The sequence below is a fragment of the Aquila chrysaetos genome, chromosome 2 (genome assembly GCF_900496995.4).
Source record: "Aquila chrysaetos chrysaetos chromosome 2, bAquChr1.4, whole genome shotgun sequence".
NCBI lineage: Eukaryota > Metazoa > Chordata > Aves > Accipitriformes > Accipitridae > Aquila > Aquila chrysaetos.
This window is the reverse complement of record NC_044005.1, coordinates 23,729,248-23,790,195: the sequence shown is the minus strand read 5'-3', so window position 1 is coordinate 23,790,195 and position 60,948 is coordinate 23,729,248. Positions and strand designations below refer to the sequence as shown.

At 39.8% G+C, this 60,948-nt stretch overlaps 1 protein-coding gene across 3 annotated transcripts; it reads right to left on the bottom strand.

Annotated features, from left to right (window-relative positions):
* Positions 1 to 2,051: 2,051 nt before the first annotated feature.
* On the bottom strand, positions 2,052 to 38,547 carry SEL1L (SEL1L adaptor subunit of ERAD E3 ubiquitin ligase). Of its 3 annotated transcripts, none has more exons than XM_030039760.2 (21): positions 38,365 to 38,547; positions 31,242 to 31,279; positions 30,663 to 30,885; positions 26,992 to 27,159; positions 26,264 to 26,369; positions 24,334 to 24,496; positions 22,433 to 22,486; positions 22,293 to 22,352; positions 21,593 to 21,674; positions 21,115 to 21,269; positions 20,304 to 20,360; positions 19,350 to 19,418; positions 17,388 to 17,465; positions 16,146 to 16,208; positions 15,283 to 15,370; positions 14,874 to 15,022; positions 14,163 to 14,328; positions 12,528 to 12,602; positions 11,232 to 11,404; positions 7,505 to 7,633; positions 2,052 to 6,069 (listed from the first exon to the last, which is right to left on the bottom strand). In XM_030039760.2, exons 1-21 carry the CDS (start codon positions 38,435 to 38,437, stop codon positions 5,866 to 5,868), a joined length of 2,373 nt encoding a protein of 790 aa, XP_029895620.1. In that variant the 5' UTR covers positions 38,438 to 38,547; the 3' UTR covers positions 2,052 to 5,865. The 3 variants fall into 3 exon arrangements, with proteins under 3 accessions (XP_029895620.1, XP_029895628.1, XP_040985504.1); XM_030039768.2 differs by having other exon boundaries at positions 12,528 to 12,599; positions 38,365 to 38,530; XM_041129570.1 differs by lacking the exons at positions 2,052 to 6,069; positions 7,505 to 7,633; positions 11,232 to 11,404; positions 12,528 to 12,602 and adding an exon at positions 11,784 to 11,794 and having other exon boundaries at positions 14,134 to 14,328; positions 38,365 to 38,531.
* Between the last annotated feature and the right edge of the window lie 22,401 nt (positions 38,548 to 60,948).

The following is a 60,948-nucleotide window of genomic DNA, read 5'->3' as shown; positions in this document are numbered from 1 at the left end:
GATGCCCTCTTGTGGCTCCAAACAAACACCCCAGGTACAAATTTATTTTGCAGCAAGAGCAATTAATTAGAAGCAATAAAAAGAAAAAAAAATAGTATGAATCTTGTACAGAAATTGAGCCACATTCATAAATAACAGATGGGAACTGGAATATCTAATTTTACAGTACAGTTTATGCCTTTGTTCAGGAAGAAGGATGAGTATGAAGAAAAACAAGCACAGAAAAAAAAAGATAAGGAAGGAAATACAGAAAATGCCTGACAGCAGAATTGGAGAAATACAATTTAAGTGTTTTGCGACACAAAAATTAATATTTTCCCAAGTTATTTCAAAAAATCTGGAATTGCAACCCACGTTATGTGGAAAGCCCCAAAAGCTGAGTAGCAAAGAAAAAATGTGAGCAACTTATCCCTTAAGTGGGTGTCTGCCTGAAACACTGCTGCACTGAGAAAAGCTTACCAGTATAAGTGGCAGTGGCATCAATACCTTTCGAGGTAAATACATTCCATCTGAGACTCACTACAGAGTTCAGTTACTGTGTTGTGAAAGCTGAATCACATTTACCTCTTGCTACCTGAAATGCAACTACAATGGTGCCCCATCTCCACTTATTTTTCTTTCTGAAAATGAAAATGAAGACTAGATATTAAAGTATTCATTACCTGGATAGATGGTACACTGTCCTCCCTCAACTTAGCTTTGAAAGAAGCAATTTATAGTCTTCTGAATTTTTTCTGTAACAAGTAGACTAGAGTGACTTTTTTCTCAATAAATCTTTATAAAAATAGGAATTAGGATTCAGAAATGCCATTAAGCTCATGATCATTTAGAGACAAGGAAGAACATTTTGGCATTATACCAAATAACACATTCTAACAAAACAGATGTTGCAGGTTTACAAGCTATACTTTCTATTAATATTTTAACTTTAAATGAAGTGGTTTAGTCTTAGACTGAGAAGAATAAAGCAATATAAAAAAACCCAAACAAAACCAACCAAGCCAGGAAACCCAAACAAATATACTAGTTTTCAATTAACATTATTCAGTGGCTCTTTCTTTAAAAAACAAACAAACAAAAAACCAAAACCAACACCCCCCCCCCCCCCAATCATTTATATATCTGGTACTCTATTCCCACCACAGAAAACAACTCCCTATTAACTACAGGCTACAAGTAAAATAAGGTATCTACACTTTTGACCCCACCTCACTTGAGCACATCAGCCATGGCATCTCAAGCCACAGGCTCTTTTGGAAGGTGAGGGATGACCTCACTCAGCTTGAGCTAGATCAGTCAGACTCAAGCTGGTTTTAGTACCAGCAGTTCTGTTCCCTACGTACAAGAAGTGCTACTAGCAGCAGCAAGCAACATGGGAAGCATCCAAATACTTCAGAAAACTACGTAACTCGGGCCGATGCCCGAGACAGTTCACCAATTGATGCCTTCCATAGCAGTTATCATTGCTCCCTCACTCTCCTTACTTTCCTTCTCCCTAATTGTTTTCTTCCAAATTAATAAGCATATTGGAAAGCAAACCAACATAATACATTTACCAGGGAGGACTCAAGAGTCTCAACAGGTGGAGCCTGAAGGGATGAGTGGGTGGAAAAAGGCCTGAAGAGCAAGCAAACTTGTCAGCTTGGGGTAGTCCCTCCCCCAGTATCTGTTTCTGGCCTCTGTATTATCTCTGTATTAGTACTGAAAATGCAAGAGTAATCCTAAAGTTTCTGGTCACTGTTCTCAAATCACACAGCAGTTCTTTGTCTGCCACACACAGTACAGATGCTGTATACACTGCAGAAAGGGTCACACACATACACGCACAGACAGGGCAAGTTTCTAGTACAGCCAAAGCTACAATGCATAATTTTCTATTCCCCTTTCTATGCCCCTCCTAAATGAACAGATTTATTTTTTTGAAGAGGAATAGAAGTGAAAGAAGTGTGAGTATCCTTATAGGAATGGATGCATTTAGCAGTGGCATGTATCAGTGCATATGACTAACAATTGACATCCTCTGTTATCATAACCACTGTGAACACCGAGGGTAACCACACAGGTGGTATCTTTATTTCATAAGATTAAAGATACAGTACAAAATGAATCTGTACATCTTTCTATTAACAGAATTTGTTTACACAATTATATTACATTTGACCAGCCTTTATACTGATTTTAAATACAAAATAAATTTACAAAACTCCTACAAGACCCTTTAAAGAACTGTAGCTGGTAAAAACAAAGGGTTCCCCCCAATAGTCCCTATTTGCCATATGCATTCGCAGTAGTTCAAATCAAACTAAATCTTTTTAGTTTAATATTCTCTGAAACAAAAATAGAACTTCAGTTCATTGTTGCCTATCTAAAAAGGAAGCAACTTGCAAAGGTGAGTGTGATCCCCTTTTATAGGCCAAAACTAGCATATAATAGGTGGAAACTAGATTATGCATAGTCTCACAAGTCCTTTCACAATCCATGTTTTAATGTTCTTCTCCAAAAAGAATAACATTTGATATTTTTTTGGTTTGTTTTTTTGTTTTTTTACTTTAATAAGAGCAGCTGACTTACAGAAGATGACTAAGAAGTGAGTAAAACTGTCTCGTAAGAGTCTCAAAGGCCTTATCTTCTATTACATTATCCCATGATGAACAATATAAAGCAAGGGAAATTATTTCAACAGACAGCTCTGGGACAGGTTTCACCAGAGTGATGAACTAGAATCCTGTTTTATCAACACTTCAGCATTTCTTTCAATTAGCAAGAACAGCTAGTATGTCTGATTAATAACTTGAGATGCAGAACAACGTTTTCCCCCATATCTTTCCACAGTTTTCCTACATATAAAACTCCCACCGACAACAGTTACTGCTCTGTAGTTCCATTCTCCATGCAGGGAGAAAAGAGCATGTGTCCGGAAAGGTCACATAGGCAGATTCTGGCCTATGTTACTACAAAGAATACAATTTTTCCATTCAAAGCATGCTGAACATACCCAGAAAGGCTTCTCTTAAATCAAGTTTCTTCTAAAATACTCCTGCATATAAACTGTAAGACAACCTGTGTGCTACCAAAAGGGAATAGTACTTCACTGCAGTAAACTGAGCAACCCAGCTCCTTTAGGAAAAAAGCTGCTTGATAAACTGAGTGCACAAGAAACATATTGCTAGTAAGAGTTAAATATACTTCCCTCAAAATGCAAGTTTCAGAACAGAGTATCAAGGGATTGTCACAAAAACTTAAGTCATGTTGTAGACAACTGATTTAGAAAACTTACTCATTTCTTTAATCCCTGAGTTAACTCATCATTACTTATGGTAAGTATCTTTTTACTACTACGGCTTCATTCAAATGAATGTCATCTGAAAGAGTTAGCGGTAGTAATTTGGTGGAAAGGAAAAAAGCAGGAGAAAGACTTCCTTATTGCTTCTTCAAAAAGCAGTTTTTTAAAGTGAAATAACTTGCTGAACTTCAATCATTTTCTTCTGCTGATTTCTTGGATGTAAAAATGCATCAGGTTCAGTGAAAGTCAGCTGTGAGATGGTCACATAGCAGCAATGCTGAGATTCTCATGCAAATAGGATAGAGCTTTTAGAATTTAGTTCTAATAGATCAAACAACCAAAACATTTTAATAACACAGTAACAAAATTGTTAAATATTCTAAAAGACCAATACCAATGAACCAATGGTATTTAACTGAAAAACATTTTCCATATAATCTTTAATTTATTCATGCCAAGCTAAAAAGAGCTAATAAGTGACAGAGGCAAAAACACTTCAGAGGGAGCGTTCAGAAGTCACAGATACCTTAGAAATGCAGCTGGGGAGTGCTGTACATTTTAGACACTACATTTAAGTTCAATACTGTTCCATCTGCTAATGGTGATTAAGACTGAACAAGACATTCCTCTATCACATGCTGCAACCCTCCAAACTAAAATCAAAGATTTGTCATCACATAACCAGCATAAGCATTTTGAAGTACTGAGAAGTTCTACCTATATTTTAATACTAGTCATACATGATGTTTCAGTTTACAAAAGAGTGGATTGCTTATCTTCTTTCCCAAACTACAGATATATTGTGCAAGGGTCTCCTTACAAATGTACTAAGTATGAAACCATACCAAAATCTCAATGCTAAATAAAGCATATTGATATGTTGCTGCCAATCCACTGGAAAGAGATTTGCATGAAAGGAAGCCCTTAACCCTTTAAATACAACAGCTTTTGTCAGAAAGCAGCTAAAGCCTCCTCATTTGTATTTCATTCAGCTTTAAGACAGTATATTCAGAGAGTTTAATGCTAGTACAGAAACAATTATTTAATAGCCGTTGGTAAATAAGAACAGAAACTTCTGCATTTCTTGCATCTAAGCTATTCCCCCACTGCTTCCCAGCCCTAACCCCTGAAATTATAGTTCAAAGAACATCATTACTAAGCAAGGATTCCTCTTGCAGTCTACAAACATCAGTCCACAGGTCGTATTCTTTACACTCATTCAAAGGCCTTTGCATTGACCTAGTGGTATCAAGAAGCCATAAACCATTAGTCGTCTTTCTCTTTGGATTTTCTTGTTACAAGGGATCCTCAAGATGGCACAGCCAGAGATGTTGTTTTGACTTTCCCATGTATGCCAGGTACAAAACAAGTTGGCAACAGCCAGCGCACTGCTGTAATCTAACATACAATTTTTATCAGTCAGCCAAACTTTGGAGTAGCATCACTGGCATAAGCCCATGCCCTTTTGCAGAGAGTATGCATCTTTGGGGCCCTTTTTTGTAGATGAATTAAAGAGATGAATGCATAAGATACCACACACATTTCCTTCTTGCAGTGCAGATCACTTACAGGATTGCTGAAAATTAAATACAGAATTTCCACCTCTAAAACAAAAAAAAAAAACCCCAAAACCAAAAAGGTAAGCTAACTCACTGAGATTTCTGGCTCTGTCTTCAGTGTCCACAACAATACTGGTGCTTTCTGCAGCTAGACTCAGCCTCTTTGTAAGAGCAAGTTTAAACAATTTAGGAACACTACCAATTTGTTTTTATGTCATGAAGTATTGCAAAGCACACAGGCTCCAAAAAAGTTTTAGAAGGATGTGAGATCTGGGCACTGCATGGATAGTTTTAAAGTGATGAGCTTTACAGACCCAATCTGCCTTCCTGGGCTACATACTGTCTGCTGAGAACTGTCTAGTCTAAGGGGAATAGAGGAAAATACTCAAAACAAAAAAGCACAAATGGAGAGTGGCATGTTTGCTGGCTTAGTTTTACGGAGTTTATAAATAATCCATGTTAAACCATCCAAGACAGCATAAAAGACCAAAGTGTAAGAAATACTAAGAAATAACAAAATAAGGATTGTAGAAATACTTGGGATGCAGATCAGAATATAAGTTCACACAGCTCTAGTCTTTTTAGAGTTTGAATATAGTTCAGCTTCCTGGATTTAAATTAGACATAAAATTATTATTATTATTACTTTTATATAGGGCAGCTGCTATCAAGCAGGCAAAAACCTTCCAATGCTAGCCTTCTGCTCTCTCTAGGAGATGAAAAGGACTCTGAATAAAGAGGAACTAGATACAGCAGGCAACATTTTTGTAGTAGCACTCTTGTGTTTCCATGAAAAAAGCCATAGTGTTATTCCATTGGCACTGAAATAACATTCAAATCAGTTTCAAAAGAATTTTCTTATCCCTGAAAAAAAGGCATCATTCTAAGCAGCTTTCAGACTTTTTTTTTTTTTAAACCTCTTTGCGCCTCTTTTGGGGGAGGGACTGTTGATCCAAAGTCCTAAATCACAATGAAAATTGTTCCTTTAGGAAAAATCCAGTTCTTTCACTGAGGCTCTTGTTGCTATTGCGGTGGTTGGTGCTCTGGTGGTGGTTCTTGTTGAGGCACAGCTGGCCGCAGTCCTGCTGGTCTGGGAATTGCCTGATGTTGCCTTTGTCTGTAAGCTATAATTGTTCCCAGAAGCAAGGCGATGATGGTCATAAGGTAAAGGTCCCACTCAGGCCCCAACAGCTGGTCCATATCAATATGTGAGAATATCTCCCTTATCTAAGAAACAAGAAGTCCACATCATCATGTCAAAGAGCAAGAATAGGAAATTACTTTGATTTTAAATTTGACTTGTAACATTCTTCATGTACAAGTACCAGTTTTAAAACTTCAGTAGCTCTTTTCCTCTCTGAAAAAATAGTATCACATCAGTAACATCCTTCATCTCCAGAAACTAAATGCCAGTAAGACTAAGAGCCATGCTGTATAGGATGAGCTATTCTATTTTCTGTTCTAGAGATGAAGGTTCTTGACTCATAGCTTTGTGGCTTTCACACACAGAGCATTAAAATACACGATTTAAATCAGATTGAGGTATGTAACTGTACTAGTTCTCTTAAAGAAAGAGGAGCAACTACCACATACACAGAGGCAGTGAAATGATCAGTCCAGCCAAATTGGAAGCCATCAGCAGACTATCATGAATGACAGAACATTAAGCCCCAGGATGCTTATGTGGTACAATGCTGAGATTTGTGCAGATGAGGTACAGGGAACTTAGTGACTTCCTGTTCGTTTTGATTGAACCACCTTTTTATCAGACTTCCATGTGCATAAGCTTAGCCAACACACACTCTATGCTTTGCTACTGTAGCTGATGGTACTACAGAGCCACTGTCAATTTAAGTCTGCATCAGCAGACTTAAAAGTTGGAATATCAATGTTCTGCATACTAGCTTCTGGAAGTGCTACATGTGTATTTGCTCAATTGATTTAGAGTATTTTGACCATCCATTCCTGAAAGTCCCCAGTCTCAAGACTATTAAATTTTGTCAAATTTAGCTGGATTGTCTGAACTTGCATTTGCTCTAAGTGGTAATAACTTCCATACCATTTGCATTTATTAAGTAAGCCAAACGGCAGTAAGGTATCAAAATACTGAGAAATATTTCAGACACTATAGGAACGTCGTCACCTAAATTTCAGGGAAATATTTTCTTCAGTGCCGTCACTCAGCAGAAACTCTGCACAATAGCTAAACTATCTAATACAAATAATATTTTTTCCCCAGAGAAATCAAACACAACCCAAGTGGAATTGTTACAGCTGAATATAAAATAGCATAAGAATTAGGCCTACAAAAGTGTTTCTTTTCTCCTTAACAGTGATTATGTCATTGTAACCATCTGCTTAACTTTGATAGCAGATAGTCATGGATAAGAACAAAAAGGTTATGGAAATTCTCTTCAAGGGAAGAGCTGCACAGAAGAGCACTGGCTGTGCACATTTCAGTTTTACACAATTGCACAAATAAGAAATAGGAATCACAGCTTCAGTAACTTCCTTAATATGCAACAACACAAACCACATCTATCCTAAGTTTTCAAAAGGGTCAAGCAAGACTTCTACTTAACTAAAATTACAACTTAAGCTTCTCTTAAAAATGGAAAACACATTTGTTGTTGTTTTTTCCTTTTAATTCTGCATTACTTACATTGATTTCTCGTACATACTGCAAGGAATAAATCACTCCAAGCTTGCAAAGTGCTAGGAAGACTGGAACCTGAGCATCTGGGCTTGCTTCAGCTGCCATGTCATAGAATCGTTTTGCAAGATGAATATCCTGAAATTAAGAAAATACAAAGCTCCATTTTGAAGAACTTGAAGAATTAACCATAAAATGTAAAGCTTTTTCTGTAAGCTGTTGTATACTGTCTTTTGAATACAAGGTTTTTGGTCAAATTAAACAAAAACCATTCAGTAAAGCTTCCCCTTTTTTCTGAGGGATGTTCACCTTTGAATAGACAAGTAAAGGAAAGCTTGGATCTGAGGATGAAGCTATTGTAACTGATGGTAGAATTGAAGCTCACAAAGAGATTAGTATTAACGTATTCAACCCATGCACTGTAAACTAAGGCACGTATTTAGGTAACTCTAGTATTCCCTTAACATGTCCAACACCACACCAAACACGAAAGACTAAGAAAACACAAGTCACAGAGGAGTACACAGCAGCAACTCCTCCCAGTTATACTACAGTATGCCTACTGCATAGTGCAGCTTCTAACCATTTCTGCACATATTCCCAAATTAGATTCTACTCCTTATCCAAAACAGACATAACTTGCATTAGTGAGGGCAGCCTGGCAAAAGCATGAGCACAGTCAGCAACTTTAGGAAGAGCTTAAATGAGCTTTTTCTGCTGTAGTTGGAACAAGAAGGCAACTGTAGCAAGAACAGAGAATAGGTGTACCTGAATACTTTAACTTTCCTTGTTTGTTTGAGGTTTTTTTTGGCTCTGCTTCAGATACATACTGTGCAATGTTAGGATACATAGATACAAACTGCCTATGTTCGCTCAGTGATGTGAAGGACAGGCCTGCGTAAGACTTAACCTCTGGAAGTGTTCCAAGCTGGACACTTAAGAGAAATCTCCAGGTCTTCATGCCACATGTTCATTTTATAATTTTATCCTGATTGTGAAATACCATAAAGATTTTCTGCTCATTGATACAGCAAAGCTTAGTTCCATAACACATGTCGAAATAACGACATGAAAATCAACACATTATGTGAATGAGATATACTATCTCACATTTTAGTTCAATAGAACAACTCTGAATACTCCTTGAGCCTGGGAAATCTGTCTTTTGTATAACTATTTAAAAGAGTTTCCTTACCTCCTTTGTACTGTGCTAGTATCAGTGTAGAAGCAGAACCTAAATCATGGTTTATTTTCATTTCTAATTAGCAAGCACGTCATTCTGCTTATGCATTCTCCATTCTCACTTGACAGACAAGTGAGAACTGTACGAGTCTGAGCTTTAACACAAAAATACCACTGAAATACCATGCCAAATCTTAAGAGAAGACCATGAGAAAATTAATTTGTTCTTATTTTGAGCAGTATATGGAAACAGTCTTCATTCTGGCATGCAGTCTCAGGAATTGGATAACATTAAAGCTATGAAAAGTGTGTAACAGTGTACACATGTGAGATTTCTGAAGGGGATTAATATTTGGCCTTGACCTGGTATGAGTCTGAAAACCATCTATGTACAGGAAGTATAGCATAGAATCCTATATGTAAGAAAGACTATTTATTCAATAAGAGAGAATAAGCCAAAAGCTGTTTGGAAAAAAAACCCCAAAACAAAACGGTAAGAAATACTGTATTTATTCAGCATTATCCAGAACAAACAGCAACCTGAACTGAAGTTGTGCAGGCCATCTTATTGCATCATTCTCCCTAACTTTGGAGTGCTCACAATCTTAATGACGTAGACATAGGTGGGGAGACAGTAAGAGTACACATCCCTTTCTTCAACAGACTAAATCCCCAATTCGTTAGATACTATAGCGCTAAAATCTTTATACGTCCCTTCCACAGGCCTCTAATGAAAGAGCAGACTTCAGTGGTAGACATCCCCTGCTACATCAGGAGGAGTGATTTTAACTGTCAGTCACTTTCAGAGGTGCTCAAAATTCAGCAGTTTCCATTCTGGGAAAGGAAAGCCAAATATTCTTTTGCTTCATTCAAAACTCAGTCTTAGCTGTTTTCAGAACAGCTTAGCCCAGCACCATTTTAGTCTTATCTAGTCAGTCCTAAATCTCCATCCTCTCATCTTAACAGTTGTAAAGTTTTAGGACACAGCAAGCAAAGACATTACATATCCAGAATTCCTAAGACTGGTTTTATACACAGAATTTCCTTGCTTAGACAGTCTCAATGCTTCTTTCCCATATCTATATTAACTGTCTGGATTTCCCTTGCAGTTCAACTCTTCCTTCCATAGTGGATCTGTATGAGAGGAAGGTATTATTCATCTGCATAAAGCAAGGCTGCATATGCTTATCGTGAGCCCGTGTCCTCATTTCAGCTATCTACATGTAACCATCTCTGCTTCCAGTTGGAGAAAACTCTGTGCAAATGATAGAATTAGGACTCATTTTTCTTCAATTCTTAGCAGTTATGCTGAATGTGATGTAATAACATTTTCAAAGTTTTTATTACTTGCTCTAAATTGGGTTGTTTTCAAGGCAGAAACAAAAGAAATAAAAAAAGTCCATGTCTGAAAGATTTTTTTTTTTTTTTATAAAGAAAACCTCCCAACTTTAGCACTGTTGCTTTTAGCTGCAGGCTTATTTTCAGAAGTTAACTAGTTCTGACGACTCAGTTAAAAAGAGAAAACAGTCGTAAAATAAAATTTGAATATAACCTTTAGAAATAATGCTGTTTGTGTACCATATTGTCACTTCTACAGCTAGGGCAGTAAGCAGTTTTCAAATGTTGATTGCTTGCTGCTGCCAAAGTAACAATATTGACCTAAGACTTGTCCTTCACTGTTGTGACCTTTTGCCAGGAATTTAGGGCAAAAGAAGCAAAAATTGGTCTTTTAACAGACCAACAGAATAACTAAAAGGTGCATACCTAAACAAAAACCAAGTGTTGAAGCTCACTGAAAATAAGGAAAATGAAACTATTTCTTACAGTTTCAGGTAACCCAGAAGGTATTACTAAATTCATACATTAATTGCATGAATTAATCATACATTAAGGTAAGGTAGGCTGCTCAAAATTAGTATGCAATTACTAATTACATTATTTTGACACATACAAGAACATGTTGCTCTGGATTCTGTAAGTTTTAGTTAGCTCATGGACAGCAATACACCATAGGCTTCCTAAGAGAACCAGATATACTGCCTTCTTTTAGGCAAGGTAGACTGTAAAGCAAATTGTGGCCTAGCCTAATTTGAAAAGCCACAGCTACTAATCACATTGTTGGTGCTTATTGTTTGTTACTTGAAGATGCACAGAACTTGTTTTCAAAATGTCATGATATAGAAAACAAATTAAGCAGTGCTTCAGAGGATGAGAACAATCTTGTGCTAAGATACTCTGAACCTGGAATTGATTTGCATTCATTGCATTACCCTGCAAAGTCTTGAAAGCATTACTCAAGCATATGCCACTCTTTTTGCCAATCTTCACAATTTTGGTCAAATAGTTTTTTTCCCTGCCTATGCCTCATTTCTTCACATAGTTAAGTGTGAAGTGGATATACTTACCCATTTGCTATTGGAGAATGTTTTGGGAGACATGCTAATTCCTGCTAAGTGGTTATATAGTTCCCAAAGCCCAGTAGCGGTTATGGACTTAATCTACTATTAGTGAATGCACTGTAATGAAGCTGACTATGAGCCTACAGCTTACTCACCTGCTTGATGCCCAATCCCTTCTCATGCATGTAGCCCAGATTAAACATTGCTTGGGCACTGTGCTGTTGCTCTGATGCCAGTCGATAGTGAATAAATGCAGTTTCATAGTCAACATCAGTCCCAAAACCATAAAAATGGTAATCTCCAAGTTTAATTCTTGCAACAGTATATCCTATAAATCAAGAAACAACAACAACAAAATAGCTAGGCAAAGAAAGCCTTTTAGTTTCCTATGAAGATGCAATAAGGGCTTTAGTATTACTTTCCACAGTTTGCACAAACTGTTTCCATTTTTCCCTCTCACATAAACAGCTTTTTGTTTGTTTTTTGGTTTGGTTTTTAAATTGTGCTTAGCCAACCAAAATGCAACTGATTTCTATTTTTGGGAAAGTCCTTTTCCCAGTAATTCTACCAACATTTTTATTGCTATTTAGTGGCATCAGTTGAAAAGCTGTATCATGTTGTTCATACTCACTTATTACAGAAAAAGTTTTGTTCTATGGTCATTAAGGGCTTCACCTTTTTTAAAACAGAGACGCTGAAAACTTGAAAAATAAAGTCTCTCATCATCATTTGATAACTGAATACTTAGCCATTACATCCTCTCAATTTCTAACTTCCTACTAAAAGCCAAGTAGGTCTGAAGCTTTTCAGACAAAATTCTTGGGCTCCATTTGTATGATACACCTGCTCTTAAGTGAAAACCTAGTAGACAGACATTAATGTAGATGCACCCATATGAAAGTTAGAGACCTCACTCTGAGATATGTAATGATTAAGTTTAGTACTGCTTGTTTTAGGACAGGATCATAAGCACCAGAGTTTAAACTTGGATTGGTTGGACATCAAGACTGCATTCTTCATCACTGAGCTTTGCTTGCTTTGAGTAAGAAATGCAGTTTCCTATAAACTATGACAAGTACCAAAATCCTAAAGGGTGCTTTATGCCTATTTTTCCAAGTGGATTTATTTTTAGAAAAGTCAGTGTAAACATTCCTAATGCTGTTTAACACTGCTCTATAATTCCATATGGAATGGCAAAAGAAACACACTGTACATTTGTGTTTTAGTCCTTTTAATCTTCAGGATCTCAGAATGGCTCAGAACTGCAAGCGTATTGTAATGACATTATAGCTAACAGTGGAACAAAGAACAGCAACTATCCTATGTGGAATATAACTAATGTTGAACTGAAGGATGTAAGCCTTCCCTCCTTCCCCGTTTCATAACACACATGAAAACAAACATTAATGGCTCTACTAAAAATAAACTGGAATTGTGAGGTATGGACATACCTTGAGAAGCTGCTCTATTCCAGTGAAGCAAAGCTCGAGGATAGGTTTCATTTTCTCCTACTATGCTAGCTTCTTCTAGAGAAGAAAGTAATTCAGTTATATAGGAGCATGGTATATGCACACAAGACCACAAAAAAATCCAAGGCTTATATTCATTCTGCTGAAATGAATTAAAAATTTGATGTAATCTGTGCTATAGCACAAACAAGATTCAACCCATCTGAAACTTATAAAAATCCCTTTCATTTATATGGTCTTTCCATGTACCTACCCATAAAGGCTAAGAACAAACTGTATCATTTCACCCTGAAATAGCGCTTACCAAGTGCCTCTCCCATTCCTGCTCTAGGACATTCTGAAGCATACTTGAGGAATGCCAGAAGATGCAAGTCTTAAAAGCACACAATTGAGGCTCTGACAAAGATGCAATCAAATACAAGGCTAAAGTATAAGATATTTTAGTTTGACCATCTAAGAAACAAGACTAGTCAAGTAAAATGAAGGCTTAAACTACTTAGCCAGCCAGAGACTGCATATTTTACGCAGCAGTGCTACAGCTGCTTCAGAACAGAAGGTATTTGACTTGTCCACGTCATGAATTGAGGGTTGCTGAAGTATCAGAGTTCAGACAGTTCAAAGGATTTATAACTTTTCATTTCTAGTGTTAAATATGGTTTCAGCTATACTATCTCACAGTTGACATACAGATTTTCTGTATAAAATGTATAAATTAATTTTAAATTCATCTCCAGTTGAGATGCAGATATATCTGAGTAATGACAATCAGAATTTTAAGCCAGGGAGAGATACTATTTCTTTGCAACTCCCAGCCAAGACTGTCATTGCTGTAGCTTATCTAAAGATGAGTCGCTAAGGCACCTTTGAAAAATATTAACTGGAAATTAAGATGTTAGATTATCGTATCAGCCACCAATAGCCGATTTTTATATTAAGATACAAAGCCCTAAAGCTGGTAATGAGACCCCCAGATTTCTGGATTTGAGATCCAGAAAGTCTAAAACACTGGGGTTTGTAGTCTCTAGAAAGATTTGCCACTTGTACTTCCATTGTTTCCTTATGACCTCAAACTCTATGAAATCCAAATTCTACCCACCTAGTTGCAGTAAGAGACCCGGGACAAGTTTTTTCAAACCTAACAGAACCAACTGTCTAGCTCCTCATCCCTGCTTCAAAAGTTGTATGAGTAAAGTTACAAAAATAATATGGGGAAAGAAAGAGTGCTGAGAAAAGACATTACAAGATAAAGAACAAAGAAAACTGAAGCTTGTATGCATAGTAAAGGCCAAAGGTAAAACTAATGCAATTCCTACTTTATAGATTTAAAAATAAAATGTTAAGGCTGTGTTTAGGAAATCCAGGGAAGAGAATTTTCAGCACTGTGCAAGTTTCTAAAGCATTCTTTCCCTATCACATTTTTAAATCCCCTAAGTCCAAATTTAAGTGTATTCTAACTTTTAGGCCAGAAAGCTATCCCTAGAGATAAAAATTAAAACCGCCTGCTTTCTAGTCTGAAGAGCAGAAAGAGGACAAGAGTCTCACTGAATTTCTAACTGAACAAGAGCTATGTAATTACATCTTCAAGCACTCCAGCATTCTACTAATTCAGGTCCTTACTCTGATCAAGTATGAAAGCAGCATTGCTTTGTGCAACTTCGTAGCCTTGTTCTGCCAGAAGAAGATATTGAACCACAGCAGAATTTGAATCACCATCTTTATAGCTGTTGTATGCAGTCATCAGTCTTTCAGACCAACGCCCCCGTTCACATACATTCTTAAACAGCTGCAGAGGCAAAAAAAGGCAGAGAAGACTGGTTGTCAGGAACTTCAGAAATTTAGGTTTTGCAAGAGGTAAACCTTTAACATTCAAATACCTGTTCAAAACATTTACATTTCACAGGAGAAACTTGATAGACAAACTCACTGCTTAAGATAGGCTTACTTTAAGATACAGGTTACTATGCAAATACATGTCAAGATTCAGATGCTTACTCAGAATTATTCTTAGTATCACCTTTTGTTATGCTTAAACCCATGTCTAAATGAAGAACTCAGTAATTATATAATACTGGTTTGCTGTGTATTACATTCCTTTGATTTTCTTCAAAGTTAATAAAGCAAATATGCACTTGCCATATCAACATAAAAAAATAAAGATTTTTCTCGTGAGATACAAAGGAGTTTGAGAATCTATCACTTTTCCTTTTGATAGCCTTGGCTTTCACTGGTGGATTTTAGCTAAGACAAATTTCCTATATAAGCTGACATGGTTATATCCAACCTTTCCCAAGTCAGTATTATTTGACCTTTATAAATGGATGACCTTACCTCAACAGCAGTATGACAGGATCGCATCACTCCAGTGCCAGTAGCATGCATCTGAGCCAGATTATAAAAAGCAAGAATGTGGCCACCCTGGGAGGCCAAGTTAAAATATTTCAAAGCTTGTTTATAGTCTCTCTTGACTCCAATGCCATCTAAAAGAAAGAGTAAGTCATGGCTATTCATTCCTCTTGAAAAGCAGAGTTGTATGAAATACAGTATGTACTTATTCTTTAAAGTTATTAAAGAAAAAAGTTGTGGAAGTGTTAGGAAAAAACAAAAATAAAATATAAATTCAATGCAGTAAGACCACTCTACATGCATTATATATACACACTTCTAATGCCACCTAGTGAACAGTTACTGAAAGGGCAGATGCTTAGACCTGGCAAATCATCATTTTGATGCCACTTACTGTAATACATGGAACCTAGTTGAAGTTGTCCATCAACCCATCCCTGTTCTGCAGCCTTCTGGAAATACTTCAGTGCTAGCTCATAGTTCTGCAGAAAAATTTGGTCAAGTCATTAGAGCCTTGCAATACACCACAATTTAAGTAAAGAAAGAAAATATGTGTGTGCACAGATCTATATTACAGAAAAATTAGTGAGATGTTCTAGCGTGAAAATACTCACCTGGTCAAAATCTGGAAACAAAAAATGAAATAGCCTACAATGATATTAGCATGTCTGAAGTCTATAGCTATCTTAAAGCTGGCATCCACACATAGCATTGCTATGAACAGTTATGCCTAACAGAACAGATGCCCTGTTCTGTTTCTAGAGCAATTATTTAACTTATTTTCTCAACTTTGGGCTAATTCAACTTTTGAATATCTGTTTGCATAGCTAAATATAAAACATTTGACAAGAAACCTTCTTATGGGAAAAGCAACAAGGCAAATGAACTAATTAAAAGTTTCAAAGTGTTCCTCCAAGCTCACAAGAGACACAAAATGGGGACAGTTACGATTTGTTTTATTTCACAAGAAAATTAGAGCCAAGTTCAAAACTCCTGCTAAAAATTCACACTGCTATGCATTTCTAATAGCTTCAGCCACATTTTCAAACTTATTAGAGGGAACTCAGCATGTTTCATAGCTGCTAACTCCATAGTGAAATTTTTTTTTATGTTACAGATTTCCTCATGGAGTTTTCAGTGCAACAGAAATCTTCACAATTAAGTCTTCTACAGTACTTTCCTCCAGAGAAAAAGTCTGTTGACAACAAGAAGTTACACTATCACCTATGATTAGAAAGACGACTGTCAAAAGCTTACCACTGGAACACCTCTTCCGTAGAGATAAGCCATTCCTAATCCACTCTGTCCAACTGGATTACCCTGAAAACACAGGAAAACACTTCTGCAAAGAAAGGCAAAACCTACAGCTACATCTTTCAGATTTGGTTTAACATCACTAGAACAAGTAGTGCTTAAGATAGATTTGTTTTCTAACTTTGCTCCTAGTAAGTAATAGTTATTTAGGGTGAAAAAAGCATCTCTGGTAACTTTATTCAGTAACTACAAAGGTGATTTAACAGGAAAAAGAAAAGCTTTCAACACTAGTTATGAAAGTCTACTGTGCACTTTCAAAATGTTGTACAAGATGTAGGACACCCATAGAAAGGTGGGGCATTCATAACTTACTTATCTTTAGCTTTTCCAAGTTTGAGATGTTGTGGATGCTGCAGAAGCTCCCAAAACAACTACAGGAACCCTGACAATCTGCCTTAATTTAAGGGCAGATTGGTGGCTGTCCTGTGGGCTGCATTACCAACCACTGCCCCTGCAAAAGTATGCACTATGGTATTACTTCAATGCCAGGACAGGCAATGGAGCATACTGGAAACCTTCAGTGAATGTAGGAAATTAGCAAATCGAGAGATCCTTACTCTAGGACAGAGGTGTAGAACAGCAATCTAATTATGGAGTACAAGAACCATGAAGACAGTTATCTTATAACAGTCCCTTCAAAACTTCATCTACTGTGTTTCACATGCTAAACATCTTTCCTGGAAGACTACTCATGCTCTAACTGTACAAATGCTACCACAAGGGATAGGTCAAAGACAGACACAAGGGATTAACAGCCAAAAAACCAAACACTCCAAGGGCAAGTATAAAACCAAAACCATTATCTATTCACTGACCACAAAACAGAACCAAAATAACATAGTATCAGTGCACTGTAAATTTCTGTGACAAGACAACTTCAGATTAATGAAAATTAACACTTAACAGAATTGCAGGCTATTTAGGTGGACAGTATTTCATACTGATGCCAGCATTCACGAGTTAGACTCCTTGTGCTGAACACACCTTCATGAAGCACCATGATCAGAACTGGAGGCAGTTTCTGACATCTTAGACAAGCAGGTTTTAATTACTGGCTAATCCGGGACAGAGGTTGGGAGTAGGTGTATGCACATGGAAGTGCACAAAAAGAAGCATTTGCATCATTTCTGAGCTAAACAACTTTTTGGTGCATATGCCGTATTTCTAACTTAGAGGTAATCATACCATATCAGCAGCTTTCTTGAAATACTGAAGAGCTGTTTCATTGCTCTGAGGTACAACATCACTTCCTTCTGAGTACATCTAAAGGAGAAAGGCATTATTGAAGAACAGCTGAAGAAGTCACTTTAGCATGGAGATCATGAAGCATCTTCACTTTGCATTTGAGAGAGCGTCTATTGTACCATTAGACTATTCTGACTATTACATTACTGAATGTTCATTAAAGAACTTGCCCAGAAGCAGAAAACACATCTCTATGCTGTAAAATTCAGATTCAGGGGGTTTAACTTTCTAATGGAGAATTGTCCTGGTTTCAGGTGGGATAGAGTTAATTGTCTTCCTAGTAGCTGGTATTGTGCTATGTTTTTGAGCTAGGTATGAGAAGAATGTTGATAAACACTGATGTTTTCAGTTGTTGTCAAGTAATGTTTAGTCTAAAGTCAGGGATTTTTCAGCTTCTCATGCCCAGCCAGCAAGAAGGCTGGAGGGGCACAAGAAGTTGGGAGGGGACACAGCCAGGGCACCTGACCCAAAGTGGCCAACGGGGTATTCCATACCATGTGACGTCCCATCTAGTATATAAACTGGGGGGAGTGGGGGCAGGGGGATTGCTGCTCGGGGACTAACTGGGTGTCGGTCGGCGGGTGGTGAGCAATTGCATTGTGCATGACTTGTATATTCCAATCCTTTTATTATTACTATTGTCATTTTATTAGTGTTATTATCATTATTAGTTTCTTCTTTTCTGTTCTATTAAACTGTTCTTGTCTCAACCTACGAGTTTGACTTTTTTTTTAACCGATTCTCTCCCCCAACCCACGGGGTGGGGGGGGAAGTGAGTGAGCAGCTGTGTGGTGCTTAGCTGCTGGCTGGTGTTAAACGACAAGAATGAACTGCCTATAAAATTTAAAAGTTTTCATGAAAATACCCTTCATTTTAGAGTTCTACCAGTGTGCAGTGAAGAACACATAATCAGGCAAAAACCTTGCAAGACCAGTGGAAGTCAAACTATATTGGCAGTTAAAATACTTCTTGAAAACAAAGCAAAAACTAGTTAAACCCTGTTCATTTCAGCATTTATTAGATACAAAACACTCCAGCAGTAGAGAAACCAGGAACCTGCAATTTCTCCTGTCAGGTACCTTGACCAGCACATTATGCTACTTTTTTCATGCTCTAAGGACATAACTTTGCATCCTCTACTGCATTAACAGCCTGAAAAAGATGAGCTAGAGCTGCTGCTTATGGCAGCATAAGCTTAGAGGGTACTCAAATGGAGTAATAAGGATTTAGCTCCTCACAGGGCAAAGGTAGTCTGCAACCCAGATCTCAGGCAAGTGACCTAAATACCTTTCTAAGCAGAAACACATTAACATCACCAATACCAGCTTGTCAATCATGTTTTAGATTAAAAAGAGGACTTAAATCTGATAAAACTGATACAATGGCCCACCTTGCAGACAGACTCAGGCTTTGGTTCAGAGTAGATGCAGATCTATTGGCAACTCTGACTCAGATGGCTCAGTTCTCTACACAGAATAAGAATGCAGATGTCTTTCCCCTTTATTTCCTGAACTTAATACTTCCCACTATGCAAAATTTTGAGAAGCTGAGCTTTTCCCAACACACTGTATGGAAGAGCATAGTGACCTACTCTGAGTTTTGAACTCCACCACAGAAAAAGGACATTTAGGTATTTAACTGTTTAATTTTTAAAAAAGTCTAGTTCAAGTACTATTTAGAAAAAAGTTCCTAAAGTGAAGGAACAAGTAGAAAATTTAGACTAGGCGTAACAGACTATGACACTCAAATCTTGCAGGACAATTCAAAACAGCAGCAAAACAGAAGTACCTAGATTCCAGCATTCAAGTTTTAGACTGCCTGATATCAGAAAGTAGGAAATACTTGTTATTTTTCATTGAAAGGCAGTCAATTTGCCTACTTTTGACAGTGTTCATATCTTACCTTTCCTAGAAAGGCCATGGCATGTGAATTGCCAGCATTAGCTGCTTGATTGAAGTACTCAAATGCTCGCTGTAGGGAAGAAAACAAGTATTTTAGCCACCATGACTATGATTTGAGTACCTTTTCTTGCAAATGGAGCAGAGGCGAGTAGGTTGTTTGCCAAGTTACCAGGTTCTTCTGCAGCTAAGAGTTATCAATCCCACCTAATTTATGTAACAGGTTTCCCCGCTTAAAATTGAAATATTGAGCAGCAATCCCTCTCAACAATGTATTCCAAAATGCAGAGGGGAGAAAAAAGCTTCGTTATATTCATTCTGACCACTTGATATCATCTCTGAACCCTTCTAGAGCGGTCATTTTAAGGTATTTTAAATGTGATGACCATTAAAAAATTTCTAGTTCGTAGCTGAGTCTGAAATAACCCTCAGGACTGCATATCCTCAGCTCTCCAATTTTTCAAAACATACTTTAAGAAAAGGTTAGTTATTTTAACTTCTATAAGCAGTAGCTAGGTTGGCATACACCAGCAGAAGTTTTATCTTCTATGCACGCTTAATATCCTTAGTATTGAAACTTCCACTGTTTTGTCTACAGAAGCAAAATAATCTTGCAAGCCACAAACTACTAGCCTATCATCGCTAATGCACGCGCAGTGCATCATGAAGATTCTACTACACGTACAAAAGCTCAGCCAGTTTCAAGTACTACTTGATGAAAACCTGTTCCTTGGTTTTGACTTCCTCATTTCCAAGATGATTTGTCTTAAACTAATTGTGTAAGAAAATCAGCTCCATGTACTAGTCACATAAAGATTAAGTTTTATTGAACAGGACTACTGAAGTCATTAAATACCTTATGGTGGTACTTAAACACTTTTGCTTCGCTGTGGTCTCAGCTATACTTTCTCTGCCTCCACCAAGTATAATATGCATCAGAGACATACAGAAAGGTTACCTGATGATTTTGCTCTACTCCTCTTCCTCCATGCAAGTGCAACTGTCCAAGGCCAACCTAAAAATAAATTTTACATTGCAAATAAGTCACTCTTCCTTAGGGACTTTCTTTTTCTAGTAATATAGATACCTGCAGGCTAATTACATGCACAAAGACAGACCATATCAGAATTAAAGATGCCACAAAGTCTGAAGGCACAGATTTGCTTCAATAACTACAGTACAGTCCTATTTTTTCATATTAGTCTAAGTGGAAATTTATCCTAGATAAAAGTCATGTGATGTCCTAGCTACAAAGTAGTAATTGGTCATTTGAATTCTGCCTACCTAATTTCTGAGTCACATATGACGAAGTTGAATTGTGACAATTTGCCTTTATTAGTGTCCTCCCCTGCTGCATTGTGTGTGGAACAGGTCCAACCTGCAGCATGCAGAAGTCATGCAAGAGCAATGAGAAACTGAGGACCCCCATCAGGGTCAGTTCTTTTGATCAAGGCTTTCTCCACAACATCTAAAGCTATCCTTAAACTATTCTGGATGGTTTCTAGTGCAAACCAAGATCCTCTTTCCTAAGATACTAAAGTTGTAATGTTTTGGACTTATTTTCCACAAAATTTTACATTTTCTGTCCAAGTTCTACCTTAAACATGCTAAAATAAAAGCCTCTTCTCATAAAAACTAATCAGGAAATAGCAACCAGGTTGATTTAGGAGGAAGAGAAAACTAAAGCTCCAACATCTTTCCCCATTTCATAAAGCTGTGCATGTAATTCTTGAAAACCTCTGCATGCCATCAGGTGAACTTAATCTTACCTGTGCTTGTACATCTCCTTTCTCTGCTAAAAACTGATAATACTGAATCAAGTCTTCTTCTAGCATCCCACTTGCCATTCCTGGATTTTCTACTTCATCTGCTAAGCGAATTCGCTGAACCACTGTGCCACCAGTTAAAGAAATGTCACTAGCAACTGGAAAACAGATAAGACAAATTTTCAGACAGTTTTGTTCAATACAAATATTACATGGCAACTTAGTAAAAACAGATCTGTACAGAGCTTCAAACTGTTACTCAGAGAGAATGAATTACTTTGACAGTCTCTAAGAATTAAAGACATTTCAATAGAGATAAAAATAGCATATCATGATTCAGAGCAACACAGATAACTTGTTTAATAGCAGGAATTCTCTATTTTTGTACTATTAGTGTTGATAGTACATCTAGTATTTTCTAGGTGAATGATATAGAAATACATAGAAAGCCAAGAATGTTAGCCTAGCAAAAAGTTTTTACCGTGATTAGCTACAAGTCGGTAGTGAGTGAGAGCAGATTCACAACTTTGAAGGACTCCTATCCCAGCCCAGTACCGGTAACCCTAGAAAGCAAAATATAAAAATATGGGACTATTGGTTATTTGACAACATATTTCTTGCGAGGTTACAAACTTTTTTCACATTACTTGAGCAAGGTTTGATGAGACAATAGGCAAAACAAAGGCCACAAGTCCATTGTGTCTGCATTAGAAAACAACTGACTGATACCATTAAAGCTAAGTGTGGCCAATATACTTCAGATATTACTCAGGAAAAAGCAAATAAGAATGATACTTATGGGTGAAAACCTAAAACCTTTTACTTACACATGTTGCACTTTGTCCTAAATCTCACAATACTGATTAAAACAGCATCTTCTGTAAAGATCTCTGGCTTTCACAGTTCTCATCAGCCTATAAAATTAGAAGTCTGACACTTCTACTTTAAGTCAAGAGATGTAAACATGGTCCATCTAAATTCATAGTGGTATACAGCTTAAAATGAGCAGACTTTTCCTTAAGTTTACAAGAAATAACAGGGAAGATACTATTGCTTACCCAAGGTATGCATGACGATCTAATATTTGGACGGTGTATTCACATGAATGCAAATCTTACATTCAAAATTTAAGAGTATAAAAAAGTTCCTGCATGTGTAGAGTTATTAACTATCTTACTTACCAAGATCATATGGGCGATCAGATTTCCTCCTAAAGCTCCGAAAGTGTAATACACCAGGGCCTTAAAACAAAATCAGCGGTTATTTAGCATCTGCCTCCAAGATAAAATACAAGAGCACACACTGAAGATTTCTGTGTTACCTTAGCTTGACTAGAATTGACGCCTAGACCAGATGCATATAGAAATCCAAGAGCCTAGAAATAAAATAAAGTTTGTCAGCACATCCTTTGAAAAATCCAGGATCAGTTTTCCTGGAATACATAAGTATAAAGAAGTCAAATAACAATCCAAAGCTGCAAAGAATATGCCAAGCTCTACCTTCACTTTGGTACCTCCTATATCTAAAGCTCTTCCCTGCCCCTTTTGAAGTATGAAGTTTCTAAATTATTCAGTTACCTAGGAGACTAACATAAATACATTTCACCAGAATTCAGTCTAGCGGATCGAATGCAAGGAAGAAACTACTACTTCCCTGAATGCCAAGTGTAGGTCCAAAGGTCCTGAAGAGTAAAAGTATACCAGTTTAAAGACCCTCAAGTGAAGATCAGCAATATCTTTCAGGTTATTCATGTATCCTATTTGTCTCATACACCAGTGCAAACATACATGAACCATGACCTTCTTTATAAGAGTCTGTTTGATTTACTGTCTAACAGATCCTATGAATTTACTATTTTGCATCTGTTCTGCCATGAGTTAGTTGCATTTATGACTACAAATATAAGCAGTTAGAATGCAGAAAGCTGTTTGGCTGAGGATTTTTCAAAAGTTATTTTTATTCTTAAAATTTACATAATTACTGCCCTGTCTATAACACCTGTTACAGCTGTGTGGCTCAAAAGAGAAACTAGTAGCACAGAAGATAACAGTATATATATATCAAGGTGGCTGTATTTCACTGTTCTAAGGCTATTCTAGGCAATTCTGAAAGCACACCCACCAAAAAAAACCAAAATCACCTCATGCAGACAGTATTGAATTCTAGACCAAGAAAAGTCAAGGTGTTCACTGAGACAAAGTCTCTAGCAAAAACACGTTCCTGCTTTCTATGGTAAATCAGCACTCCAACATTAAACATGGAACAGCAGGAGACTTGGTAGGCAAAGAGCCAAAAGAAACCAGATAATTCCTAAAGAAGCTGACACTTCCAAAACAAAACAGAACAATAAATGTATGCAGATATTGAGACATTAAAATTGTAATGTCATAAAATATGGGTGTTACATGTGAACAATTACATACAAACAGTTCTATAATGTTCAAAGGCACATGGACAAAGTGAGTCCCATTCCACTAAACAGCTTTCAAGATTCCTAGGAGTTTCTAACTTCCTAGATTATAAACTTGTGTGTGTGTGTATATCTACCTGTCTCAAAGATAAAACTGCAGAGGAAAAGCCACAACATCCCACATGAACCACAAGAAGAAAGTAACACAGAGTTTCAGAGAAGATCTGTTGGCTGGAGTCACCTGTATCTACCCATTTTTTGACTTAACACATCCAACCTAGTCAGTCATACAACAGATAAATTAAATTAAAAGACTGCCACCGTACTGTATGACTGGCAGTTCAATGCTGTTTTTTTAAACTCAAAGAGAAGACCTGTTTCCATGTGTTTACCTTGAGGGTGCAGATGCCATTTGTTACTGCACCCTCAGTAATGCTAGCAACATGCAGAAGCCAGGTAAAGCAGAAGGATTTGGGGGACAATATTTGAATCAAAGCAAGGCACTGGTGAAATTTAAAAAGGTAACGAAAGGCAATGTGTAGTCAGGATCAGGAGATGATTAGGCAAGCATCAGTAAAATGTATTACCTGAATCAGAGCCTGAAGCAAATGTTTTACATCAAGTTTGCAAACAATTTAAAAAAGCAGCACTCTCATCTGCTGTCTTTTTTAACCAGGCAACAGATACCACTTACTGTTCTCATTCTATTCTGGATGCAAGAACAATCTATAAAACCACCTTAGAGGATGTATGATCTATAAAACAATTTCTAAACCTATACAAACTTCTGTAGAATCTAAGTACATACATACCATTTGTCCTTTAGGAGAACCTTCTTCTGTTAGTTTTTCAAATAGTTCTTTTGATGACTGGATGTTCTGCTTCAGGTAATCCCCAAACAACAAAGCATAAGACACTTTCTCCATTGCCTTGGTATGATTCATGTCAGCTGCTTTCAGAAGATATTGATACGCTCTTAAAAGAAAACAATTTCTTAGTCACCTTGAGGCAAAGAAGCAGATTCCATTCATAAACCTGAAGATCCTAGGGAGGTGTTCTGATCCTCTGTTTTAGCCTCTATTTTCTACAAATGCATCTACCTACAGTCATTTGTTCCAGATCAAAATTGTCAATCTATGCAACAACTCATACAATTTAGCTAATACACAAACTGGATTTTAACATTCACTCTACTCCATATGCAAAGCAGTACGCATTTCCTCCCCTGTAAGATATATGAAAAGTTTAAGGTCAAATGATCACATTTTTGTAGCAACAATTTTAAGTCCTGTACTAGGTATCCAATAGGATGACTACTCTGACAGCTTCACAGATCATGATAGAAAAAAGAAGCCTGAAAAAGACTATGGAGTCTCTTTGATTGTTGAGTACAAAATCATTCCAATGAAAACACTAAGCATTGGGTCCAAGACAACTGCATATATGATCAGTTTTGTGATGAAACAGTCATGCTAACAATGAGGAAGTTCTTTGGAAACTCCCCTTTCTGTTTCAGCCTCAGAACTTAGAGTAGTCCTCCAAAGTAATTTCACAGCAGGTGGTTTCACAGCAATTTAAAAAACTGTAATCTTAAACATCATAACACAGTACTGTCAAGCATGCTTCAGCTTGATTTCTCATGGACCTTTGATAGCATTCCAAGATTTTTCTTTACCTCTCCTCCTTTCTATACTCAGTCTTGTCTTCTTTCTTTAGGACAGGCTAAGGCACAGCTGGTTCCTCACATAATTTCATCTTCTAAGAAAGTGTAAAGTATTCAAGAGAACCAAGATCTAATATTGTTTTATAATTCCCACACTATTTTATTCAAAGGAATACTAGTCAGTCTAACAGATACTGTCTCCCTTTGTCTTTGCCAAGGTGTGATGTACAACCTCTAGCTGTGCTTCAGTTTCCCTGATACATAAAGTAGAAATACACTTCCGTATCTCCACAAACAAGTTTATTATGTGAACACTATTACCGTGTTAATCAGCAGTGTGAAGTCACCACTTGCTGATGAAGTTGTCAACGTGAGTACCAGGGAGTTGTAAATTAACATAGCTATTCCTAATTATAGTGGTAAGCTGAGAACTATTTCGTCAGTAATTGGATATATACAGAGTAGAAAGTAAACAGACCAGAGTGAACAGAACACTCACTTCATTCTTTTTTTTTCGTTTTGTCTACAAGTACTCCCCTTTTCTCTCATACAATGTTAATTTTTAGAGTTTTAACAATTTGTTGAGATTAAGCTTAATACTATTTTTATGGTGACCGAAAACACCAGAAAGCAGGGACAAAAACAGAGCAGGACAAGAAATGCTGATTTTTCCCACTTTATCTTTGAAGCAGAATGAGAACCAGGCTGTAAGAAACATTTGAAAAGAGACAAATAGCTTGTATCATGTTCTTAGATTTTTTTCTGGGCAGCTGACACATATATATTGTGGCTAGAGAACTGCAGCACCATCTTGCATTAAGTCAATGTTTTGATGACATCCACTCTTCAGAAATTAATGTTATACAATATTTAGTGGATTCAGAGGAAAGCAGAAATAAATTTGTTTTTCTAAATACCCCGAAATTACTATTTATTTTCAGTACTATCACTGCATCGTTTGATGCTAAGTCCAATAAAGTGCAAAGTCCCAGGGCAACTCATTTAAGTTATTTTTCAGTTAAGCCAGAGTGACCAGCCATGTCGTCCTTCTCTTGTGGGGGTGGAGGAGGTAGACTTACTCTTTCTTCTGAGCCTTTTTACTGCTTTCATTAAGGATTTTCATTCCAGTCTGATAAACATCCTCAGCTTCTTGCATCTGCCTTCTCTTATTAGACTGCTCTTCAGCTAAAAAAAAAAAAAAAGTACATCAAGAGCTCTAATTACACAGCTCAAGACCATTCTCTCAAAATTCCTATTGGTTCTGAAGGGAAAATACAGACAGAAATATGTTTCTGAAGACCAATAAACAACCCAAGTGATTACAAAAAGCTGTCTAAAGGAGGTGTTGGATATCTTGGTAGACAGTTTCTTCTCATGTGACATCTCTCATGTACAAGTTTGCTGTTAAAATATTCTTTTCATTGCTCCAAAGCAAGCTGTGCAAGGAAGAAAGGTTCCTCCTTCAGGAGGACGTTTCCTAGAGAAGTGTTGCCTTTGTGCAACAAATCAGCGAGTATAATGGGAAAACACTGTCAAACCCCTATAGTCCTACAGCCTCAGAAACTAAGAGTTTTATAGATGCCTCCACTACAAGATTTCCCAAACAGCTTTGGGAAGTGGCATTTCCATTATAATCTTTTCCATCATGAGAACTTTGCCTTTATAATTACTTGTATATCACAGTATAAAGTGGCCATTAATATATGACAGGGACTTCTAGACCCTGAAATAAGGGGCATTAAGAGGACTGAAAACACTAGCTTAAGAAAGCATTCCTTGGACAAGAACAAGACATCAGGTTACTTACTTTCACAGAAGCCCCACTTTTGATCTTTCTTGTAATCATAGGTTGTTGCACACCAAAGCCTGCCATCCTCCCTCCCATCCGCAGTGCACTCTGCATACTCCTTCTCCATAAACAAAAAGGGGAAGTGGCAAGGTTCACCATCCGCAGTGCCTCCAATAGCTGTCAAAACTGAAAATACATACCCAGGGATTAGACTGCTTTCCTTTATTCCACAAATAAAAGTCATCTACTACATATAGGAAAGCACACCTATGTTGGTTTTAATTTCTATGAACTGCATTTAATCAAGTTTTGAGTAAAACTTCTAGTTTACAAAAGCCTGAAAAAGCAATTATTTTTCTAAATAGCACTTGAAGAAGTATTATTCTTATTTTTAATTAGGAAGTGAAACTGAAGGTAGGTGGTTTCTTATATTCCTTAGTTCTAGGCAAAGAAAATATTTTTGTTTAGATTGGAGAAGGAAAATCTGTTACATTTTCATTGCCTACCAAAATAAACAGCCCTTCCTTTCACCTTCTCTTCTCTGCACTCCCTTCGTCATGCAAAAGACTACCCTTGAAGTGCATTCCAGTGAATATATTCATTTTAGCCCCAGGGTTAGATGTAATCATGACAGAACCACTCACATCCCCAAATGTGATACTGAAAGTACTTGAATATCAGCAGGAAGTACACTTAGAACGTACAACTGTGAGAAAAGACTTAAAAGTCTAGTCATTTTCTATTGTTGCAAATACTTACATTGAAAACTTTATTTCACTTCGCCAATATATTTATGTTGTATTCAAAATTACTTTGAACAGCATGATTTATCATTTCTCATGCACTAGAACTTCAAAGGTTACTGATTCCAATATTGCAATATTTTAAAATAAAATTAATCTTCCATGAAGACTAAGAATTATCTTCACTTTTTTGAAAATGAAATTATTTCAATTAGCCTTTTATAATTTCTCTTTCACTAAGCTAAATCCAGCAGTTGGGTTCAGCTTCATTTGAAGACATTTGCAAAGTCATGCAATTGAGAATGTCAATTATACAGTGTTTTTTCAAGTTAAGTTTGTAATTCTTGTGGTTATAGAGAAAGTTAGTTCTTTTTTCTAGGGTCTATAATTGTAAGGCCTAGAGACCATACTACTTTAAAAATTTCATTTTGATTTTTTGAAGCATAAGGAAGTCTCCAGGATTAGTTAGCCTGTTCAAATTGCTCTTCATAATTTGATTCCTTGGCAGATGCTCCACCACACCACTCCAAGTTACTTATCCCATAACACACAAGGAAAAATGTTATTTTCAGAAATTGCATTAAAAAATAATGTGTCTAGATGCAATCTGCCTGGAATCATTTTAGACATCTGTTAACCACAGAGTAATACACAAACTCATGCTAAGGGTACACATAACTACAACTGATGGGACCTCTTATCACTGTCCTTTGAACAAATTCCAGGTCCAGGATACTAACACTACTTGAGAACTTGAAGTTTTACTTGTATTGCTTAGTACCTTGTCTCATATATTGAAAGCAATTGGACACGAACCATTTACACAGTGTTCTGCATAAGAGTTAACAAATGACTCTGCCCCACTCCTCCCCCTTGCCTTCTTTTAATTCTAAATTCAACCATAATGCTGTTTTTCCCCCTAGATAGTAACAAATACTAACCCCTAAAGAAACACAGCTATGTGATCACAGGATAAAATGCTCACCACAGTTATTTTGTCATGTACTTAAAGAATGATAAATACAAACTGAGGCAAATGATTTACTTTTTGTCAAACTGAGTGTGCAAGCAGCAATCTACCTATTTTACTATGTCTGAATAAAGCATATGGTATTTTATCATTATATTTTGTCCTTATTTACTTATATCTCATCTCATACTTTATGCTGCAGGAAACTTAAATATAGATTACTTATAAGTATTGGTTACATTACTATAAGATTCCTCCAAATAGGAAAACAAACGCAGCAGGAATTGCCAGCTCTGTATAAACTCGTGGGCAGTTTTCAGCAAAAATTGTTAGCATGGAACTTGATTGGTACAAAAACATACAACACAAGATAAATAACTAAAAAATATCATTTTCTTTACACACAAGAGCTCCCCACTATCAGAAGAAAGCAGGACAACTTCTTTCTTAGAAGGTTAAAAGCCTTAGTAGTGTACTATTTTAAATTACTGAAGATTAATTTTTTTCTGCTCCTTGTCCTGCAAAATACACGTGGAAACTTGAAGAATATTATTTTTTCTGTGCAATCTCATGACCATACACAGGAGCCAAACTGTATTTAGAAAAGCTTTAATCTCCCTTAACGCAGTCCTGTCACCAGTAGCTCATTCAAGAGCTGTAGCATCTGTACCTGAGGTAGATTCCTATCCCGCTCAGTTAAAAAGTTTGCCAGTAAAGCTGTCCTTTAGCAGTATTTTTTACCTGCGAGAATACAAGTACTTTCCCTTCAGAATTGCTTTTTAGATAAAACCAGTAATCCTTCCATCCACATTGCTTATTTACTTCATAAGAGGTTCAAGAAACTGCGCAAGACAAATTTATGGTTTTTGAAAGTCACTTGCAGTACTTTGACAGGTGTAGTTAAAAACCTCAGTTGCCATAGAGCAAGCTATCTGGTTACATCTTTCTGATGTGAGATTAAAAGTATCTTAAAATTTACTTTTGAAACAGACTGCACTGACTAAATATGGTGCTTAACTCACTGTTTTGCGGTAGCAAGCTATTTAGTGGATTTTATATACCTTTTTCCTGTACACCACCACACCTATTGACAGCAATATTTAATCCTATCACTGAGTTTTTACAAACTGTATACTAGTTCTGCATTAATAAGGAAGGCTTATTAGAAAACACTGAAAGTTAGTATATAACAAAGCTCATTTCATAACTCTTGTTTTCTTTTGACATTCAAATCTGAGTTGAGAAGATAGACAAATACTAATATTACCATGTAACTATATTTTTTCAGTAAAGTTGAAGATTTAGTTTTTATGTATGAGTGAAAAGGAAAAGTCTTTGCTGCATAGGCTAGGGTACTCAACTGTGCCATCTAGTTATCATCCACTACTAACTGCAAATAAAAAAAAAATCATATTAAATTTATATTTTTATTAGCAGTAAAAAAGAAACTCTAGAATTTCCTGGGAATTTAGGCACAAGGACTTAAGGTCTTACCTATATTTGAAAACTTACTGAAGTTTACATGCAATTTAGATGTTGCCCTAAGGCTTCCAATGCTATCCTGGGAAGCTTGTCTTTGCATCATAATTTGTTCCTTCTCTGTCAACTTCTCTCCAGGCAAACAGAAAGCAGGCTGAAATACTGATGCAATTTCTCCTTCTACGGTTGGTATAAATAAGCACACATAGTATGCTGTGTGTGAGTCCTGTTTGGAGAAATCAGGGCTTTCTCCATTTGATAGTTAAAGCTTTCCAACAAGAAGGAAACAACGAGAATTATGGAAAACCCTTTCAAATACATCTAAAAATAACCACTCATATTTCAATCACAATATACTTGAAAACTTTTTGATGTTACTTTCTAATGGAAAAGGCAGCAATTATCATTCCATTCCAGAAAGGTTAAGACATTAGTTATTTCAAAGTTACTCAGATGCATCTTTTTTGCCACCTGTTCAAAAGTCTGTGAGCAGTTACCTGGACTCTGTATTTCTGCTTCTTCCAAATCTTTATTTAATAGATTTGACATTTCTAGAGAGTTCAACTCTTCCAGCGAATTCTCTTTTTCCTCCTCTTGACTGTGAAAGTTCTCTTCATTCTCCGACTGAGAGTCTGATTTCCCTGATTCAAGGAAGATCTGACCTGCTACTACTCGAGTTCCCGTAGAATGGTCCTTTACCTGGTCCTCTGCAGATAAAGTCTAAAGGAAAGCAGCCACATAATTTAGAAGATTAGAAACTGAACAGCAGCAGCTGGCAAAAAAACCATTATTTTTTAAAGATATGATTAATTAACATACTAAGTTTAAACAGTAGCATCAAAAGTAAGTTGAGCTACCTCTATCAGCTCCCATTGACTCCACCCCTTTCAGTTCTTTGGAAAAAAAAAATTCAAAGATAAAACACAACATCAATTATTCTGATGCACAGAAGACATAAATGACACAGCAAGAGCTACAGAACAGTTTAAAACAGGAATCAAATCACGGTTCTGAATTTCAGACCTTTGCTCTCACACCACAAGAAAAACAGAATGACTAGAAACTTATTTCCTCACCTTTGACTCCAGTGATTCATCTTGATTTCCTTCTTCATCTAGAAGAGATGTTATAAGTCAGTAAAAAGCTTTTCCATGAGTAATTTTCTCAAAAATAAAAATAAGTTCAGCTATAATATTGTACCATGGTTCTGAAATATTCTAGTGTACTAAGTTGACTAATGCACTTCAGAAAGACCTTGCTGGTGTTGTCAGGAAGAATCAAATGTTTCACAGATGTTTCTTCTTCCTTAAATTATGCCAACACAACTGTGTGTCCAATACTGGAAAAAAGTGTGGAATTTTTTTTTTTTTTTTTTAAAAACCCAAATCAATCCTCTAGATTACTACACAGTCTGAATTGTTCTGGTCCAACTAAACTAATTAAAAAGGTATGCATCAAGTGAAAAGGGCCTGTGGAACCTAGAGTTTTTAGCCACCGAATCAGCTTCAGTATAAACAGCTTCAGTAGTGACCAAAAAGTTACTTTAATAACACCTCACTTGTAATTAAACATTGTGCTTTATAGAATGCCAATAATTTTGCCTGACCAGCATATTCAAACGTTTATATAGAAGTCTCTCTTCACAAATGTGAGACATTAGTTTGCCTTTAAGATACTGTTCAAGAGCTGCAAGCCTTGTTTAATTGTCATATTTCTTATCTGAACGGGCTATGATATGATATTTGATTAGAAAGATTGCAAAGAGAAGAAATGGTAAAGAAGAAAGGCTATTAGGCAGAGACCTAAAGAAATAGAGGTGAAGAGGAGGGAGAAGATAATCAGAAAAGCTTATTTATGACAGTTTTACCACTGTTTTGCAGAATTGTCTCTCATTTTCTTTGTTTCTGTAACTTAAATGGGCTACTAACTGTGCTTCAAACAACCTGGTTTGTACTATCATCTTAACTGAAAGCCTCTAAAATTATCACAGCTGAAATGTGACTGTTCCCAGTCATCAGTATCTGATACCACCTCATTTAGGTAAACACCCCCCCCCCCCCATTTGAAAGAAGACACTACAGGCCTCCCTCTCTCCAGTACACAACTCACTTAAACCTAAATAAAAGCTTAAAATATAAACAGATGACTAAGCAAAGCTGCCACTAACTCCTACTACATTTAGAAATCCCCCCCTTCTGAGATTCTGGGGTGTGTAATGCCCTATAGCAGTAGTAAGGTGTTGACAGGCCAGAGACCTGCACTGTGACTAGAAAAGGTATGTAAACTGATAGAAGTTAGTGCTCTGTACATGAGATACACCATTTAGTAAGTTATGGTTAGCTATTAAAGACTACCTGCACAAATACTGAATGGCAACAAAACTCTCCAAAAGTTTATAGAACTCTGCTGACTTTCTGTAAGGATGTCAGCAAACAAAACTTGCATGCTTTTTATCCTCATGCAAGTAGAGTGTCTTACCTGAGATAAACCACCTCTGAAGTGACAAACTACAAACATGACACTTCATCAGCTCATGTTTTGAAGGCTATTACTATAACAGAGCAACTGTGGGTATTTGCAATGAAAGGGCTAATCTTGGAAGCCAGATTCCAGAAAGCAATTTCCACATTGTTATTTGAAGTGTAACCTTTGATTAGAACAAGTAAAAACATGAGGATCAACTTTAAGCTGTAACAGCATAATAAAAACAAGAAAAAATGCTAAGACTCATAAGAGCAAAACTAAGATGACAAGAAGTTTGACAGTGCAACGGAGACAAATCAATAATAGTCTGTTGAGCATGCTGACGAGGATGTAAAGCTCAAAAAGTCTGACTGCCAGCAGACACAGGATTAAACAGGATCTAGAACAGTCGCTGTGGGTAGGCAGCTGTACCCTACAGGTCCAAAAACGAAAGCATGTAGAGCCCTTCAGAAAAACTAGTGGAGACATCAAAGAGCACTCCAGATGAAACAGACCCTGGAAGTAGCAACTAAGACAGCGTAAGACAATTTTGGAAAAGGCACCAAAAGAGGCATAAGGAAAAAACAAGGCTAGCTGCATTTTTGGCAGAGACCACAGTGCTTATCAGCTCAAGGAATCTAACAGATAAGGCTATTGGGATAAGTCATAAGAAGTTCTACCACTGAACTTCAACACTTCAGATCATATAACAGTTGGTTTTTTAATACAGTAAAAGTATGTGTGCATTTAGGATACTTGTTGGTCCTTTCTATTTTTGAACTATAAGACAATTTGCATTTACCATGTTTCCCACAAATTACATTCTACCATTCTAACCAAATTTGATCTAAAACCAAATGCCACCCCTACAACTCCAAACTCCAGAGCTTGTCAAGGAATTCAGACATGCTTCTGGAGCGGGAGAAAACTACGACAGGGTTAACCTACCCAGTAACTTGTATGCTGCTATTAATATATACAAAGCACTTATACAGTACCTGTTACTGCAGTAACAAACATCATGTTATTTTTAACAGCTACAGCAGCTAGGGGGTTTGTTTTTGTCTACTACTCAATATCAGCCTATATGCCTGACAGCACTAGACCATTTTAGCTTTTTGGTAAAGGCTTTGCTAACTGATTTCAATCTGTGCAAGGCTGACTTTACAACAAAAGATCACACAAGGACAAATACAAATAGGGTATACTATCTATGCACACATATCAAAGAACAATTTTATTGTAACTTCATAGGCAAAGCAAAAGGTTTACTACATTGAAAGGCAAGGGACATCTGAGCAACATAAGGTAGAGCTCATTAAATGCTCTTCTTCCTTGAAAGTAAATAAACAGATTTCTTTTCTATTGCATCATTTAAATCCTCTCTGAAGGAACCAGCTTTGTTATTAAGAAGTTGTACCTGAATAATTGTTTTCAAAAAAGTGATTCCAAAACAGCACTAAAGCAACAACAAATATTAGTTTAATTGTTCTCAGCTCTGGAACCTCCTTCTAAATTAGGCAGATGAGGCTGCAGTGATGACCGATATATGACTAGAGGAGGGATCACTTAACAGCCTTGTTATTTCACAGAACTGCTGACTAATATGCACCCGCTACTCATAGAAGTGTCTACTTCTAAGAAACATTTAAGAAAACTATTCTGAAAGTGTTAATGAAAAATCTGTGGAAGGTCACAGTTTGACCTAAGAACAGCTTATTAGTCAAGCCTCAACTACTGAACACAGTCACAGATGGCATGTTTGTGCACCTGCTTCAGAGATAAAAGTTGATAGTTTAGTTTGTTTTTCCAGAGTTAAATGAAAAAGCAACTGACTTTTTTTTTTTTAAATTTAGGTTTGTTACCAAGGCTGCCTAATTCTATAAACCTCTTCTGAAAAGGCCAATTGGAAGTTAATCCTACCATTTGTTAAACAAATTACAGAGATGCAATGATATGTTAAAATGAATGCTTCACTTACAAACAGTGCTGAGCTGTAGACACTGCTGGGTGCCCTCATGCCCAGCTAGGACTCTAAAGCACTTCATAGAGATAAACACTTGTTTCAACCATCCACCACTTCATATATAATTAAAATCAGCTTTCAAATGTATTCATTTTTCCTCAGTTAGAAAGATCAGTGTTCAATCAGTCTATTTAAATATAGCAAAAATACCCTGGCAGCCTATGCTAGATAAAAAGATCCTACCATATGCTGGATAAAGATCCTACCATTTTGTGAGAATTACCATTTTCAAGAGAGCACTATGGAGAGAGGGGTAGAAACAAGAAGAGCTATGCAGTGCGATTCAGCAGGAAGAATGTCATTAGCTTGAGGGAGCCCAACAGTTCCAAAGTTTTGTTGTATTAGAAGAACAAATCAGCTGACAGCCTATAAAGCTAAAGGACTGCTACTACCAGACAAGAAATACTATTAGTTTCAATGTTACAACGGTCACTCACCTTTGGGAAATAGCCCAAAATTCAGTAAGTGCAAGCAGTTGGCAACTTCCCAAAGCTCTGATGAATGCCCTAACTGATCACAGTTATCGCCAAGCTCTTCAAGCTTCAAACACTATCACAACAAAGCAACTAGTAAGAATTTGCATGCTTTACAGCAGTGATCTCCTAAGTGGAGTGCATACATCTCAGGGGGCGCGCTAGCCAACCCACTGGGGACGCAGGAAGAAAATACTTTTTGTACCATTAATAAATAAAACTTTTCTTAATACAGTGTTTATTTCACCTTTATCTCATTCTTGTTTCTTTTCTGGTTTTGTGCATGTTTTATGATGTACGTAATATAAAAAAATACATGTATGTACTACTGTACTAATATAAGTTAAACATTGAAGAGGCATGCTCATAATTTTTTTACCGAGACAGGTGCATGAACAAAAAAGGTTTGGCAACAGTTGCTTTAAAGCATCCATCAGAGATTTTCTGTGGTATTTTTAGTTATTTCTTTCAATGTTCTTATTACGCAAGTGACTAGTTAGACTTTGAAAGAGAGTGCAAACCCTGTTTATCTTATTCTTGCAGGAAAACAGTAAATCTTAAGAAAAAAATTACCTCAGATCGCTTCTCATCAATTTTTCAACTGTTAAATTCAGCACAGAAACATTCTATAGCGTAGATGCTATTCCTATTACATGAACCTCCAAAACATGCAGTGAGTTAAGCAAAATCCTTACGTGGTATCTATTCAGCAAGACTAGTTTCAAAGTATCCTTGCCAGCAAGTAAATTGTTCCCAGCTACAATCTGTGCAGCATATTCATTTTAGTGCAACTGCAAGATTAAGATATAGGTCCACACTCCCTCTGAATACAAGTCTTTTTTCCGGTCTCCTTGCAATTACTGGCTATTTACAAAACTTACTCTTTCTGTAGGAATTGAGATTCCCTATCAGGCAACAAGGCAACAAGTTTAGGGAATGTTTTTCAGTTAGGTAAGTAAAATCAGAAGGGTCAGGGCAGGCCAGTGAGGTCTGTCTTTTGAGACAATAGGTACAGAAGTTTCCTACAAGTGTATGACTGTGCTCATTTGTCCTACCAGTTAATGAGACAGTATGAAAACCTCTGCATATCACTGAAGTTAGCCATAGAAGGTGCAGGATAGTCAGAGGAAGAATCACTTCCTCTCTTCAGGCAGAACGAGAGAATTTCTACCTCTTAGGCTGCAAACAAGGGGGAAAAACCCCAAGAATAAAATAATATCAGCAATCAGAAAAAAATAACATTTTTTTCAACATTCTTAATGAATGATCAACAGAAGAAGCAGAAGGCCATCGCTGCTGTGATAAGCAGAAGATAGCCAGCTTCAGCTGGAAAACACAGTTACCTTTTTTCAGCTGCTTTTGCCAACTCCCTATGGACTCCTTAATATTCTTTCCCCAGCTCCCAACATTCAACTTCTTCATACTCTGTACTAATATTGTATCTTCAAAAAAATAGCACCCATTTCCTTAGGCCTGAGTTTTTTAACATTCACATGAAGTTTTCAATAAACTGATTTAAGCAAAGTTTATGACTGTAGAGTTAGAGTTTAAAGCTGTAGTTAAAAGACCCACTACTAAAAAAAACTCCTCATTAAAAACATCTTCTGAAGGCAGGAAATGTAATACTTGAACTGTTTGTTTTTACTCATCGATGAAGTGATGACGACTTGTTTTCTTTCAGAATGATTCTTGACAAAAATTGGAGCAAGAAAGGCCTTCCTATTATAATCTGCTGCCAAAAGATGGACTCCAAACACCCTCTCCTAATTAATTCTGGATATTAGTGAACAGTTTTATCTCACAGTAACGCTTTAAGTTTGGCAACAGCACCTAATCCTTCTTGTACTGTACCATGTGCTTTCTTGGGCCTAGTAACTGTATTAGTTCAACTGACTCTAAACATATGGTTTTTAAAGGCTGAATTAAGCTTATCAGAACTTCATATTCACAAACACAACTTTGTGATAATGGAAAAGCAGTCGAGACAGAAGAGTTGTGTGCCAGCACAGCCATAGATGCACACTTGAACAGCCCTTAATTTTGCCACCTAACTTCCATGTACATAACAGACGGTTCATCTGACATGAACAGTCTCATCTCACCTTAGTTCTTTTCTTTACATACACTTATCAGCAAGAATACACCATTCAAAGCTTGGGTACATCTCTCTGACTTCACAGAACTTGTATGTATCTTTTCTACACCTTGGGAAGTGCCCTGCTGGCTTATAACATTACCTACAAAGCTCATATAACTGTGCTTGATATCCAGTCTGAACTCCAGTAACGTAACTTGAAATTTCAACTTCCTACTGCATACATGAAAACGAACCCCAAACCACAGAACTTACCTCTAGAGAAAACGTTAAGTTACTTTCCTGAAATATCACTGACACCCTAAAAGCACATCCCTCGTAGCACTGGATAAGGCTGCCTACTAAAGGAGTGCTTTCTGGCTTTAGAAACACTATATAAATAAATGCACTGCACATTCCCCCTACTCGCCATGGTGAAAATAAGGATGTGGGAGGCAGAAACGCCACGAAAGGAAGTAAATGACAACATATGAGAAGCACACAAAACCCATGCTGTAGAATAACAAAAGAAGCAGAAAAAAAAAAAGTATTATAGCAACACAACACAAGGCCCAGAGATGCTCTGTGTATATTTTCGTGAGAAAACTCTTCTGATAACGCTAACATCAGCACTATCAGGTCCTCAGCAAGAAAACGCATAGTCGGTAGGAAAAAAATGCCTCACTTCGGTTTTGAGCAGAGCGAGCATTACAAAGTAGGCTCCTAACGAGCTGTTTAAAGGCAAGAGCCAGACTAAGCAATGTGTTCGCCCCCGTCAGGCCTACCGAACAACCCCCGCTGAGGCAAAGCCAGCAGGCACCGGGTGAGCAATGGGCCCGCCGCCGCCACCCCCGCTACTCGCGGCCACGCAGCTGACAGGAGTCCAGCTCCCTTCCTCTCCCCTCCGCCGCCCCGGCGAGGACGGGGCTGCCCCCACGCACCCCGAAGCCCCAGGGAGGACACCGGGCCCCCTCCCCCGTTGCCGCCGCCGCCGCCTCCGCGCCCCGGTGCGGGCGCCAGGACCCCCCCCAGACACGTCGCCGCCGGCACCCCACAGCGGCGGCGGCCCGCACCCCCCTCCCCTGCAGCAGGCCAGCGGGGGGCGAGGCCGCCGCAGAGCTCAGGCCCAGCGGGGCGCGGAGCGGTGGGACCCCGGTACTAACCGGCCGCGGCCAGTCCTCCGGCCCACAGCGCCGCGAGGCACAGCACCAGCCCGAGGCGCGCCCGCCGCCCCATCCCGCCGGGCTCCTGAGGGGCCGCCGCCGCCGCCGAGGGGCGCCGACTCCGGCTTCCTCGCCCCGCCCACCGCCGCCACCAATCCGCCGGCCGCGCTGACGACCAACTACCGACTGCTAGCGGCAGCACACGCAGCCCTCCCCCGAACGGCTTGCTCTACATGGCCCGCTCCGATTGGCTCGGGGGAGGTATGGATCGTCGGTCACGCCCTCTTGTTGGCCAACCGCATCGCAAAAGGAAAGCGCGTGCCCCAGCGAGCGCCGGCTACGCGAGAGCGCCCTTCCGAGACGGCGGCTTCCATTGGCTCGGGCGCCCGTTCCTACGACACCCACAGCGCCTTGCGAAGGCCCCGGCGCAGCCGGTGGCCGAGGCACCGCTAGGACCCACGGCGGGGCAGGGACTACGTCACCCACAGCCCCCCGCGCCCAACTGCGCAGGGAGGGGCGGTGCGGCCCGCAGCCCGCTGGCCGGGCCGTGAGGCGCCGGGGCCGGCAGCCGCCTCGCCCCGCGGCCCCGAGCTGGGCGCTGGGGCCTGGCTGCGGCGCCGCCCTTCCGATGTGAAGCGCAGAGGCCGGCTTGGGAGCGGGGCGGCGGCAGCCTGCCGCGGGGCCTGTCCCGCGGGCGCCGGGGAGGGGCGGGCGGCCTTTCGGCGGCCGTTCGTAGCGGTCGGAAACGCGGGGGCGGGGCGGCAGCGAGGGGCCGGGGGGCGGCGGCGGGTAGCGGCAGTGCGGCGTTACCGTGCCGCGGGGGGAGTGGTGAGGAGCCGGCAGGGGGTAGGGGAGAGACGGGGAGGGAGAAACAGTGGCGTTGAGAACTAGGGAGGGACAGGCTGGCCCTGTGAGAGCAAACCTTCCTCTCCGCGGGGCGGGGGGGAGAAACTTCCCTGGCTGCCTTCAGGCTTTGTGAGGCAGAGCGGGGCTGAAGTCAGAGCCGTCGCTCCAGCCTCTCTTCCAGGGCACCTGCAGAGGGAAGTTGAGGGTTTAGCTTAGTTTACCAAGTTCTTGTTTTTCGTACGGCATTTTTATCCTCTGCCATTAGGTTCCTATGTCAACTTTTTTTTTTTCTGTCCTAGGCGAACACTGTAGCGTTTATGACTTCAATTTGCAGCCAGGAGCCCTATTTCAAACAGCAGAATTCCAGGCAACTGAACACGCCTTCTTGATTAGGTGTATGGGAAGCAGCACTAAATATCTGTCTAAACCAGCACAGCTGGAGCATGTGAAACACAAAGGGTGTAATTAGTTGAACTTTACCTGCAGAAAGGTGTCAGCTCCTTTCTGAGGGGTTGAGGACTGTGGGACACAACTCTTTGGTTCTCCTAAGAATCGCATCTTTCTGGAGGTCAGTTAAAAAGGAATAACAAATGAGGAAGGGGAGCCAGCCTGCCAACCTGTAATGGACTGAAACACGTAAATGTTGCTGTGTCACAGGACCGTCCTATTACACAATGCTGTACTGAGTTATAAAGTGGATTTGTCCCATGCTGTCTCAATAGCCTTAAGCCATCTCATCTTTACAGCGCTACAGCTGGGGCCTCTGCAGGGCAAGAGTAGCCACCGGTGGCCGTGTTTCTGCCGTGGGAGACAATGCCAGAATGCGTGGAACGTGCAGTCCCACCGGGGGCTGGCTGAGGGCTTTTCTGCCTGCTGGGAGGGTGTCTGCAGGCAGGGGAATGCCTGTACTGCTTCAGCTAGGAGGCGTCTGAATAGCATGTAACTGCCTTGGATAGTTCTAAGCAGTAGTAATGATTCTAATTAGGAGAATACTTGAGTACCAGTCAAGTTTTTTCTGCCTACAGCAGAGCTGTAGCAGCGTGCGGCACGCCGCGGTGTGGTGCGGGAGCACTCTTGTTTCAGGCCGGGCGTGAAGGGGTTTCCCCGGGGCGCTTCCCTGCGCTTGGGCCAGGCCCGGGCTTAACCTCAGCCCGCCTGCTTGCCAGCCTGGCTCCCCGCACCGGAGCGGAGCGGAGCAGCGGGCCGGGGCGGGGGCGCGAGGGGCGGGGGGGCGGCGCGGTGTCCAGCCCCGCCCCGCGGGCGCCGGGTCTGGCGGCGGGAGCTGCCGTACCACGGCCCCGCGGCCGTGCCCGCGCCCCTCGGGCTGAGGGGTGTCGGGTGCCGGGGCGGGCGGGCCAGAGGCCTCGCGGTGCTGCCGGCTCTGGAGGTGTTCGAGGCTCGAGTGAACAGCTCCTCCTCGGCCTGATGCCATCGGCCCCCCTGCGAGCAGGGGTTGGACCGGGTGACCTCCGGGAGTCGCTGCTAACCCAATTCGACATCTAAAGCTGTGAGTGTGGGGTTGAGTGAAACGGAGGAACACGAGGAAAAATGTAATGGGGGAAGGGGAATTTTTTTTTTTCTGAATTAATTAGTCACCTTCCAAATGGAAAATCAGATAATACTGTAGGCCAAGTTAGTTCCAATTAATTTAGTATATGTTGTACTCTAATAAGAGTGTGGTAAATTTATTGCTGCCTTTCCATTTATGTGTGCAGCAGCCATAACATTCCCATTAGTTTTCTTAATCAGTTTTGCATTTCCTTCTATGAAGCTTTGAATGGAAGCTTAGGTATTTTTGCTGTGTTCCTCTTCTCTGTTCTATGCCAAAATGTGGTGGTCATTTATGTACCGCTCCAAGTGGCCAGACAAATAGGAAGGGCTCAAATTGCATCCCTTGTGCTTTAGATACGCTTAGGTTTAGTTTCTCAAAGTGCTCCCTAATCCAAATTTTCAAGAGGTTTTTCAGTTGGACCTGTTTAAATACTGCCTAGTACTTGTATGGCATGATGTAATATTACTCATTCTCCAGGTAGGAGAACTGGAAGTGTGCGAGTTAAGTTTTGAGGAGTTTAGTGATAAGCAGACTAATCTTCATAGTTTTTAATGATATTTTTTGCTTTTCTTTGTTTTACTGTGTGTTTTTAAAGTTTCTGGACACTTACTTCTGAGGAAACAGAAGGAGAATAATATTCTTAAATCACCAGTGTTCATGGCCATAGGAGGGTTATGGCTGCCAAGTACATTCACATTCACAGATCTAATACCAGTGTGGGCTCTAATATCCATGTCTAGAACCTTGGCCCTTACCCAGTATGCAGGGCCTCTCCTTCTTACCAGCTAGTCTGGCTTGATGTTTCGTAGCAAAACAGATGTGCACACTCATGCGCTGTTCTCACAAGCACCCCTTGCTCATGCATCCCTTGAATACTAGATCACCAGCTGGTGATCTAATGTCTGTGCGCGGACCCTGTGTCCCTTACCTGGTTACTGACCCAGACCTGGAGTCTTTCCAGATACAGGTCTTCTGCTTCCTGGCTAAGGTTTGCTAGCACAGTGTGTGGATGTGTACACATGCATGCACACACATGTACACACAGTTAAGTTCCCTAGGGGAACACAGTCTGGTCTCTCCAACTGCTGGCACTTAGACTTATGGGCCCTGCGAGCCATAGTCCCTCCTCCAGCTGCTGGTGATTAGACCCCAGCAGCACACACCCCGCTCCCAATGGTGCATGATCCCTTCCCCTGTTGCTGGCACCCAGATCTCTCTTGCATTCTGGTTGTATTTCCTACTGTTGGCACCCGGGTGTACAGGCCTGGTGACCCATGGTCTGTTCTCCAGCTGCTGGCAATTGGACGTTGTAGCATTCGCATAGGCTAGAGTGAGATTACAAAGGCAAAGTCAATAATAGGATTTAATAAGAAGATAGGATACACTGTGTTGATCAGGTGTAGGGCTCAGACAAGTGTCCCATGTTTGTTCCTCTGCTATCCATCCTTATCCCTCACTTTCCTTGCCTTTGTCACTTCCCATAAAGATCCCATAACTTTTATATAACCCTGCAAGTTCTTTCTGTTATTCCATGGTTTTGCTACACTCCCACAAACCCCCTCAAATGTCCCATCATACTTGGGAAAATCTTTATTTCCACCCTGTCCCCTGAGTAGCTCCTTTTAACAGCCTATCAATCAGTGACTGAAGAGTTCTGGTCTTTGTCTACCTTATTGCCTGCTCATTAGCGTTTGTGTGTCTGTTTGCTTTATTGCTAGCTTTGTTGCTTGTTATTTCTATTACACTGAATAGTCCTTAACCAGATAGCTTAATGAAGCAGATGCTCTTGCATTCTATGTACTCTTACAGTGCATAGAGAGTATTTTTCTTGTTTGTTTAAGGTCCTGGAATCATGCTGGTTTTTGTATTGGTTCTGGTTTTACCTCTGCTATTGAGTTACTGCTATCACTTGCTTTTTTTACTGCTCATTTCTCAAGGGAAGAGCTCCAGTTATCTTCAGTGAGTTTTCCTGTAGGATTTAATGAAACCTGAGTATTACATGCTTACCAGAGTTGTAATGTTACAGTCCCAGGGGCATGAGTTACTTGCTTGTATAGATTTCTTATGTCTCTGAATGGTGCTAAGAGCTTCAGCTCTCTGCCTAGGGTGGAATCCTTCTGGCAAGGACGGTTGGTGAGCTTGCACTAAAAGTAATGTTATCCAGTTGGCTGTGTGCTCAAGGTCCTGTCTTTAGATGACAATGAATAGCAAACACAAATGAGTTTGCAGTGTTACAGCATAACAAATGCCAGCCTACTTTAGAGATAAAGTGTAGTGACATCAGGCCAATCTGTGTACAAGTCTGGTGAAAACATAGTATTTATAATTAAAAAAAAAAATTAATTATTGAGGTAATGCTGTGTAAAATCAGTAGAATTCTATTCTAGCCCCTAAGTTTCAGAAGCTGGACAAAATGAGGGCAATAGTTTTATTTAGAAGAAATGTAGTCTTGCAGTTAAGGGTCTATAATTGGAAATCTCAAGAGACAGTCTGTTCCCTTTGTGTACTGCTGCACATACATGTGAATTTAGGTCTATGAGAGAGTCTTTGACATGATTTTCTGAGAGGTGTCTGATGAGTTGCAGTGCAGATGCAGAAGGAAATTAAAACTAATGCTGTCTGCAACCTAAAAATTGCATACACATTGAACTTTACTTGCACTTTCTGTGCTGACTGCAGGCCCAGGACCAAAGCAAGAGCTCTGGTCAGCAATGAGGTGAGCAGGCAAAGATGCACGCAGGATATTTATTATGGGAATAAGGTTGGGTATTCACTGGGAAACGTCCCGAGCGCTGTAATTCTGGGGAGAATGCAAAGCCAGACGAAGAAGAGTCCCTCTCTCAGAATGTCGTATTTTGCTATATTGATTGTCCTCTAGCCTTCTGTGAACTCTTGGGTATCTAATTTGTGTTTACAGAAGCATTGTGGCAGCACTTATTTCTGGGGCTTTTTCAAAGTTAGTGCATAAGTATGGTTATTTACTATTCATAATGCTTTGCTTAGAAAATGTGAGTCATTCAGTTGGAAAAACAGAAAACAATCACAAGGTTTAAGCTATCAATCATAAACGATCTTACCACTCATGCAGGGTGTAATTTATTCAGAAAAATGATTCAACAAACACTTGCAAATAATGAACATGCTTGGGGGAGTAATTTTTTTCTGAGGTTATTCGGAAACAGGAAATGGTAAAAACTGGTCAGCTGTATATGTTTAGAAACATGTATATAGAGATAACTTGCATCTGAAAGAATGTAAGACTTGGAGTAAGAGGTCAATATTCAGAATAGATGTCAGCCCACCCAAAGTTGTTTGAAGCACATCATCAGAGAACTAACTTGGGGTGTAAAAAACGGGACTAGTAGGAGGTTGGGACTGAGGTGTATGAGTTGGGCTTTGCTCCTCAGGAATGGAATACCAGCACAAGTTCTGCCAAGGGATATTTGGAAGAGTGTTGAGGAGGGCTTCCCCATCGCAGGATTAGGTTGTTGTCATGCATTGATTCTGTGGCTGCCACAAGTGAGGTGGTGTAACTAGTGTGCCCATGGGGCAGAATGGGCCACTGGACTCGAAGAAGGCAAGATGAAAGTCATTGGTTGCTGGCTAGGTGTGCAGCCTTATTTCATTGCTTCCAGCAAAGCCTGCAGCAGTCTTACCTTGCCACCAAATGATATTGTCACATTGATTCACACAAAGTTTCTCCTGCCATCGATTTCGTTGTCTTTCTCATGTCAGGCCCCTGATACACTAACAAGCTGGCCTGCTTACAATATTCAGACATGATTATGGTGCTAAAAGCATGTGGTAGGGAGCAGGGGAGTAAAATCAGGCAGAATGTTGTGCTTTTTTATCTTTGTTTTGGCTATGAAAATCGGTGTTCAGTTTACTAAAAGCCATTAAACAGGCATTACTCTGATCAAACATCTGAGACTTGAAGGAAAGCTGGACTGTTGTCCTGGGGGGAGATGGTTTAGTGATGGCCTAGTGAGAGAATAATGGAAAAGTATCAAACCTATTTTATTTTAAATATATTTGCTTTGGTGAAAAGGCTGTTTTCTCTAATGGTTTAGCTGTTCCTGTTTATGGTTTTAACTGTAGTTGCAAGTGTAAGCTGCAAAGTGAGAGGGTCTTGCATGCAGTGTGTGAGTGAACTGTGGTTGAGTTTATACTGAATTTGATGTTCATGAATTCATATAATCTAATACAGGGCTAAGCGACTTCATTTTCACTGCATGCTGCTCATATGCTTGAGAGGCAATTTTACATTCATTTTAACCAAAAAATCTCATGGGAGAGAAATATAAGGCTCAAGGACAAAAGAGAAATCAGTAATTGAACAGGGAGACGATTAAAGGAAACAGTGAGGAAAATTACAGCAATAATAAACGTGGGAAGAGAATGTGGTTGAGGAATGATTGCAGGAGCTGGAACAACATGGGGGGAGATGGCTGTAAAAAGCTCTTGTAGGAGAGACTGCCCAGCTGTTTCCATGTGCAGGTTTGTGGTGTTGGTAGGGAAGATAGAGAGGATTTATAAAAGATTTAGCTTTCCACTGCTTGTTGTCAGCAAGTGTGCCACAAACTCCTGTGTTGCATGGCTTTTCTGTAGCCCTACAACAATCTTTGAATTATCTTTGATAGGTCTCTGAATATGTCAGTTTTGTGTTCAGCAACACCAAGGCAGATTGAACATTCAGAATTCCTAGGAAAAGAATAGAATATTGTATTGGGTTTGCATGGCAAGATTTTGGTAGCGGGGTGGGTACAGGGGTGGCTTCTGTGAGAAGCTGCTAGAAGCTTCCCCCATGTCCGACAAAGCCAATGCCAGCCAGCTGCGGGATGGACCTGCTGCTGGCCAAGGCTGAGCCCATCAGCAATGGTGGTAGCGCCCCTGTGGTAACATATTTAAAAAGGGAGAAAAAAGTTGCTGCACCACAGAAATGGCAGCCGGAGAGAGAGTGAGAACATGTAAGAGCAACAACTCTGCAGACCCCAAGGTCAGTGAAGAAGGAGGGGGGGGAGGTGCTCCAGGCACCGGAGCAGAGATTCCCCTGCAGCCCGTGGGGAAGACTATGGTGAGGCAGGCTGTCCCCCTGCAGCCTGTGGAGGTCCATGGTGGAGCAGATATCCACCTGCAGCCCGGGGAGGACCCCGCACCAGGGCAGGGGGATGCCTGAAGGAGGCTGTGACCCCGTGGGAAGCCCATGCTGGAGCAGGCTCCTGGCAGGACCTGTGGATCTGTGGAGAGAGGAGCCCATGCTGGAGCAGGTTTTTCTGGCAGGACTTGTGACCCCACGGTGGACCCATGCTGGAGCAGTTTGTGAAGGACTGCAGCCCGTGGCAAGGACTCAGTTGGAGAAGTTCGTGGAGGACTGTCTCCTGTGGGAGAGACCCCACGCTGGCACAGGGGAAGAGTGTGAGGAATTCTTCCCCTGAGGAGGAAGGAGCAGCAGAGACAACGTGTGACCAACTGACCACAACCCCCATTCCTCGTCCCCCTATGCCACTGGTGGGCAGGAGGTAGAGAAATTGGGAGTGGACTTGAGCCAGGGAAGAAGGGAGGGGTGGGGGGAAGTTGTTTTACAATTCGGTTTTATTTCTTATTACCCTACTCTGATTGGATTGGTAATAAATTAATTTTCCCCAAGTCGAGTCTGTTTTGCCCGTGATAGTAATTGGTGAGTGATGTCTCCCCATCCTTATCTCGACCCATGAGCCTTTCTTTATATTTTCTCTCCCCTGTCCAGCTGAGGGGGGGGAGTGATAGAGTGGCATTGGTGGGCACCCGCTGTCTAGCCAGGGTCAAGGCACCACAAATATAAAAGGGAATATATGTCCAAATCTTCACACAGTTCTATTCACCATATCTTAAAAAGGATATAATAGGACTTAATAGAAGGTACACAGGCACTCAGGATATTCAGAAAGATGGCCCAGCTTCAGTGTGAGAGGAAACTAAAGGGACTGGAGCTATTTGTCTTGAGAAGAGGCAGTTGAAAAAAATGGTTAAAGGTTTATGAAATTGCAAGTAGTATGGAGAAGATATGTAGAGAATGATTACTCACCATTTCTAACACAGGAATTCAGCAGGTACCCAAAGGAATGATGAGCAGGTTTAAAACTAGAGGAGGGACTCCTTTTTCACTCAGTGTGGAATGAAGGTTAATGGAAACTTTTTTTCCAATGAGTTTTTTTGACAAAGTGTGAAGAAGGTTGTAAAGAGCAGGTCTGTTGTTGGTGATTAAACTTGGTGACCTGGATCTGGTCTTCACCATAAATAGTACACACTTCTCTGGTCATAGAAAGGTGGAAGTGACCAAGTGAAGCTCTATTTCTGATACTTGGTTCCTTAGGCATTTTGTGCAAGCCATTGCTGAGGAGAGGATACTGACCTTGGTGAACAGCTGACCTTACACAGTATGGTTCTCTGTATATTCATATATTCTCAGTGTGTTAGTCTGTTCCAGATGATTCTCTTTGACAGGTGAAAATTCTAATGCTGTAGAGCCATGTGCACATAAAGTTGGACAAATAGGTCAAAATAAACAGTGACATATGAGATCCAAGTTGTGTCAAATCGGGAATTATTTCTATCCTTTACTTAAAGTTTTTTAATTGCCATTAGTTTTTTCAAGGGATCTGTCGCAGTTTAAGCCCAGCCGGCAACTAAGCACCACGCAGCTGCTCACTCGCTCCCCACCCCCCCAGTGGGATGGGGGAGAAAATCGGGAAAAGAAGTAAAACTCATGGGTTGAGATAAGAACAGTTTAGTAGAACAGAAAAGAAGAAACTAATAATGGTAATAATAACACTAATAAAATGACAACAGCAATAATAAAAGGATTGGAATATACAAATGAGGCGCAGTGCAATTGCTCACCACCCACCGACCGACTCCCAGCTAGTCCCTGAGCGGCAATTCCCTGCCCCCACTCCCCCCAGTTTATACACTAGACGTGATGTCCCATGGTATGGAATACCCCGTTGGCCAGTTTGGGTCAGTTGCCCTGGCTGTGTCCTGTGCCAGCTTCTTGTGCCCCTCCAGGTTTCTCGCTGGCTGGGCATGAGAAGCTGAAAAATCCTTGACTTTAGACTAAACGCTACTTAGCAACAACTGAAAACATCAGTGTTATCAACATTCTCCTCATACTGAACTCAAAACATAGCACCATACCAGCTACTAGGAAGACAATTAACTCTATCCCAGCTGAAACCAGGACACACCATGAGGCTGCTCGCTCATTCCTGCCCCTCCCCGGTAGGATGGGGAGGAGAAAATAGAAAGAAAAGCTCATGGGTCAACACATGGACAGGGAGGGATCACTTACCAATTGTGGTCACGGGCAAAAACCAGACTCAACTTGGGGAAAAAACAAAATCAATTTAATTTACTACCAATCAAATCAAAAGAAGGATAGTGGGAAGTGAAACAAAATCTTAAAACACCTTCCCCCCATTCCTCCCTCCTTCCCAGGCTCAAGTCCACTCCCAATTTCTCTACCTCCTCCCCCCTCAGCGGCACAGGGGGACAGGGAATGGGGGTTGCGGTCAGTTTGTCACACATTGTCTCTGCCGCTCCTTCCTCCTCAGGGGGAGGACTCCTCACTCTTCCCCTGCTCCAGCGTGGGGTCCCTCCCACGGGAGAAAGTCCTTCACGAACTTCTCCAATGTGAGTCCTTCCCACGGGCTGCAGTTCTTCACGAACTGCTCCAGTGTGGGTACTTTCCGTGGGCTGTAGTCCTTCAGCAGCAGACTGCTCCAGTGCGGGCTTTCCCGTGGAGTCCCTCCTCCGGCGCACCTCTTCCCCCTCCTTCACTGACCTCGGTGTCTGCAGAGGTGTTTCACATTCCACTCCCCTCTCTGCTGCAGGTTCCCCTTCTTAAATCTGTTATCCCAGAGGTGCTACCACCATCGCTGATGGGCTCAGCCTTGGCCAGAGGCAGGTCCAACTTGGAGCTGGGGAAACTTCTAGCAGCTTCTCACAGGAGCCACCCCTGTAGCCCCTACCCCGCTGCCAAAACCCACCACACAAACCCAAAACAGGATCCAAGAGGCAGCAGTAAATCAGAGGCTGAAAACAGGTGAGCTAGTTCAACTGAGAGCATGCAGCAAAGATGCAGTCTTTTTGTAAGTCTGTTATAGAAAGACCAGGGAAGAGAGGCTTGCCATAATTTCAGCTGGCTACAAAGTGAACTTTCTGTAGTTGAGTAGAACTTTTCGAACTCACAAGCCTTTAGGATGACATAGAAATTAATCATGGCAGTGGAAGCAGGGAAATAAGTATATTAAATGAAAGAAGTTTGGGCTCTGGTAACTATTTTATGTATTTGTTCCTATCATATAGTTTCCTTGGATACTCTAAATGTGATTTAAGTAAAAATTAAATTTGTCATTGGCTACAGGGATGATTTCCCACTAAAGTGCATTAATATTTTGGGGTATTTTCACACACCACTATTTCTATGCCATCCTTGAAAGCAAGAGATAAAACAGCTAAATGTCTTAGGGGAGGTTGGGGCCTGGGGGTTGGGGCGGCTGAAGGTAGTCACAGGTAGGGTATAAACTGTCTGAAGGAGAATTTAAGTACTGTAAACCTGAGGATGATGGAGGCCTTCAGTAATCTGTATTTGTTTATAGTTGGATAGTGCTATAATGACTGTATTTCTCAGTAAATATTAGTCTTAATGACTTTGAATTGGCAAATTTATTGAGGTTGATAGTAGTGTGCCCATGCAGCACTTCAGTAGCTCTGCAAATGGTAGCTGGGATCAGCATTATATCTACATCCTGAACAATAAAAGCTGAAAGAGTAACTCAGTAGTAGAATATAGTAGTGGGTGCTAATCCATGCTGTGGGCCATGCCACAAGTGCAAAGGTTCTATTTCAGATTATTGCAGTAGGTAATGTTTTCATAACGTGGATCCCAAGCATAACCAAAGCTGGGTGCATATGCTTTTGGTTTTGCATTCGTTGGAGTATAAACACACTTAAGACTTGGTTGGGGGTTTTTTGGGGCGTGGGGGGGGAGTGTCAGATACTGTATGGAATGTTCAAACTGGCTTTTGGTGAGACAAGCTGCAAAAAATGCATGACCATAGCTTAAAAGTAATGATACTTTAAAAATGTAATTGTGGTATAATCTCTACTTGCTTTTTGGCCCTGTGGAATGCATAATGTTTTCAAGCTTTGCTCTACAGCTGCTGTGGTTAGAAACTTCAAAAAAAACCCAAAAACAAACCAAACCAGGATGCTCATGTCAGAGGTCTCCAGCAGCTGCAGATTTGTGATACACAATTAATCTCGTCAGATTCTGATATTTAGGAATGAGCTAGAATCCTGAATCTGAACTTCTGGTGAAAAAGAGAAAGGAAAGTTTGAGCCAAATTCTCTGGCTTATGTTTCTGATACTATTTATACTTTTTTTGCTAGTGAAGGCAATAAAAGTTGCCAGATTACTAAGACTGGGGAATAGTGATGTCCTGCATATTCTTACAGAAGATGTATGTGACCTTAACTGGCAAAGCATATTTAATTGGAAGAAGTGGAACTAATCTTCCTCTGTTATCAGTAACAGTTCTTGCAACTGCCAATTGCCTGATGAAGTTCAGAAGGATCTCTTGTGCTCAGGATATCCCCTGCATTCTGCAGGGATTTTTTTCTTACTCTAATATATTCTAATGTAGGTCTTGCTACATCTTGGTGTAAAAAAAAGTATTATTAGGCACAGAGCAGATCATTCTAAGGTATTTGTTAGCTCATTAAGGCTAAGTGCCCTGTCTGCCACCCCACATAATCTGGAGAATTTACAAATTCATGCCTCAGTGAAGAAATCCAGAATCTCTGGATAAAGTAGGAAAACATTAATTTCCTTTTCATTTTATGGACTTCCATTGGTGTTTGAATAAGGTAAATAATGCACAGATGCTTTTGCCTACTGGAGAATCACAAGTGTATCCCCTACCAAGCAAATGAGTGACAACATTAATGTGTATATGTTTCTGGTTCATTTTAATGGGTCACAATTTCTGTAACAATCATGTTACTTTTGACCAAGACAGAGAATTGCTTTAGTGAATCAGGCTCATTTTGTATATTCAGCATGTTCTAAGGAGACAAATTAAAGCCAACTGAGACCTGGAAGTCACATAACTGTACCATTATAACATTGTTTTTCAGCTTCATAAGCATGGCCTTTAGTGAGGTTGTTCTAATATGGTTACACAGCTTTTGGGTTGTAAGTGGCTTATATTTCTGGTTTTCAAAAATGGAGTTAGATGCTATGTCTGTAAGAGTGGGGAAATAAATTGAAATTAATTTTGCTTATTGGTGCCACCTCATAAAAATTTGGGCCTTGTTAAAGGACATATAGGTGTCACAAATAGCTTTAGAGTTACGGTGCTCAGGTTAAGGTATCGCCAGTCAGAGATGATTTAAGACGGGTTATTCATCTCTTGCTCCAGGAGTTTGAGCTTGCCTACAGATTCAGCAGGGCAAGCATCCATCAGTTCACACCGTGAATAGACAAATGATTCTCACAGTGGGAAGGAGTACAATTTGCACTTCAGATATTTTTTTCTCTGGTGTGATTGTGGGTTTTAAATGTTTGGTGTATCAGTCTTTTCTGACTCGGTAACGTTCCCTCAGGACAGTTGCATTGGTGATCAGCTTACTTCTGTCATGAACTTGTTTTTTTGTCTGCTAAGCTGCTCTGTAACCCATAGCGCATAAACAGTTTTGATGGAGCTCAATGTTCATGCTACAAACTTGTTGTGGTTTAAGCCCAGCTGGCAACAAAGCACCATGCGGTTGCTAGCTCCTTCACTCATCACTCTTCCGCTACTCCAGTGTGGGGTCTCTGCCACAGGAGACAGTCCTCCACGAACTTCTCCAACTGAGTCCTTCCCACGGGCTGCAGCTCTTCACAAGCTGCTCCAGCGTGGATCCTTTCCGCGGGCTGCAGTCCTTGAGGCACACACTGCTCCAGCGCGGGCTTTCCCATGGAGTCACGGCCATCTTGGGGGGCATCCCCCTGCTCCAGCGTGGGCTCCTCCCCAGGCTGCAGGTGGGCATCTGCTCCCCCGCTCCCCTCCATGGGCTGGGGGGGACAGCCTGCCGTCTCACCATGGGCTGCAGGGGCATCCCCTCCTTCTTCACTGACCTCGGTGTCTGCAGAGGGGTTCCTCTCACATCCCCCTCCCCTCTCTGCTGCAGGTTCCCCTTCTTAAATCTGTTCTCCCAGAGGCGCTACCACCATTGCTGATGGGCTCGGCCTTGGCCAGAGACGGGTCTGACCTGGAGCCGGGGAAGCTTCTGGCAGCTTCTCACAGGAGCCACCCCTGCGGCCCCTCCCCTGCTACCAAAAGCCCGCCACACAAACCCAGTAAAAAACTTCAGTACGCTCAGCTATAAACTGATGAGATTAGAGATCCAACTATCCATTTGTTGTGTGGGAGGAGCATTACAGTTTAGGTTTAAGAGTGATTATCCCTTCAGCAGAAAGCTGGCTTTACTACTGCTTCTGCCATACATGCCACTTTAAGATCAGTAAATGGGCATCTTTCCTCAGCAGTGCCTGTTCTAAACATTGAAGTAAGATCTTAAAAGAAATTCGCTTGGGGTGTAAATTGGGTTTGTCCTGAATTATAGGGGGGTCCTCTCTAATGAGGTTCTCACTGAAGTTTCCTGTCAGGTACTAACCTAGAATACCCGGTTCCAGATACCTCAAAGCTTATGCCAGCTGTGAAAGTTGGACACCGCAAGTAGGATTTGAAGGTGCTTTCTATTATATTTATCTGCAGTAGCGATTCCGCGCCCCCCCCCCCCGCCGCCGCCGCTCCCGCGTAGCTGCCCGTGAAGGGTGGAGTCGTCCCTTGCCCCGCTCGGAGCAGTCGGAAGCGGCCGTCAGCCGCTAGGTGGCGCTGCCGCGCTTGCGTTGAGCGGCCTGGCGGTGCCTGGGGGGCGGGGGGCGCAGGCTGGGTGAGGGCCCCTTGGCCGTGGCTGGACGAGCGTTCGCGTGACTGGCGGCATCCGGCAGTTGCTGGAGAGAGAGGAAGGGCTCTGCAGTTAACCTCACCTAAAATTCTGAAAATGTAGCCTTTTTTGCGGGGTTTCTATTGTCGGGTATACTTACCAAGTGGATCTCGTTTTGAGTGCCTTAAAAGACCTTGAGCACTACTCCTGTTAGAGATTGCAGAGTACTGTGAGCTTCAGCAAGGGTACTGCTGCTTAGTATCCCCCAAAATAACAGGCAAAGCCTTTCTGGTTCAGAGCCCACTCTTTGAGAAGTCTTGCCTTAATCTCTCAAGACTTTCATTGCTCAACTGTGAAAAATGCTGGTAGTAATGCACCCCTTCTTTAATGAACAACAACTTGCTTGTGGAGCGATATTCAGATATTTCAATAATAAGGCTATTTAAATCTCTAGGTAAACACAAAGAAAACAAATGCGGGGCAAAATTGACTTCAATACAGTAAATAATGCGTAGCATCATTGTGCATGATCTGCCTGACCAAGTTGTGGAATGATAGCTGCTTTCTTCATAATGAAGACAAGTGTCATTCAGAGACTTAGACATTTCAATCTCTAAACATGTTTGAAGTGTCTTTATTTCACTTCTGGGACTGGGGAGTATTTGTATCAAAGACAAGAGGAACAGTTTATGCTTTATGGTTGTACACTTTTTCTTTACTTTGACTTTTTTTTTTAATCCAGATGGGACCAGCTTCCTGTGCTAACTTTGTTTTCACTTTTGAATTCTGAGCAACTTATGTCTCAAAACAATTTTATTTTGAAAAAGCGTGCTTTTCTGACTTGGGACTGAAAAACAGATGAATATGTAATTTTTATATAACACATTCCAGACTAACTGTTGCTAAAGCTTGCTGTCTAATTTAAAACTGGTCTTTCACGATTGCTGGAGATGTAGCTGCAGCTTGATGTTACGAGTTCATCCAATGTGAGTTTTGTAATGATTAGTGTTCATTTTTATCTCATTTTTTATCTCTTTGTTCCTAGTTGTTTATTTCCTTATGAAGTGAACCGGCATATTGTGAAGGCAGAAATGGATCAGCATCTAATGCATACTGTACCTGCTGAAGAAAACTTGCTAGGTTTTTTTTTCTTTAAAAGAATCTATCTACACTGAAAGGCCTGTATGTGCTGCTCTTTTGCACATGAAAAACATAGTATGGAGCTTCAAATTAAGTGAACTGTATGAACACTTGTTGGCTATTTTTTTCCATACAGCTCTAGTATGTGTTCAGTTCAGATGTTGCAAAGAACTGATTCTACACGTAGCAACCTAGCACCACCTGTTGCAGCAGTGTCTGATTTCAGCTTGCGTGTCATACTTGCAGTGGAATTTTGGATTACTGAGATTTTGCTGATAGGTGTTTTAGAGGAAAGACTGAGGATGGGAAGAAAGCACCATATAATTTAGGTGATCAGTTCCCCCTTTCATGGGGAAGGATTCCTTCAGAGTTTCTTGCACCAGTAAGTGGATGGATGAGCAATGAAAGGTACAACTGATTAGCATGTGTAACTATATAATTCTTTACTACTTCAGCATGCAAAAATGTTGGATTCTAAACTGTACAAACAGGGAGAGAATAATACAACAAAATGTTACAGTTTTATAGAGACTATATACATAATGTACATCATGCAGATACTTGTGGACTGTTGCATATGTGGATGTTTTATGTTATTTTTTATTCTTTCTCTAAAGAGAAAGAGAAGGTTAGCAAAAGATACTGTGACTTTAAAGAGAATAAATAAAATTTGATCTCAAGATAGTACTGTTATTTTATATGTATTTTCTAGGGTATTTTATTTTGTGGAACAGTAAGGTAGAGATACTGATTGATATCTTCTCTTATATTACATGTCTCAGGAGGCGGAGCAGGTCAAAGATTGGAGTTTCTTTGGGCATGAGTATTATGATAATACATTTTTTAAAAAGCGAAATGGGATTGGAAACAGCCCTAAATATTTAGGACTGTATAATTAAATGGCTGCAACTGCTGCTTTACAAACATATCCTACGCTTTTCTGGATCTAATGGACTAGAGCCACTTGAGTTTGTTTTCTCTACCATGCTGAGAGTTTGTGACTGAAAAATAGTGTAGTCTGCTGATTCCCTGCTTTAAACTCAAACTTCCCCAAGGTTTGTGGAGAAACAACTCAGCTCCAGGATTTGTTTTTTAGTTAGTATGAAGTTAACGAGCTGAGCCTTGACTTCATGCTTGAACTGAGAGTGGCTTTTGTTCTATGGTCTGACTAGCTAACCTGTATGTATAACAGCTATATTTCAAGGCCCAGTATAATGAGTTAATGGGCAGCCTCTTTAGATCAGAAGCCTCTAGCCTTCCTTTCAGTCTGACTTGCAGACCAAGAACCTATTAGCTGCATAATCCGACACTGGTCAAACTATTCAACGGATGCCCATTTCTTCCTAAAGTCTTCCTGATGAGTAGAATGCCATTACTACTTACAAGTAGCTTAAAGCAAGGGCAGAGCTGCATGCGTAGCAGGAGCATTGCGTTAAGTGGTACACAATTAGGGTGTCATAAACCTGCTACTCCTACCTAGTTTATATAATTCACAGGAAATAGCAAAATGACCTGTTTGTTCCATTCTTCTCTTGTGGGTGTACATATGTAGATACATAAAAACCCAACAGATACTTAGTCCAAGATTAGCAACAGTGGTAGTTAGAATAAGGTATTTAGCCACACAGGTTCCTATGATATCCATGGTCTAGTCATATAGACCACAATTTCCAAAAGTGGGCTCCTATAATTCTTAGCCTAGTCTGTGGATAGGTTCCTAAAAAATTGTCTTGACATTCAAAGATCTTGAGTACTTTCAGTTCTTGATGTGAATATAGTCATCTGACTATAGGACACCTAATTTGAAAATGTCAGTCAATCTCCCCATCTGTAAAATAGAAATATTAATTAGATTAATATGAATACATTTGAAAGAGACTTGTGATCCTTGAGTAATCTCATAGAAATATAATTATTATAAAACCTCTCATGCATTAAAAATCTCTTTATAGCTTTAGAAAAGCAGGTGTTGCTGTCAAACATTTTTTTTTCCCCTCATGCTGATGTCTTTATTTGTACTTTTGGCTAAGAAAAAAAGAAATAACAGACATCTGACTTTGTAAAGTAGAATATTGTTTATGTGAATTACAAGTAACAGACTCATTTCTGTTAGGGCTGCTAAAAATCTTAGTTTGAGAATAAACTAGTGAGACAGAGTTTCCAGGACAGAAAGCATCAAGTTAGAAAGCACTGTGACAATTAGCGTTGTGCCAATGAAAGCATGTGCCTTGGAGGCTTAGTAATGGGATATAGTACCTTTTAATTAGAGGTCACTGGTTTGAATCAAGCGCAGGATAATTTAGTCATTTGGTATAATTTGGTTTAGAGACCTATGCAAAATGAGTCTTAGGTCAGCCTAACTGTATTTGTAATTATCTACAACCACAGTTTTGTTGTTTTCCTTAACTGTGTATATATTGCCAACAATAATTTTCTTAACTTCCCTGAACAGATGATAAAATGTTAATATGAAAAAACATCTTTCTAGCTGATAGCAGGGTAGAGGAGGACTGAACATTTAACAGAAATTGATAGCCTTCTCATTCAGATAGCTGGTATTAATACAGGATTAATGCAGGGGGTTTCATCCTGCAAGAACTTAATTATTTTGATCTTCTAAAGCAAACTTTGTACTCTGTGAACTCTTATGCCATGTGAATTGTCTTCTGGAAATGCATGGCATCACTTGTACGCAAAAACAAAGTGTGGTGAATGCTTTACTGGGTCAGATTTTATGAGAAGCAGCCCATTATGAGGAAGATCTTTCTTAGATCAGAAGCAAGTACAGAGTACAGTGCGCTCTGATTTTTTTTTTTTCCCTGTTCAGAGGATCCATCGTGTCTGATGACTGATAACCTTCTAGTTCTGACATAGCACATTCCTTCTTGAACTCTTCTAGATGTCTTCTTTTAATCTTCTACTACTTGATGTCTTGTCTATTCTCCAATGCCAAATTGCAGCAAACCTTTCTTTTCTGTTTCCACATCTACAATTTGAACAATGTTTAGACCTTGTTTTCTACTTTGTATCTTTAGTTTTATGTGTCTTACAGAAAGCAGAGAAGTATGGCATTATGAAGCAGTCTGATTTGCACAGGATATCCAGTTTTATTAAGGAACATTGTATCTAACACTGGTTTTTACTATATGCAGAATTGTATTATCCCAGAGAATCACAATCTTGATGGAAAAGGGATGTGTTTCCATTGGGACTCATTCTAGGAAAAAAAAACCCCAAATTCTAGTGCGCTCAGTGATTTGCATGATTTTTTGAATCAAGTCGGAAACGTGGCTTGCATGTTACTGGTTTTGAATGTATACATTTAGCACTCTAGTGGCTTATGTATGTGCTGTGCCCTGTACTGGGTCTGAATTTAAGGATGCTTACTGGAATCATGACTTAGTGTTACTTAACTTCTGGATTCAGGTAGGTCTGATCTAGAAATACAGCTAAACAGAATCTGTTTTTTGTGCTACTTCTCCAGTCCAGATGAGAATATTGAGAAGCTTTTCATTATTATTTTCAGGTCAGCTTTGTGTGGTTCTTTGAGTCACTCCCTATTAGCAGTTTTCCATCAGATCATATCATATCACATCACAGATAAGTTATTTTCCTGTAATATAAAATGTAATAATACATAATAGATTCTTTTAACATGAACTGACAAGTTAAGGAGGACACATGAACTAGCAACATGTTGGCATGTATGAGTGCTTTGTGACATGATTGCAAAATGTAATTGCACAGACAGGTTTCCTCTCCCTTTCTGCATTTTTCCTGCACATACAATATGGGACACTGGTCCTATTCTCCGTGCCAAAATAAGCAATCATCATCCCCATTTTTCCATAGAATGGGATGCAGAAAGTGATTTTTTTTTTTTAAATTGTCAGATGAGAGAATTACAAGCACAAGAATGTCAGATGGAGCACTTTTCAAGAATCTCTTTGTAGTTTTTTCAATATTCTGCAGAATTGCAACATTCATCTTACTGAAAAGAATGTCCAAAGCCCTTTGTATCACCTATGCATTGCTTCTCCTTTTACTTGTCAATCTGACAGAAAAGTGCCTTGAGTCATGCCAACACCAGTAGTATGAACTCACTTATTTGAATTAATGAAGGCCAAGGTATGTCTACTGCCTAGTATAGAGCTACCAAACTAGCTGGCTCCAGTACTGTGGTTGTTCTAGTGCAGCAGCATGGAGCCTAATGTGGGTAAATTTCTGCTACTTCCTGACAGATTAAGCTAGTCTTGCTGAGCTCCAAGTGCATGTGGTAGTTTACCACAGATATCAGTGTTAAAGCCAACATGAATTATTTTGTTCAACACTTTGAAAACACGTAACTGCCTACTCTTTTTAGTAACCACTCTAGTAAAAAATGCTAGGTTCTAGCTGATCTGCAGGCTTGGAACAAGAGTCTTAGCAAATTTATTTTCAGTTTCTGTCAGTTTTCTATTGTTTCACATGATTCTCCTCTCCCTACTTAGGCAAGTGTGCCTTTGGGAAACAAACAAGTCTACAGAGTACACTTGCTTCCAGAAATTTAGCAGCCTGCTTCTGGAAGAGGCAATTGTGTTGGTTCAGTGTGAGTCTCTGAGGTTGCAGAGGAAAATGCCAAGCTCTTTCATGACCCATTGGCTTCATTAAGAATCGATGAAACTGACCTCATGTGACTGGGAACTGGAAAAAAAAAATCTTAGTATTTCTCCATTTCTTTTCCATCAGTTTCGTAAAATCCCAGGGCATAACCCCCAATGGTTTTATTTTTTGAAACATAAGTACTTCAACAGCTGAGCTTAATATGAATAAACAGTATGCATGTGAACTACAGTGAATGTACATCAAATTACCTGCCTCATACATGATGTCACCATGCCATAATCCTGGGAGCTGTATAAGGTCTTAAATCAAATTACATTTAGAAAAGTAGCTATATGATTCTCTTGCACTTACACCTGCCTTCTGAAAAGGTAAATCTCAGATTTAGAGAAGAAATGTTTTATGTGTATTCTGGTTAAGCTTTTCTGAGATGCTATCTCAGCAAACAAGAAATTGAATTTCAAAGGGTAGAGGAAAGGGACGAAGCAGATATGACAAAAAGGACTAATTCTACCTGTCCTATCTCTCAGACAGTCTACTAAATTCCTTTTCTCCCTGTGTGCTGTAGAGGAAAGCTGGAGAAATGAGTAAAAAATTGTTGACTAACTGTACAGTAAAATCCTTTGGTGACATGTTCTTCACATCAGTTGTGAAGTGTACAGAAAGAGCAGGGGTTTTTATGCTAAGGTTTGGGGAGAGATAACCCCAGGCCTGTAGATGCCAAGACGGAGCTTTCAGAAGTTTGTAGTTCTGCATAAAGGAGTTTGGCTTATGCTGCTAAGCAGAAGCAGTAGAAGCACCACCAGCTGACTTGCCTGAGCACTTACAGTGCTATCATTGTGAACTCTGAATACTGAAGCCAGCACTTGAACTGATGTGGACTAGAAGCAAATACTTGTCTGGATAATTACAAACAGCAAATATCTATAAAAATGGCATGGTCTTTGTGGACAGTTTGAATAGTGAAAGAGCTACATTTGGAGACTAAACTGTTTATTGTGAATTGCTTTCCCAGCTCCTCTAGTAAGTGATCTCATATATCAGTGTTCAGTGCTTTCACAAATAAAACAAAACAGTCTGGCGCTGTGCCACTGCCTCACTTCCATTCACATGCTATTAAGTTTACCACCAGCATGCATCTTTCTCTCCTTGGAAAATATATGCATGGGCAGTACTTGACATTCTTTCTCTTTCCCTTTCCTTCTCTTAGTTTGAGTAAAGCTACCTACACACCACAGTGATCATACAACTTTTTAGTATAATTGAAATATGTCAGTTGCAGCGTTTCTTTGAAGAGTGGTATCAAGAAAATTACTTTTTCTACCCTCTTTTTTTTCCTCTTTTTTTCTTTAGTAATCCCAGTCATGGTAGGAGTTTATTTTTTTCTTGTTTTTTGTCTGATAAGGAAATTTCACAAGCTAATCATGAGACTGTGGGTAAGAATGTTTAAAGTAGCTTCTAATTTCTGAAAATATAAGTGTGACATTGCTGAGGTCTCCTGAAGCAATCACTATGCACTACCATTGTCAAACCATGGGCTTATCGTGGTTTTGCAAAGACGAACAGTTGAACAGTCAGAAGATAAGGGCTGTTCAACGATTGTGATCATAGACCAAATAGACCCATAGTGCTCATGGGCTGGAGAGGAGTAAGGATTTATGTAGATAGCAATGACTAGGTGGACGCTTACACTCCTAAATTTGAACAGCTGATTACAAATATGTAAAACCTGCATCAATTATTCAACTAATCTGCTCAGTCTAGTCATCAGCAGATGTCTGAGTGGTTTGGGCAGATAGGGCTCATACTAGGTTGAAGCAGGTCATTATGTGTGTCCATTATGTGTAATATTCTTGTCTATGTATTGACTTGAATGGAAAACATAAAGTGTGATTTATTTCAGTGGGACCTTGGCATATAGTTGGGGAAGAATATGCTTGTAAGTGCTTTGCCGAATCAGGGCCAATGGAAAATATTTCTAAGGATTAAGCAACAATTGACAATAAAAATAGTTCTGTTAATTTGAATCTTTTCATATATGCTTATTATCCTTTTATATTTTGTGTTGCATCTAAATGGTAACAGTAGTGAAAGTCTGAGAAATTAAGTGGTTAACTTCTCAAAGGAGGATACAGGAAAATTTATTAAGGTTACTGTGGAATGTAACTTGTCTGGAGAATTATACACTTTTCCCTTAGTCTGTTCAGAATTTGTGATCTGTGGAGTGCTGAATCCCAAATGGATGGTGAAATGTATTAGACTAGGGAATAGCCTCCCAAAGAAGGGAGGAGAAACTTTGTCCACTGGGGTATTTACAACTACGTAGTTGAAAGCGCTGGAGAGCTAAGCTTATTATTGTTCATAAAGCATGGATTATTCTGTAATTCAGATGCAAGGTAGTAATGCTGAGCCTGGCACAGGGAATTTGCAGAAGGGGGTGGGGTGAAATAATCCAGATTTTCTTTAATTTCATT

Bases quoted from the DNA above. Each gene is read 5' to 3' on its own strand.
- SEL1L (XM_030039760.2), bottom strand. From the start codon at position 38,437: ATGGGGCGGCGGGCGCGCCTCGGGCTGGTGCTGTGCCTCGCGGCGCTG. The intron at 19,419-20,303 runs GTAACCTTTCTG...TCTTCCCTACAG, and splicing joins GAGTAGAGCAAAATCATCAG to CGAGCATTTGAGTACTTCAA. The intron at 16,209-17,387 runs GTATGATTACCT...CTGTGTTTTCAG, and splicing joins TCAAGAAAGCTGCTGATATG to GGTAATCCAGTTGGACAGAG.